Here is a 69026-nt window from a genome sequence, read left to right as displayed (position 1 = left end):
ACGTCTCCAGTGAGCACGTGCCCAGCCTGCTCTAGCTTCCCTGCCACCAACAGCCAGCGAGGTGACTCTGCAAACCACCTAGGGTGGGGTGGGGGTGGGGGGAAAACGGGGCAAGAACCCAGCCCCCACTCAGCCCTCCTCATGGGGATCCTTTGCTTTCCTTGGCCTACAATTCAGGGTTCGGCTTCCAGAGTTTTCAATCAATAGACTTCGTTTAAAAACCACACAGTGCAGCCCACCGTATGTCCTGCTTCCTGCAGACAATGCAGCCCCATCCTGGGAACTGTCTGGAGTCTGTGCCCAGCACTGTGCTCGACACTGGGAAGGGAAGGAGGAACCCAGCTCCCAGAAGCCATGGGGTTGATCAGTTAGTTTGGTTGAAGAAACAAGATGATCGTGGGAAAGGTACCAAGGCAGACCAGAGCCCGTGAACTTCTGGGTAGGAAGAAAGGTGACGAAAGATAGAGGGATGGTCAGTGAGAACTGGCCTTCGTGGGGAGGGTGTCGGCCTGGCTGGGGCGGGTGACCTGGTTCCAGAGGTATTGCATATGTCAGGGCACCAGACTGTTTGAGTCAAGTTGGAGGCCCAGTCTAGAACCTTGTGGAGAGAAGGCAGGCCTCGCTCCCCCTCTCCCCACCCTCAGTCTACCCGTCTGTAGAGTGGGGAGAGATGCAAAGATGGACTAGAAGGCCACAAAGGACTCTCCTGGCTCGGATGTGCTGTGATGATGGGCTGACAGGATGCGGGCGGAAAAGAAGGGTGGATCTACAAATGAAGACCAGGATCAAGGGGGTTCTGGTTGGGCCTGTGGTGGCACATTTTTTGATGCTACTATAAATGGTATTGTCTTTTGAATTTAGATTTTGAGTTATTGTGATACATAGAAATGCAACTATTTTGAAATACTGATCTTGTAACTCGAAACCTTGCTATAAGTGCATCTTAGTTGTAGTGGCACTTGTAGATGCCACTGGATTTTCTACATAGATGACCACGGCATGATTTTCTCTTGCTGCTTTTAAGGTCCTCTCTTTGTCTTTAGCCCTTGGCATTTTAATTGTGATGTGTCTTGGTGTGGGCCTCTTTGGGTTCCTCTTGTTTGGGACTGTCTGTGCTTCCTGGACTTGTAAGTCTATTTCATTCACCAGGGAGGGGAAGTTTCCTGTCATGTGTCTTCAAATAGTTCTTCAATATCTTGCTCTCTCTCTTCTCCTTCTGGCACCCCCATAATTTGGATGTTGGTACGCTTGAAGTTGTCCCAGAGGCTCCTCACACTGTTTTCATATCTTTGGATTCTTTTTGCTCTTCTGATTGGGTGTTTTTATTGATTTCAGAGAGGAAGGCAGAGGGAGAGAGAAATACAAACATCAATGATGAGAGAGAGTTATTGGTTGGCTACCGCCTGCATGCTCCACACTGGGGATTGAGCCTGACACCCAGGCATATGCCCTGACTGGGAATCGAATTGTGATCTCCTGGTTCATAGGTTGACACTCAACCACGGAGCCACAGCAGCCAAATTGATTTGTTTGGTTTTTTTGCTTCCTCATATTCCAAGTTATTGATTTGCTTTTCGGAATCCTCTGCTCTACTGTTGAATCCCTGTAAATGATTCTTTATTTCAGTTAGTGTGTGCTTAATTTCTGACTGGTCCTTTTTCATGTCTTTGACATTCTCACTAAGATCCTTGAAACTCTCTTTGAGTCCCTTGAAGCTCCCGTTAGATCCTGGAGCGACCTTATAACCATCGTTTTGAACTCTGTATCCAGTAGTTTGCTTGCTTCCATTTCACTTATTTCTCTTTCTGGAGATTTCTTCCATTCTTTCATTTGTGACATGTTTCTTTGTCTCTGCATTTTGGCTGCTTCCCTGTGTTTGTTTCCATGTATTAGGCAGAGCTGTCTCCTGGAACTGGTAGAGTGGCCTGGTGTAGTGGGTGTCCTATAGGGCCCAGTGACTCAGCCTCCCTAGCCACCCGAGCTGGGTACTCTCCCTGAGCTCCTGTGTGGGTTGTGTGCACAGTCTTGCTGTAGTTGAGCCTTGATTGCTATTGGTGTTACTGGGAGCATTGACCTCCAAGGCCAATTGGCTGTGAGGACCAGCTGTGACTACCGTGGAAGAATGGCTGTGCAGGAGACCCTCCTTATGGAGCAGGACTTGCTTCAGTGGGGCTGTGGTGCTCACTGAGTCTGCCCCGTGAGTGTCGCTTGTGGATGTGTAGAGTTGAAATAGGGTGTGGTCTGAAGCTGTCCACTGGGTGCACTGGCTCTGGGACCTCCCAGGAGGTGCAAAGTCAGCCACTGCCTGGGGCCACCTGACAGGAGCTACCGAGTGATCTGCAGATGGCTGCTGTTTGTATTGGGCTTGGAAGTGCCCAGCACTGGGACCCTGGGCTGAGGGTCTGGTGTGGGACTGGGACCCCTGACTTCTCACAGGAGCCTCTGCAGCCAAGATATCCCTCCCAATTAAAACATGACACACGTGTTTTTAAACAGCCTGTTCCGTGCCACTGCCCCTCCTACCCGTCTCGACGTACTTTCAAGTCTGTGGCTGTAGGACTTCCATTCAGCCAGCTTTCAGGCAGTTCTGAACGATGGTTATTCTGTATTTTAGTTGTAATTTTGATGTGGTTGTGGGAGGCCGTGTGTACCTGCATTTACCTATGCCGCCATCTTGGTTCTCCTCTTGAGTGAATTTTTAAACTGTCATTTCTTTTGTTAACCCAAAAGAAAAAAGAAAAAGGGGTTGGAATGACCAAGTCGGTTACTGACTGTCCCCTAAGGTGTGTTAATATAGATCCAAATGAATTCATCCCTCAAGTGCAGTTACTTGATAATCTTGATTTGGTTGGAGAGAAATCCTTGTGTTTGAATAAGTTTATTACTCTGTGGATGCACACACCAGATGATGTAAAATCTGGGTTGTCGGCATTTGAGCACTGTTTTCCAAAGAGCGATGGACTTTGTTGTTGTTTTGTTCAAATAGCTGTTCTTCTGTAATTCTGTGTATTGTCTAATATACCTTTTATTTGCCTTTTAAAAATGTTTTTGAAATTTATTGATTTTAGAGAGAGAGAGAGAGAGAGGAAGGGAGGGAGAGAGACAGAGGGAGAGAGAGAGGCACAGGTTTTTGTTGTTCTACTTATTTATTTGTACATTCATTGATTGGTTCGTGTATGTGCCCTGACTGAGGATGGAACCCATAATCTTGTCACATCAGGACAATGCTCTAACCAACTGAGCTACCCAGCCAGGGCTATAGCTTTTATTTGAAAACCAGAGGCCCGGTGAATGAAATTTATGCACGCAGGTGTGTGTGTGGGGGGGTTCCCTCAGCCCGGCCTGCAACCTCTTGCAATCCAGGACCCCTTGGGGAATGTCTGACTGCCAGTTGGACATCCCTCTCACAATCCGGGACCGCTGGCTCCTAACTGCTCACCTGCTTGCCTGCCTGATCGCCCCTAACTGCTCGCCTGCCTGCCTGATTGCCCCTAACCACTCTGCCTGCCTGCCTGATCACCCCTAACCACTCTGCCTGCCTGCCTGATCACCCCTAACCACTCTGCCTGCCTGCCTGATCACCCCTAACCGCCTCTGCCTAGGCCTCCGCCGCTGCGGCTTCGTCCAGAAGGATGTCCGGAATGACGTCCGGAAGGTCGTTCGGCTGTCCGATCTATTTAGCATATTACGCTTTTATTATTATAGATGATTCTGGGGCTGCGTCAGACTGAGAATGAATAGTAACAGTGCTTTGATGGAAATATGTGAATGAAATGATATGTACGTGGGAAACGCTGAGGTGAGTGGGTTAAGGATATTGTAGACAGGAATGGAGGAATGGAAAGATAAGGAGCAAGGGCGGGGGTTAGAACGAGGTAAGAAAGGGGAGTGCAAAGAGAATAAAATCTGTGCGGCCTCATGACGAAGTCTGTATGTGGTCCAGGTTGGAAGTTGGTCAAGGCATACAGAATGCTCACCGTCTGCCGTGGTCTGCTCTAAGGCCCTGCCATCCGCCAACGCAGAGGCCGCCTGGGGCTTGTACGGCCACCTGTGTTCTCTTCATGTGCACCTGAGGCCCCCGAGGATCACATATTTCCGTGTGCTCCTGGGCCTCGTGTGTAGAGAATTAATTTATTACTAACAGGAACCAAAGTCTAGGAATAGAATTTGAGGCAGACTAAGAGAACCACTGCCTAACACAGCCCTGCCTGGCTAACTTGATAAAGGCTGCGATAAAAGACAGATGTTATGAGGGGAGGGTTGGCGGGGAGGGGGGATGGGGGGGCGGGGGGGGGGAGGGGAGAGAAAAAGAGAAAGCAAATGGCAGCAGGACCAGGAAGCAGAGAGGTGACATGGTAGCGCTTCTTTATCTGCAGAACAGGAAGGAGGAGGAGACTCGGGCTGGGTCATTCGTTCACAAGGACCCATGCCCTCCCTGCCCTGCCGTCATTGGACCACGGGGTAGGCACACGACCCAAGCCAGCCAATCAGTCTTTCCCAGAATTTCTCAGATTTGGAGCTGAGAGACAGAACCTCCCTTCTCTCTGGTGAAGGCGTTGTTAGGAGTGAGCCCAGCGTGGTCAGTGGCCGCCTCGTGAAGGACCGTGCACGTGGGAGACGTGGCCAGCACGCAAAGAAAAGCAGGGACGAGACCCAGCTAGGGCCCCGGGGACACCCCTGGCGGGTCCCGGGGACACCCCTGGCCCTGGTGCCCACGGTCGGTCCCTAGCGCCATTTCCACGTCTGTTCGTCTGGTGGCTTGAGTACATTCTTTTTTTTTTTTTTTTTTTAATATATTTTATTGATATTTTACAGAGAGGAAGGGAGAGGGATAGAGAGCTAGAAACATCGATGAGAGAGAAACATCCATCAGCTGCCTCCTGCACACCTCCCACTGGGGATGTGCCCGCAACCAAGGTACATGCCCTTGACCGGAATCGAACCCGGGACCCTTCAGTCCGCAGGCCGACGCTCTATCCACTGAGCCAAACCGGTTTCGGCGAGTCCGTTCTTTTTACACTCAGATTAGCTTGAGTTGCTTATCGCCACTTGCAGGTGAGCGGCTGACGGATATGGTGCAGATGGGAGCTGCTAGGTGCTGCTCAGGACGCCTTAATCCCCAGGAGGAAGGAGGAGCGCAGGCAGGGCGTGTGATAACCCACCGCCAGCCTCTCGGCCTCGTCTCCTTGTTGATTCACTTTTGCTTCGCATTCAGAGTGCTGAGTATCCCTAGGGGATGTGGGGCCGTTTTCCTTCCGAGGGGCAAACCGGGACTTGTCTTCCCAGGTGACCTGAGCTGCTGGGCCGACAGGATACAGCCACGTGGCCTGGGGGGGGGGGGGGAGGGGTGCCTTCCCTGTGACCAAGCTCCTTGCTTCAGGAGCCCCCGGGCACCTGTGGGCCGTTTCATTTGCCTCACAAGCCAGAAGCCAGCTTCGCATTGGCTTATGGGTGGCAGCTGCCTGTGATCCCGCGGCCACAGGCTCTGGCATCATTGGTCCAGGGACGAGGTGTCCTGGCTGTGCTTATAAACAGCCTGTTAGTGTCCCGTGCCCGTGTGTGGCGGCCGATGGCCCGATGATGGCCCCGTCCTCAGTGCCTATGGGAAGACGATTGGGTTATTCTTGGCATCTCCGTGTAGCTCAGGGAATGGAATAACTACCACCTGGCCTTGTCTGTCATTCAAACAAACAAACAAACAAATGATGAGGAGATGGCCACCACGTCTTTAGAAAGAAGGAAATACGAGGTAATTGCGCACCCAGATTCTTCGCTCCAGTCAGCGGTCGCCAACCTTTCGGACCTCACGGACCACCAGTGACCCGCGGCCGCTGCAGATGGCAGGAAGTCTGAGCTCTGGGACCCAGCTGCCTGCTGTTTGCACAGAAGAGCAATAGCCAGGTGGAGGGTTCCTGGAATATGGTGGACCCTGGAAGGCAGAGGGGAAAGTTTAAGCAGGGAAATGGGAAAGCGGATTTGGAAGGACTCGTGACATTCAGGTCAAGGTGGGTGGGTGCAGATGTCTCAGAACTTGGGCTGAGGCTGGAAAGTAATGAAGAAAGCCTCCCACACTAGGCATGGAGAAGGCATGAAGAAGGCATGGAGAAGGCATGGAGAAGGCATGGAGAAGGCATGAAGAAGGCATGAAGAAGGCATGAAGAAGGCATGGAGAAGGCATGGAGAAGGCATGGAGAAGGCATGGAGAAGGCATGGAGAAGGCATGAAGAAGGCATGAAGAAGGCATGAAGAAGGCATGGACAGGCTGGCATTTGAGACCCGCCTCAGAGGGAGGAGGGCTAACCATGCTTCGGCACCTTCTGCTTCTGTCTTGGGGTTCTCTGGTGGGAGCAGGGCTTGACTGACCGGTTTCAGAGGAGATGCTGCATCCGGCAAGTCTGGGGGCTGTGCCTGACCACAGCCCGTGCTCAGGGCGTCTCCGCTGCGCAGCCCTGACGGAGGGGCCAGGGCCACGCGAGCCCACTCGACTGCCCCTTCGCCTGAGGTTGGAGGAAGCCTGGACATCTGAGCCAGTTGTGGGAGGGGCCGAGCTCATCACTGGTTGTGCTGAGCCAGTCAGAGACTTTGTAAGACTTCCAGCTCCACAGAGACGGTCTGGCTGCTGGGGGCCCCACACCTGAGCTGGGGCGGGTGGTGCTCTGCGAGGGGAGCATGCGGACGAAGTGGGGGAGAGGAGGCAGGAAAGGAGTCAGGGTGTCGCGTTGCCTCTTGTGCTCCAGTTCCTGGTTCCGGTTTCCGTGAGGCCTGGACACGCCCGTTTCCTGTCCTTGGGTCCCCCGAAATCTCCGTATCCATGCAGGAACACCCCCTTTCCCCGTGAGCCGAGTGGAGAGAGCTCCTCTTTCTCGCAACCAAAAGACCAGGGACTAGAACAGATGCTCAGGACGCGATTGGCAGCTACAAGTGCAGAATTCAGCCACTCAGCAGGCCGGGCTGACTCTACCAATGGGCGTGTGTGTTTGGGGGGCAGGCATTCCATCACTAGCGATGAAAGGACCCCCAGAACCCTGTCCTCTTTCCTGGTTTCCCCCCTTGGCCGCTCGCCGTCTGCTGGCCCAGCTGCTGAGGCTATTTCTGGGTGAAGTCAGGAGACTGTTTTTGTCTCTGGGGCTCTGAGCCCAGAATCCTCTGCTCAGGGAAGCCCCGCAGCCCCCAGCTACCTGCACGTCTCCTTTCTCCGCGCCTCTGTGCCCCTACCCCCTCCTCCCCCCCCCCCAGGGAACCACAGGGACACACTCAACTCCTGGGACAGTGTGTCTCCCGTGGGCGAGAGGGCAGAGGGCAGCTCTCTGCAAGGGCTTTCACGTCTCTGCCAGGAAGGCCCAGCTCCCCCCGCTGCTCTTACATCGCGGGCAAAGCGCCTCCCAGCTCCGGCTCTTCCCCCGTTCGCCCAACTCAGACCAGGGCCACACGTCTGGTGTGTGTTTGGGGTGGTAAGGTGGGGACGCAGGGGACGGAAGGGCCGGGGCAGGAGGCCCGCGCAGCCCCACCTGGTCGCGATGGTGGAAGCGAAGGTGTGGACGCCTGGCTCGGTTGTCTCCACTTCATTAACCCTCACGCACGGGGCGGTAGAGTGGGCGCATGCGGCCCTTGCCCATCAGCCAGGGCTGTGCAGAGAAGACGGCCTGGGCAGGGGCTCTGTGGCCTCCGTGCCGCTGGGCAAGGGCAGCCCCGTGGCGGGAGGTGAGGCGGAGGCAGGACTCGGGCCGCCCCTGCCTGTCCCGGGACAGCCAGGCCTCCGGCTCCCCGTCCGGCTGAGGTTGGCGCTGGCGGGCGGGCGGGGCGGCAGTGGGGGTGGGTGGGTGTGGTGTGGGTGGGGGTGAGGCGGGCGGGGCGGCAGCGGGGGTGGGGGGCGGTGAGGCGCTGCAGGGTGCTGTGGGATCCATCAGGACAGCGGAGGGAACAGCCAAGTCACCTGGACCTGGAAGCGGCCGAGGCCCCCAACGGCTGCAGGAGGCATTGAGGCCAGGACCTGGCGGGATCGCCGGGCAGGCCTCCTGCTCCCTCCAGCCGTCCCTTCTGCGGGCAGGGGGAGCGGCGGGCGGCCCTGGGTCTCCCTCCGGGCCCTGCGCAGCCTGGGCCTCCTGAGGCCGGTCGTGTCCATCGCTTCTCGGTACAGGAATGCCGTTAAACAGTTAAACGGTGACTTGAGAGTGAGACGTCCAACGAGTCCGACTCCCTGGTTAATGGTTAGTCCAGGGCTCTACAGGGCAGGGCAGGCTGACGGGGAGGAGAGGGGCAGGAGGGACACGCCATGCCCTGTCCCCTCACTGGTCAGGGCAGGCGACCCCCTCCTTGGAGAAGACGGGAAAGGGCTCGGGTCAGGACCGGAGGTCAGGGGGCGCAGCGGGTGTGCGATGAAGCCCGTGAGGAGCCCGCCCCGAAAGGAAATGCCCCCCGTGGGCCCCAGAGCCCGGGCCTCCTTCCTCACCACGGGGCCGCCACCGGCCGCTCGAGGTTTTCTCCTTCCCAGACGGCCGGGCTGACCCGACTCGGAGACGGTGTTGGGGTCACACCGTCAGCAGGTCCAGGGAAACCCAGGTGTTCTGACACCTTGGCCCCTGTTATGTACTGAATTCTGTCTGCACCCCCCCACCCCCCCATCATTTATTGAAGCCGTAACCCCCATGTGACTGTCTTTGGAGAGGGGGTCTTGAAGGAGGTCATAAGGGTAGGGTCCCAACCCAACATGTCCAGCGTCTTTAGAAGCAGAGGGCCTTTAGACACACAGAGGGCCATCAGAGGGCAGTGTGCTCAAAGGTGGGGGGGGCGGCGGGGGACACAGTGAGAGGTGCCACCTGCGAGACAAGGAGCGAGGCCTCAGGGGAAACCCAACCTGCCGGCACCTTGGCTGTGGACTTCCAAAAGCTCCAGACACTCCTGGAAGTGAAGCCGCCCGTCTGTCGTAGTTTGTTAGGGCCGCTCAAGTAGCCTACTACAGCCCCCAGGGGTGTCACTGTACCCCGCGTGTGACACCATTCCAGCGAGAAGTAGGGCAGAAAGCCCGCTCTGGGGGAGGGGACTTTTGGGAAAGGTGGTCTTGCTCTTGGAAAGAGCCGTGTGGAGAGTGACTGCCCTCAGCCGCCTGAGCTGCTGCTGTGTGAGGAGGGGGTGCGGTGACCTTTTGGCCCTCATGGGGGGTAGCCGACCTGTGGAGGATGGAAGGGTCGTGGGTTGGAAGGAACCTAGATCCACGATGTTGGGCCTGAGTCACGGAAGCCTGTACGTCCTCTTCTTTGCAACATGCCCTGGTGTCTTAGTCAGCTCGGGCTGCCACAGCGGGATACCCGAAGCGGGGTGACTCGTCCATAACAGAAATCTACTTCTCACAGGTCTGGAGGTGCACAGCTGCCATCCCGGTGCCAGCGTGGCCACATTCTGGTGCGAGCCCTCTTCTGCTTACAGATGGCTAGCTTTTCCTATTCTTTTTTCTCCATGGATTTTCAGACAGAGTGGAAGGGAGGAGGAGGAGGGAAGAGAGAGAGAGAAACATTGATGTGGGAGACACATTGAGTGGTTGCCTCCTGCATGCAGCCCGATGGGGGGCGGGGATCGAGCCAGCAACTGGGGCATGTGCCTTTGACTGGGAATCGAGCCCTCAACCCTTCAGTCTGTGGGCCGATGCTCTAACCACTGAGAGAAACCACCCAGAGCTACTTTCTTTTTTTAAAGATTGATTTGAGAGAGAGAGAGAGGAAGAGAGAGAGAAAAACATTGATTTGTTGTTCCACTTACACTGAGTGGCCAGATTATTATGATCCCTGAACGCATAATAATCTGGCCACTCAGTGTGTGTATTTCTGTGTGTGTTTGTATATATATATTAGAGGCCCGGTGCATGAATTCGTGCCTGGGTGGGGTCCGGCCAGCCTGGCAAGGGGGAGGGGACATGGGCCTGCCTGCTGGTCGGACTCCTGGTCGAGGGGACAATTTGCATATGAGCCTTTTATTATATAGGATACAGACTGAGTGGCCAGATTATGCGTTCAGAGATCATCACAATCTGGCCACTCAGTGTATTGATGCATTCATTGGTCGATTCTTGTATGTGGCCTGACTGGGAATCGAACCCGAGACCTTGGTGTCAGGGGCTCTAACCGACTGAGCAGGCCAGGGCGATGGACGGGTTCCCTTTGGGCTGGAAGCTGGCTGATGGGGAGTGGCGGTGCCTTTGAGACGAGACAGGCCAGGGGCGATAGATGCTGTGCACAGAGAACCCTTTTAATGATTCGGACTCGGGGCAATCTGTTCAGGGTGGCCCCCGGGAGGTGCTTCCCTGCGCCGTTGCCCCTGCTCCCTCCTCGTGCGGGTGGCCCAGGACCTGCAGGCCCGCTCCCTGGAGGGCTCTGGAGGGCCCGTTCTCAGTGCTCAGAGCCCATTCTTCTCTTGCGCTGAGGCCTGCAGCGGGACCATCTGCTTCTGTTGCTCTTGCTGCTGTCGCTGCGCTTTCCCTCTCCTCCTGGGGGCAGGAGAGCGGTGCCCTCAGCCTGCAGGCCGGGGCTGGGGCCTCCTGGGGGCTCTCCAGGTAGCTATGCCCGCCGACCAGCTCTCTGCCTCGAACCCCTCCCCCTCCCTGGAGACCCAGAAAGGACCCCAGGAGGCAGCCCACTGGGGAAACAGGGCCGAAGAGCCGTGGCCTGGGAAAGGAGGCCTGGTTTGAGTCTCAGCGCCACCCCGGCCTGCGTGTGTGACCTGGGGTAGGTCCCAGCTCCTCTCGGGGCGGGAGCGCACCTGTTCTCCACGTCTTGCACCGTGTCCGGCAGGGGATGGCCCAGGGTCTCCGGCAGGAGGGCAGCCACGGCGCTGGCGACCACGGGGACAGCGCCGTAGATGAAGAGAGGCGCGGAGGGGAGGAGCTCGGCGGTCATGCTCACCAGGGGGCTGGCGATGCTGCCCACGCGGGCCATGGTGCTGCCCATTCCCAGGCCTGTCTGCCTGTGGGGCCCGCGGCGGGAGGGGCTGGTTAGTGTTCTGGCATAAATGTCGAGGTGCTCAGGCAACCCTTGGTGCCTCCTTTGTCCCCCATTTGATTAGCTAGCCAATTTGGCATTTGTTTTCGAGGTGAGGAGGAGGAGGGAAGAGGAGGAGGAGGACAAGGAGGAGGAGGAGGAGGAGGAAGAGAAGGAGGAGGGGGAAGAGGAGGAGGAGAAGAAGGAGGGGGAAAAGGGGAAGGAGGAGAAGTAGGAGGAGAAGGGGAAGGAAGAGGAGGAGGAAAAGGGGAAGGAGGAGGAGAAGGAAGAGGAGGAGAAGAGAAGGAGGAGGGGGAAGAGGAGGAGGAGGAGAAGGAGGAGGAAAAGGGGAAGGAGGAGGAGGAGAAAAGAAGGAGGAGGGGGAAGAGGAGGAGGAGGAGAAGGGGAAGGAGGAGGAGGAGGAGGAGGAGGAGGAGGAGGAGGAGGAGGAGGAGGAGGAGGAGGAGGAGGAGGAGGAGGAGGAGGAGGAGGAGGAGGAAAACAGGTTGGGAAGGGCTCTGGCCTTAGCATCAGGAGATTGGTTTTGCCTCTGCCCTTAACTTGCTGTGTGACCTCGGCCAGTCCCTTCTCCTTTCTGGGCCTACGTTTCCTTGGCAGTCGAGTTGTAGCCAACTGTCCTCAGATCGCCTGGGGGATTTTTGAGTTACAGTTGCCCATCCTCACACAGACAGACCTATCAGATCAGAACCCCCAGGGGAAGGGTCTGGACTGTGCAAGTTAATAATAGGCTCAGCACATTCTCTACGAGAGCAGAGGTTAAGCACATCGACTCAGGAGACTCAAATCCAGGCTTTGTCGCTTACAAGCTGTGTGACCCTGGGCAAGTCCCTTAACTTCTCTGTGGCTCAGTTTTTTCGTTTGTCAAATGGGAATAATCATAGTACCTACCGGATGGGCTTGTTGTGAGGGTTAAACGCGTTGATGTTGGTAGAAAGTTTAAGACAGTGCCTGGCACATAGTAAGTGCCTTGTACGATTATTCTTTCCCCTGAAATCCCTTGAGTCCTCAGTACAGTACCCATCACCCCTCAGGGCTCCCAGGTGGCTTCGGGAGCCGGATGCCGCTTGGGCATCTCATGTAAATTTTGCATCCCATTCTGAAAACAGACACACGTTTCTTGTTTCTTAATCTGGAAACCCTCCCTCGGCGCTGTGTTGATCCTGATGGCTGGTGTACCACGTCCGCCATTCGTAAGCGCGGCTCCTGTGGTGGGGAGGTGGTGGTCTTTGGTTTCAGACGTACCACCTGGTGTATGGGTGGAATTTAGATTTGGTGTCAGATTCTAACGTGCGCTTTGAAGGTCAAGGGGGGACTTCAATTCATTGCCTCTGAGATGCCTCTTCTTGGCTCCCTACCTTGTCTCAGCTGGGCCACCTCCTGAGGTCTTCTAGGGTTGGGAAGGGCTACGGGGGTAGTCAGTCCCGTGTCAGCCAGGGACCAAGCGTGTATCCCGTGGCTGCTATATACCTTGTGCTGATGGGCGCTGGGAAGGACTTTTGGGCTGGGCATGTTGACCATGCTCTGGGGTATGACCTGTGTATGCAGGAAATATTTCACCCCAGGACCCCGCCCCCCCTTGGACTCCCACTCACCGGATCGTTGTGGGGTACAGCTCCCCAGTGTATAGAAAGATGCAGTTGAACGAGGCAGCCAGGCAGCCCTTCCCCAGCACAGCAAGGGAGGTTCGGACAATGGGCTGATCTAGAGAGAGGCGGGGTGTCAGTGGGATCTGGGGAGCAGGGGCTGGGAGGATGTGGCCTCGCTCCCTGGTGAGAAGTTGAGTCATGTGTGGGGATGAGGCCAAGGACGAAGGACCAACGTGCTCACCCTGGGGTATCACCCCATTGGCCAGGATGCAGATGCCCGCCAGAAGCAGGGAGGCTACCTGGGCTGGCCGCCGGCCCAGGTGGTTGATGGCAAGGAAGCCCACAAGCTTGGCAGGCAGGTCCACGGCTCCGAAGATGACCTGAATGAGGTAGATGCTAACCCCAAAGCCTTGCAGGTCCATGACCAGCCCGTAGTAGGCGAAGCTCGTGGCGAACCTGGCGGGGAGGGATGAGGTGGGTGGCGTTTGTGAGGAAGGCTTCAAGGTGGGGTGCTCATTCAAAATAGGGGTGAGCTGCACGGAGTACCCTGCTCAAGGAGCTGGAATCCCCCTTGGCTAATCCTTCTTCAGACATTAGTCTCCAGGTTAAATATGGGGGTGGTCCTGCCACGCCCCCAATTATTTTTTGCTTTGTAGGGTTTACGTAGTTTTCATCTTTATCCTATATGTTGAAACTGGGCTGAGGAAGGACGGGTGGATATCCAAGCCATGTCCTTAGGGCTAAGGTGTTGGGAGAGGCAGGCCTTCTGGGACCTGTTCATGATGCTGGAAGGGGTGCTGTTTCTTCTCAAGCTGTCAGAAGCCTACACAGAGAAGCTCAGGTTATTGGATAAAACAGCCTAGAGCAGCGGCCGCCAGCCCGTGGTCTGTGGACCACTGGTGGTCCGTGAGGTCTGAAAGGCTGGGACTGCTGCCCTAACTGGTGTGGCTCAGTGGATAGAGCGTCAGCCTGCAGACTGAAAGGTCCCAGGTTCGATTCCAGTCAAGGGCATGTACCTTGGTTGCGGGCACATCCCCAGTAGGGAGTGTGCAGGAGGCAGCTGATTGATGTTTCTCTCTCATTGATGTTTCTAACTCTCTATCCTTCTCCCTTCCTCTCTGTAAAAAATCAATAAAATATATTAAAAAAAAAAAAAAAGAAAGAAAGGCTGGGACTGCTGACCTAGAGTAAATCCAGAACTGGTGCCACAGAAGGCATGGTGGAGTGCTCCGTTTGACGACGCCTTTCTGAACAGACGTGGGCTGTCGGGGGTGATGGGGTCAGGAGGGTAGCTGTGAGGAGGGTCCTGGGGAATGTTGCAGTGGGAACGGAACACACTGGCTGAGGTCAGCCGTAGCCACGATGTGCGTTTGGACACCAGCCGTAGGCCTCTGTGGCCTGTGCCCGTGCTCTGGCCAAGGCCGGTACAGACTCCGGTGTTTTGCCAGCCGGACTGGTCTCTGCCCTCGCAGCAGGTCCGGTGACCTTCCCTCCCACTTGTCTGACTCCCCCCCCCCCCCCCCCCCCGCCCTGCACGCACTCTCTCCCCAAGCAGCCAGCCGAGTGTCCGGGGCCTGCCTGCCGGGCCTACCAGAGCGCGGAGAGGCAGAGGAAGAGGTGGCGCAGGGCGGGGCGGCGCAGCAGCTCCAGGGCCGAGGCCGAGCCTTGGCCCATGGTCAGCTCCTTCTGCAGACTGGACCGGAGCACCTGCCAGGATGGGGAGGGCTCAGGGCCTGGGCTCCCCAAGGGGCTCCTCCCAGCCCAGCCCCTTCCTCAGGGAAGCCCTCTGGGTCCTGAGACCTGGGTTCTAGGCTTGGGGGTGGCGCCTGGGGGTGTCATGGGAAACGTTGGGGGGCTCACCTCCATATTTAGCTTGGCCCCCTCGTCCCGCTCCCCATTGATCCGGGCCACCCTCTGCAGGGCCTTCAGGGTGAGGTCCAGCCTCCCGGAGGAGGTGTACCAGCGGGCTGATTCGATGAAGAACCTGGGGGGTGGGGGTGGGTGTTGGCATTGCTCCCGTTCCAGGCGCCTGGGCTGGGGCAGGAGGGGAGCTTCCTAGTCTGGGAACCCAGGGGCTTGGTCAAGTCCATCCGTCCGGGACCACAAAGCAGCGCCCAGCTCGGTGAGGACTCATGTGCAGCAGGAAGTCAGTGCTTGGGTGCTGGGGAGAGGGAGCCGCACAGGCAGGCTGGCGCCCGGGGCGGGGGTGGGGGGTGGGGATCGGGGAGCTGGGGAAAGCCGAGAACTGGACGCCTTGGGCCAGATCCTGCCCCCACAGCCCCTTCCCCGGCTGTCAGGCTGAGGCACGGCCTGGGTTTGACCTTGTGGCTTTGACCTTCTCTGATTCTGGGGGGTGGGGTGTCCAGCAAGATCTGGGGGATGTCCTGTCCCTGGCAGTCCTCTGGGCTTCAGTGGCGCCCCCGTCCCCCTCCCCCCGGGCCCCACGCACCAGGAGTAGATGAAGGAGACGAAGAAGGGCACCGAGACCAGCAGCTGCAGGTAGCGCCAGTGCGGCACGGCGTAGGCCACGCCCGCCAGGATGAACTGGCCCAGGCTGAAGACGTAGCCGGCCAGCGTGGACACGTACGCCCGCGTGTGGATGGGCATCCACTCCATATCTGCAAAGAGGGTTAGGCAGAGTGTGCAACTTCCCGACTGCCAGCGGGCGGGGCCTGGGCAGGCAGGACCCTCGATGCATCCGATCAGGGCAGGTGCCTTGGGAGGAGGTGGAAGACCAGTGGAGGTAGGGATGGGGGGTGGGGATCCCCAGGGATTGTCCCCTCCTCTCCTCTTCTGGGCGATGGCTCCGCCCTGCACTACAGTCCTGGCTGGGGCCTCCTTTCCCTCAGGGGGTCCCTGACCACTCAGTCCAGCCTCAGCAGCAGCCACTGCCCTGGTTCTGCCAGCCTGGCCAGACCTCAGCCTCGGGGGTGGGGGGGCCAGAGCTGGGAGGAGCCGAGGCTTCCCTCTGCCCTGGGGAGCGGGTGGAGCGAGGGCAGCTCTGGGTGAGGGAAGGCCCGCCCCTTGCGCGCCTGGGGCAGGTGTGGAGCCAGACTGGGCTGGGGGGCTGCGCTCCCCAGAGGTCCTGCCTTGGCCCTCGCTGAGTCCCGGTTAATTCCTTTAGTTCAGAGAATCCTAAACCCTTCGGTTTGCTTCTGGGCTTGAGGGGTGACCTCGGGTCAGTCCCCTCCCTCCTCCCTAGCCCCGGGCTCCTCCTCTGGGAACCGCGGGCTGGGAAACAGGGCTGTGGGCAGGCCACGCTCAGTCCGTGAATGTCCGTCCTACACGAGGCCGCCTCGCCCGTGTTAATAATGTTGGGATGAGGCCGAAACCGGTTTGGCTCAGTGGATAGAGCGTCGGCCTGCGGACTGAAGGGTCCCAGGTTCGATTCCGGTCAGGGGCATGTACCTTGGTTGCGGGCACATCCCCAGTGGGAGGTGTGCAGGAGGCAGCTGTTCGATGTTTCTCTCTCATCGATGTTTCTAGCTCTCTATCCCTCTCCCTTCCTCTCTGTGAAAAATCAATAAAATATATTAAAAAAAAATATTGGGATGAGTGGCCACATTGGGAAGTTGGGATATTTTACATAATAAAGGGGGGAGGCCTGTCGGGGGGGGGGAGACCCCCTGGCTGGGGCCCTCTGGATGGTGGACCCTCCTCTGGGTACAGTCCTCCCCGCTCCCTGACGCCTCCTGCGCCTGGCCTGCTGCAGTCCCCATGGGGCGGGGCCTGCCGGTGCCTAACAATGGCGTTCGCAAGCCCATGTCTGAGAGAGGTCAGGATGGTGGAAGCCCCCCCGCAACCCCCCCGCACCCCAGAAGTTATTGTGTTGTCTGGAGGGCAGATGTGTCCAGAGGCCAAGGCAGGCAGAGCTCAGGAAGGTGGGCTGGGAGGGGGCTGAGTGGTGAGAGGAGAGGGGGTAGGGACCCCCCATCTTCCCAGCACCCCTCACTCAGGGTCATGCTGTTGAGGACGATGCCAGACATGGACATGCCCGAGAGGAGCCGGAAGGCACAGTAGACGGGGAAGCTGGGAGCGAAGGCTGCGCAGGTCCCCGACGCGGCCATCTGCAGGTGGCTCAGGATCAGCACCTTCCGGCGGCCCAGCCTGTGGGGACAGAGGAGGCCCTGCGCCAGGATCCTGCGGACCAAGGCCCCGGCAGGGCTGGGCAGGGACAGGAGGGCTGGCCCGGGGGTCCTGCGGGGAGAATGCCAGCCTCCCCCTAGGGCCCTCTGCCCAGCCCAGGGGCCCCGGTCCCAGCCCGGCCCCTGGCCCCGCCCAGGACTGACCTGTCTGCCAGGTGTCCGAACACCACGGCTCCGAGAAGCACCCCCACCATGTACAGCGACTGAGCCAGCTGGCGCAAGGCCCTGTGCGAGCACACGAGGTCCCACTGGGGGGGGAGGGGCGGGGCGAGGGTCAGGGGAGAGGAGCCTGCGCTGCACGGCCCCCCTCCCCCCCCCCCCCCCCCCCCCCCCGCTGCTGGCCCTCCGAGCCTGACCCCTGTCCCCCGACACGACACGGCTCTTCACCACCGTCTCCCGGGTCCCAGAGCCGACAGATGGGTCTGGACTCCCAGTCACCTTTTCCCCCGGCCCATCCAACTCCTTTCTCTGTCTTCCACTGCGGCCTCTGGAGAATCTGAGACAGCGTGTGTGCGTGTGTGTGCATGTGTATGTGTGTGTGCGTGTGTGTGTGTGTGCGTGTGTTTCTGCCTGTCTGTCTGTCTGTCTGTCTCGGAGGGGAGGGCGCAGGGTGGATGGTGCGTGGAGGGGCCCAGCAGCCTCACCTCGGTCACGATGGTGGAGGAGAAGGTGCTGTTGTCGTAGATCCAGCCATTGGTGCAGGGCTCTGTGGCCTCCGTGCCGTTGGCCAAGGGCAGCCCCCTGTGCGGGGAGGTGAAGCGGACGCAGGACTCGGGACGCCCCTGCCTGTCCCGGGGCAGCCAGGCCTCCAGCTCCCCGTCCCGGCTGAGGTTGGCGCTGGTGGGCGGGCGGCAGTGGTGGGTGGGGATGGCGGCGGTGAAGTTCTGCAGGGTGCTGTGGGAGGCCATCAGGAGCAGGGGCAGGATCACCAAAGTGACCTGGGCCTTCTGGAAGCGGCCGATGCCGCCCAGCTGCTTCAGGAGGTCATTGAAGGCCATGGGGGCCAGGCCCGGCCGGGTGGCTGGGGGCTGAGGACTTCCAGGCCCAGGATCCCTGTCTGTGTGTCCGTCCGCCGGCTGTCCTTCACCGGAGGATCGGGGCTGCCGTGGCTCCTGCAGCTGGGCTGCTCCTGGAGCTGAATCTGAGCTGGCCCTGTGGGGGGGACGCAGCCTGTCGGGCGCCCCTCCTTCCTTCTCTCTCTCCTGGCCTGCCCCTCCCTTCCCCTCGCAGCCTCTTCTCACTTGTGGAGGCTCAGCTTTTGGGGCAGCTGTGGCCTGGGCCCCTACATGGGCAGTATTTAATCCTCGGCCGGAGGGAAGGAGTTAAAGTGTGACTAAGTATCAGAAGGATTAATGAACCCTCCAAGCATCCTGGTGTCAGTGGAATTCCTCCAAGTGGGTATAAAGGGCAGGAGAGGGGGGACTGAGGTGGGGATGGTGGGAGGGGATGGACTCGAGGGCCCATCTGGGCATCTGGGGGCAGGAGGCGACAGGGCGGGACCTTTTCGTCTTCCTTTCAGTGAGAAGACTGGGTTCTGAGGAGTGTGGCGGCCTCTTGAGGGGCGTCTGTCGTTTTTAGTGGACAGGATCAGTCTGTCTTTGAGAAGGGTTGCCAGCATGCAGGACGCCCAGTTCACTTGAATATCCGATCAACAAATATATATATATTTCACTGTAAGTATGTCCTTAAAATCACATAGGACATACTTATACTACAAATGTCTTCGTTGCCCGGCCGGCCTGGCTCAGCGGTTGAATGTCAACCTGTGAACTAGAAGGTCATGGTTGGATTCCAGGTCACGGCACACACCCGAGTTGTGGGCTCCATGCCCAGTGTGGGGCGTGCAGGAGGCAGCCGATCCATGATTCTCGCTCATCATTGATGTTTCTCTCTCTCTCTCCCTCTCCCTTCCTCTCTGACATCAATAAAAATATATTTTAAAAAAAGTGTTCGTTGATCGGAAATTCAAATTTAACTGGGCATCCTGTCTTCTCGTTTGCTAAAATTGGCAACCCTGGCCTTCGGTCTTCTGGGGACAGCTCCCGTCTTATAGGACCACAGCTTCTCCACCTGAAGAAAAAGTAGAGGCTGCTTTTGAAGCAGTGGGACCCTAGACCAGCCGTGGGCAAACTACGGCCCGTGGGCCGGATCTGGTCCGTTCGGCTGTTCTATCCGGCCCGCGGAGCCGAAAGAGCGGAGGGTTCTCTTGCTCTCCCCTCCGCTCCTTTACTTTGAATGTATATTAGTTCACACAAACACTCCATCCATGCTTTTGTTCCGGCCCTCCGGTCCAGTTTAAGAACACATTGTGGCCCTCGAGTCAAAAAGTTTGCCCACCCCTGCCCTAGACCAACATCATGCGTGATGTCGATCGATGCTTCCGGAGCCTCAGCGTTAACCTTCTAGTTTATCTTGATTCACATCCCCCCACTTTAGTTGTGATGAGCATGAACTTATCTTATTTTCAGTCACAATTCTAAGACGCTCACTTGATTTCCTCCAACACTTGGCTCCTGAGTTCTGGCCACGCAGGAGCCGGGCAGTGCCGAGCTGTGATTGGTTGGATCATGGGTTGGGTGTCCCAAGAGAGCAGGTGGCAGCTTCTTGCTTTTAGTTTGAATACAATAGACAACGTGGACTCTGGAGTCAGCCCGGTTGGATCCACATCCTCACTGCACACCCACTGGCTGTGTAGCCGGGTGAGTCGGTCGGATCCACATCCTCACTGCACACCCACTGGCTGTGTAGCCGGGTGAGTCAGTCGGATCCACATCCTCACTGCACACCCACTAGCTGTGTAGCCGGGTGAGTCGGTCGGATCCACATCCTCACTGCACACCCACTGGCTGTGTAGCCTGGTGAGTCATTACACCCCTCTGTATCCCAGTGTTCTTGTCTGCAAGGCGGAGCGCACAGCCGTGTCGGCCTCCTGGGTTGTTGGAGGGTTAAATGAGCCAATACAGGGTAAGAAGTTAAAGTGGCTCCTGCCCCAGCGCTCCGTGAGGATGGTCCGCAGGATCCTGGCGCAGGGCCTCCTCTGTCCCCACAGGCTGGGCCGCCGGAAGGTGCTGATCCCGAGCCACCTGCAGATGGCCGCGTCGGGGACCTGCGCAGCCTTCGCTCCCGGCTTCCCCGTCTACTGTGCCTTCCGGCTCCTCTCGGGCATGTCCATGTCTGGCATCGTCCTCAACAGCATGACCCTGAGTGAGGGGTGCTGGGAAGATGGGGGGTCCCTACCCCCTCTCCTCTCACCACTCAGCCCCCTCCCAGCCCACCTTCCTGAGCTCTGCCTGCCTTGGCCTCTGGACACATCTGCCCTCCAGACAACACAATAGCTTCTGGGATGTGGGGGGCAGGGGGCTTCCACCATCCTGACCTCTCTCAGACATGGGCTTGCTTATCATTTACATCTGGTTAAAAAAAATAAGACTTCCACATGGATTTTAGAGAGAAAATATGCACCTCTTCTCCTAAGAACAGTGATCCCCACACAACCAAGAATTGTCTGGACCTAAGGTGTCAACAGTAAGGTTGAGGAAGGCCAACCTAGAAGATGTCTCGGACTTAGGTTGCGTCGCGATCCACCCCACACCTGCTGGGCTGAAGGTACTCCAGGCGCACAGATACTCCCGCCGACACAGTCCTAAGGCTGCCCACGCGCTCGGCTGAGTGGGAGCACGGCTGGCAAGGCGCGTCCCGGGGCTCCTCCTCCACCTTTTGCTTGACCGAAGCCAAGTAGCCAGGGCTCCCCAGCGCCGCGGCTCCTCCCTGCCCAGGCCTGGCCTGGAGGGGACCCCGATCTTCCCGGGCCCAGGCCCGCATTCTTCTCCACCACGTTCCGACCCCACTGTCAGGCTGGGGCTCCCATTTGCCCTGGACGGGGTGTTTCCACGTGGGGTCTCTGGCTGTCCCTCTCTCACCTGCTTCCTACTGCCTGGCCCTCCACCCCTCGGCATCGGATGCACTGGCGGATGTCTGCACACGACGGAGGGTTAGGGTTCCATGGCTTTACAGGAGGCACCGCAGGCCCTGCACACATGAGCAGATGCAAAGGGCCACGAAGGGAAGGAGAACGTCTCGCTTCTTCTGGGCACAAACCTCCATCTTGTCGTTGAGAAGAAGCAGTTTGCTTTCCAGCTTCTCCTGCAAGGAGCCCAGAGGCCCTGTTCCCATGGTGGCGTCGACACAAACGCCTTTTGTGTGTTGAGAGCGCGTTTATCGTCCACCCAGGCCCTGGGAGACGTCAGGTCTCAGACTGGTCCTAACCTATCCCGCCTAGCTTCGCGGCCAGGTTCTCAGAGGTGTGGACTGCCCGCTGCAGGCCGTGGAGATCGCCAGGCCTCCGTGCCCAGAAGGGAAGAGGGCAGGTCCAGAGAGGGACGTGACTCGGCCCAGCCTCCCCCCGCCCACCGGTGCTGGCTCCGGGCTGGGACGCAGTGGGCGTCCAGATGCCTGACAACATGCTCCAGCCAAGGAATACAAACGAGCCCGTGGCCTGGGAATGTGAGGACAGCTGCACAAACAGATGGGGGGCTCCGGGGCCACCTCCTGCCAGAACCTGGTGCCCGCGTGGGGGAGTGGGCAGTGCTGAGGGCAGTGGGGGAGACGGTGCGTCCCTCCATGAACCCTCCCTCTCTGAGCCTGAGCTCAACGCCACCTTGGAGAGAGCTCCCGCCCTCGTTCCTGACCAGCGTCCAGCCAGGGTTAGCCTGAGAAAGCGCAACTGGAGACTCCAGGGACTGGACTGTGGCTGGCTCCTGGGACCTCTTGGGTAACCAGGGGTCTCCCCACACCCCTCCCAGCTCGTGGAGAGTTTCTAGATGGGAATGGTCACAGGGCGAATGATCCGCAGAGCCAGGGTCAAAGGGATCCAACAGGGACTTCTGATTGGCCGAGAGCCACAGAACCACACGCCGTCAGAGATGAATGCCACCCGGCAGGTGAACACACCTCATGGTGCCGGAGCGGAGACGGAGGCCCAGAGCAGACGGGGTCTCCCCATGCCCACACGGCGAACGGCTCCCACCTCAGTTCTCTTCATCTCATTGCTCTCTCCGCCATGCCGGCAGCGATTCCAGATCCCTGGTTTTCGGAGGCATCTGGATTTTGTATAATTTAGTCTGTTAAATAAGTGGGGTTTAAGGCGTGTGACTACATGTGATTGTGATTTTGATTATCTTTTTTTTTAATATTTTATTGATATTTCACAGAGAGGAAGGGAGAGGGATAGAGAGCTAGAAACATCGATGAGAGAGAAACATCGATCAGCTGCCTCCTGCACACCTCCCACTGGGGATGTGCCCGCAACCAAGGTACATGCCCTTGACCGGAATGGAACCTGGGACCCTTCAGTACACAGGCCGACGCTCTATCCACTGAGCCAAACCGGTTTTGGCATGATTTTGATGATCTTATGAAACCTTTCAATTCAATAACTTACAGATCAGAGAAACACTTGCTCCTGCCACAGGGTCTAAGTGTGCGTTTGAAGATGATCGGCGGGGAGAGGAGCCTGGCAGACTCTGAGTGGCTGCCAGGCCTGTAGCCATGCTCTGAGCAAGGAGCCAAATGGTGAGCTTCATGCCTGCGGCCTGCTACCCTGGCCGGTGGACGGCGCCGAAACGGAATACTGCCATTTGAAGGCTGGACATGAGGCCAGTACCCAACGAGGTGGCTAGGTACGAGGACTCTGCCCAAGAGAAGCGTGCCTTAAGGGCCGTCTACTGAGCCGTTTGGAAGCCCAGCTCAGGGACACGGAGCAGGGAGTAGGGGGGCGGGGAGCAGCTGAGCTGGAGAGAGGATGGTGGGGTCCAGAACGGGGGCTCTGGGGACAGCAAGAAGGATGACTGGGTCACGTGAAGGGTCAGAGCATCCTGATGGGCATCTTAGCTCACCAGGAGTCCTGGTCATGTGACTGGGAAGTGCGTTCCTGGGCATCTTCCCTTCCCTTCCTGTGTCTGCAGAAACAACCCTGGAACAGCCCGGAATGGTCATGGCCAGGACGTCCTGGGGGCCCCCCTGAGTCCTGCACGGCTGGAAGGTGGAGGAGGTGTGAGGTGGCGAGTGTTCCTCGCTGAGCCCATTCCTATCCCTCCACGTCGAGACCTGGGCAAGCCCAGGGGCGGCCTTGGTGGCCCCGTTGTCAGCTGACCCTAAGCCGAGTGCCGTGGGATGGGATGGGGGAAGTCAGTGCGGGGCGTGTGTGAAGGGCAGGGCTAAGAGAAGGTTGGTGCAGTCCAGGGGCCGAAAGAATGAGGCTGGGTTTCAGGGTGCAAGGTCAAGGGCAATTAAAGCAGGTTGGGGTCTGGTCATGACAGGCCTTGTAACAGCACTTGAACTTTCCCCCCATGGGGAGCCACAGAAAGGTCGACGTGAGGGTGCAGTATGATCTCTTTCCTGTTTGTTAGGCTCGGTCTCAAATATTTAAATACAGATCTGAGAGTACTTAGCTCTGTGGCCAATCAGCAAAGCCCTGGAGTGTCTGAGTTGTCCAATACGGCAGCCACTGGCCACTGCCGAGGGCTGAGCTGAGCTGAGCAAGTCTGACATGAGATGTGCCTTCTGTATGTTAGCATAACATACACGCCAGATTTTGAAGACTCAGTTGAATTGAAAGCTATAAAATATCTCCTTGATAACTTCAAATGGATTACATACAGAAAGGGTAACATAGGAATATGCTGGGCTAAATGCAATGTATTATGATGATGTCTGATATACTATTATTAAAATCAATTTCACTTTTTTTTTAACTTTAAAAAAGCCGCTACTAGGAATTTTCAACTTATATCGGTGGCTTGCTTTTTTTTTTTCTCTTCCACTGGCCAGTGCTGGAGAGAGTGAGAGGAGGGTCCCAGGAGAGATGATGGAGGGAGAGGACCTAGTGTTACAGGAATGGAAACCCTTGAGTCTAACTTTAACAAAAAGGGGGATTTACTCGGAGAATCCAGGAATATTTCCTAGAACCCAGGCTCAGAAAGTGCATCCAGGGCTGACAGGGCCCTGGGACCTGGCGCCATGAAGAGTCAATGCAAATAGACTTACCAGTTGTCCATGGGGGCCCAGGCGGGCTCTTGTCCTCCTCGTCCCTGCGCACCGGCTCTCTCCTTTCTCTGCATCTGTTCCACCCGCACCTGGACCAGCCCGCCCTCGTGCTAACGGGCCTTCCCAGGACCGGGACCAAGAGACGGACTAGAAGCTCCACGCTCAGATCCCGACCCAGGACGGAGCAGGGGATTAACGAGATTTGGATCAGCAGTGGCCTCGGGCCGTCGTCCGCACCAGAGGTGTAAGGTCATGTAACTGTTTAGTTAGCAGATTCTGGGGTCCTAGATTGTGCTGCACTAGCACGGCCAGGGGTGAACCTGAGGCGGGGGGTGGGGGTGGTGAAGGATCCAAGAAGACAGACAAGAGAGTAAAGCTGGGGCTAGGTGGGACTCTGCTCTCGGATGGAGAGACAGTGCCACAGCCTGCAAGCCGAATCTTTATTTTATAGCCAGATCCCACGAGGCCAAGGAAGGGCGTGGTCAAGATGTTCACAACGTTCTCTCGGGTTTCAAATCTACTCAATTCCATGCACCTGAACTCTATCAAGCTTTGTTTTGGCAGCACTTGCTGCCCCTCCCGCAGCCCATATCACTCAGCCACCTGGGACCACAGGTTCAGACCATCAGGTCAAGCTCACAGCCATAGCCTTTGGCTATCATTGTGCTGGGAGGGCTTTGCCCTCCACGCTGGGACTTGCACGTGGCTTTGCCACGAGAGGACCGTGCCCGCTCGTTCGTCCGAGGCTTGAACCTGTCCAAACGCTGTAGCCGCTCTCCACACTAGACCTTTGAGGAGATCCCACGGGAGACAGAAGGCGCAGCCAGAGTGTGGGAGGGCACTGGGAAGGCGTGGCCAACAGAACCAAACCTGCTGAGAGTCCAAGTAAGAAGGAGGGACGAGAAGTGACCTTTGGACTTGGCACGGGGATGCTGAGCGCCCATGGTGTTTCAGGGGAGGGGTGGGACCCGCAGCGGGCAGGGCAGACAGGCAGGAGGTTAGAGCGGAGACAGGCAGCTCCTCCAGGGAGTCTGGAAGTGGACAGGGGAGGAGACAGTGAGGTCTCTGGAAGGAGATGCGGCATCCGAGGAGGGTGCGTTTGCTTGCTTGTTTTTTGTTAAGATAGGAGACGCTTGAGCTGAACTGGTGATGGGAGGAGCCGGGAGGGAGGGAGTGGGCGGGGACCTAGGGGGAAGGCTGGACCCAGGGCCCCCAGGGAGGATGGGACTGGTAAGGGACCCGGGAAGATGGCAGCAGAGGTGGAAGGGGTCAGCTTTGGCTGACGTTTTCTCCGTCACATAGGAGACACAGCTGTCTGGTGGGCGTGGGGCTGGGACATGGACCAGAGACTTGGGGCGAGCAGGGCAGGAAGATCTGCCTGCAGCCGTGCTGGTTCGTCCCGCCATCTGCTCACAGGCGCTGTGGGGCGTGTGGGTACACACGTGCTATCCACGCATGGGACCGGCTCCGAGCTGCGGTGTCCCTGCCCAGACTCATAGGGCGAGGCCCTCACCCTCAATGCGATGGTGATTGGAGGCGGGGTCCTGGGGAGGTCATTAGGGATAGGTGAGGCCCTTAGGGCGGGGCCCTCATGATGAGGTTAGTGTCCTTATAGAAGAGACCCCAGGAAACATGCCTCCTTTCCCCTCCCCCATGTGAGGGTGCAGTCAGAAGGTGGCTGGCTGCAAGCCAGGAAGAGAGCCTGACCCGGAAGGCGCTGCGTCTGCCAGCACCTTGACCCCGGACTTCCCAGCCTCCAGAACCGTGAGCGAGAAATGCCTGTGGTTTAGGGACCCGGTCTGTGGCGAGTTGTTAGAGCAGCTCGAGCAGGCTGATAGGTGAGGCTTAGAGTGTGCATGCCTCGGCGTACGGACACGTGTACGCATGTGTTCACATCAGCCCAGCTCATGTACATGCAAGTACAGACGATGGATGTGCAGCTCACACGTCCATACGTGGCTGCCCCCTTCGCCTTCCCCTTCCTGAGCAGCAGTGTTGCTCGTTGGCGTTTATTGAAACCTCCCATTAAAGGAGGGGTGGAGGCCAGAGGGGAGGGAGGCCGTCTTTGTGGGGATGGAGCCAGGGGGCCCAGGGGGCTTCAGGGGAAGGGAGCTGGCACAAGGGGGAGAGCGGCAGTGGGGAGGGGCGAGGCAGAAGAACGGCAGGGCCGGGCTGCAGGGAGGGCGAGGGCAAGGCGGATGGGGAGGCTGGTGGTTGAATCTTTGCCCTGGTTGGGGCTGGGCTGGGAGATGAGGTGGTGGAGATACTGTCCCCGAGCTCTCAGGAGACTCGTTCTAAGAGCAGGGACCCGCCCAGGCCCCCAAGAGGCCTCTGGAACCCCGAGGCAGGCAGGGGCCTGGCTGGGACTAGTCTCTGGAGGCAGGGAAAGGGGGTTCCGTCGCCCTCAGCTGGGGCGCAGGTCTGGTCCGCAAGGCTGCAGGGGGATCCTCTGGGAGTCGTTTTCCGCTTCCGGCTCCGGCTTGGGCTCCTTTGCGGGGGGAGACCTGGGGAAGAGAGCGTAGGGGGAGCCCGGGGCCTGGGCCCCTTCCCCAGAAGCAACACGGCAAGGCCAGGGCAGGGACTGACCACGTCTCCACGTCCTCGATGGTCTCCGGCAAGGGCTGGTTGAGGGTCTCCGGCAGGAAGAGGGAAGCACCGCCTCCCAGGAGGGCGGTGGCTCCAAAAATGATATTGGGGACAAAGGGGTGCAGCTCCCCCGTGATTCTCACCAGCGGCGCCGTCATGCTCCCTATGCGAGTCAGCACGTTGCTCACGCCCATGCCTGTTTGCCTGGGGAGTTCAGAGCAGGGGTGGGCAACCTGTGTGTGGGGTTCTGAGAGGACAGCCCTGGGGCCCGGGGCAGGGGGCGGGAGGAGCCACCATCCCACTGGACCCCGATCCTTTGGCCGCGCCAGTCCCCGGCCCAGCACCTACCGGATGACTGTGGGGTACAGCTCACTCGTGTAGAGGAAGAGGCAGCTGAAGGAGCTGGACAGACATCCCTTCCCGAACACAGCCAGCACGGTCCTCAGGGTCTGCAGGTCTGCAGGGGGGACAACACGGGCGGCCTTGGGCTCGGGAGTTCCTGCGTGCTCTCCTTCCTCCACAGAACTCGTCTCCCTTTTCGCTTTGGCTGCCAGGAAGCTCAGTTCCAACCAGAAAGCCACTCCGCCGTTCCCAGGACTTTGCGGGTGTGTGTCCTGCTGCATTTCTGTCTTTCCCTGGCTCCGGTTCCCTATTCTCCTTTATAGTTTGTTGTGCACGTTCTTGTCCTAAAATATCTCAAGTTCCGTTGGAAGGGTATAAGTGCATCGACACAAACATCCATACAAAATGAAAGCGACTTTTCCAAGGTCATGGTGGGGGGGCGGGGAGCGGGTCGTGGGGTCTCCCATGAGCCCTGGCCTCCATCCCAGCGTGTTTTCTCCAGCGATGCCCAACCCTCGGAAAGCCCTGCACACGGTCCAGACAGCACCGTGCCCTCCCGAGGCAGATCTGAAAGGACTCTGACATCCCCTAGCCCAGTGGTCGGCAAACTCATCAGTCCACAGAGCCAAATACCAACAGAACAACGATTGAAATTCCTTTGGAGAGCCAAATTTTTTAAACTTAAACTTCTTCTAACGCCACTTCTTCACAATAGACTCGCCCAGGCCGTGGTATTTTGTGGAAGAACCACACTCCAGGGGCCAAAGAGCCGCATGTGGCTCGCGAGCCGCGGTTTGCCGACCACTGCCCTAGCCCAACTGAGTTATTTCCTATCAGTAGATGCGAGGCCTGAGCCCCAGAGAGCACAGGGACCCGCTCAAGATAACACAGTGACTTAGAGACAGAAGCAGCAGAACCGGGGCCCCTGCCCCCCCTTCCCCGCCCGACACAGGGGCCTGCAGGGGCCAGCCTCCTTCAGGGGCTCAGGGAGCCGCCAGCCTCTCACCCGAGGGCACGAAGATGAGAGCCAGGATGGCCGCCCCAGCCAGGAGCAGGGCGATGACCTCGGTGGTGTGCCGGCCCAGGTAGCTCATGGAGAGGATGGTGATGAACTTGGCTGGGATGTCCACCCCCCCAAAGATGACCTGGAGGAGGTAGAGGTTGACTCCAAAATCTTCCACACCCATCGCCAAGCTGTAGTAGGCGAAGCCGGTGGAAAACCTGGGGGCAGGGAGGCGTCGGTCAGCACCGGCCACAGGCTGGGCCTCGCCCCCCACTGGTCCCCGCGTCACCAGGACGATGAACAGTTTCATTTGCGGCCCAACCTCAGCTGACGGGGAGGGGCTGGTCCAGTGCCGTGTTGAAGTCGCAGATTGTGTCTCAGATCAGGGGGCAAGTGCTGGGATCGACTGGTTATGCCTGACACGGGCACGGACTAGGACAGCCTTGGGCAAACTACGGCCCGCCGGCCGGATCCGGCTGTTCTATCCGGTTCTCTTGCTCTCCCCTCCACTCCTTTACTTTGAATTTATATTAGTTCACACACTCCATCCATGCTTTTGTTCTGGCCCTCTGGTCCAGTTTAAGAACCCATTGTGGCCCTCGAGTCAAAAAGTTTGCCCACCCCTGGCTAGGATGTGGTGGCACAGATGCCACATCACTGACTCCAGGGAAGGTCAGGGCTGGAGGACTCTTGGGGACCACAGGAGGCAGGGGATGGAAATAGTTGAACCTCCAGAGCAGCGGAGGTGAGGCCCAGCTGTGTGGGGTCGCTTCGATCAGGGGTCGCCCCGTCCCTTCCCAGAAGTGGGGGTTGCTTTTGAGGAGTTCCTGGACCCATTGAACCCTATTTAGCGATGGCGGGATGGAGGAGGGCCGGAGGGCCAGGGCACAGGGAGGGCTTGGAAGGGGCCGTGGAATGCCCGACAGAAGACTCGGGAGAAACCCAGTGTCTGTCCTCAAGTCTGAAGCCTCGAGGGCCAGCCTCCGAAGACCCTTGCTCTGTGGGTCTCAGAGGAAAGACCAGACCAGTGTGTGTGTGTGCGTGCGTGCGTGCGTGTGCATGTGTGTGTGCGTGTGTGTGCGTGTGTGTGTGCGTGTGTGTGTGCGTGTGCGTGTGCGTGTGCGTGTGCGTGTGTGTGTGGGGTGACCGGGAGGCACAGCATGCGGGAAACTGTCCGCTGAAGGGTTTGGAGCGTTTGCCCTGAGGCTGGAGGTGACCCCAGAGGAAAGCAGACGCCGATGGCCAGACTGGGGCGTGGGGCAGGGGCACAGCCATTTCTGGGGTGGGGGCTGGGCTGGGCGGCCCAGGGGAGGGGCTCCTCCCGCAGGTCCCCTCGGCTTTGCCCACCTGGACCTGCCCTGCGGGAGGCCTTGCTCCTCACCCCTGCGGTGGCAGAGGGGCCAGGGGTGGGCGGGGAGGGGGCGCGTTACCAGGCCAGGGAGAGGCAGAAGGTCACGCGCCGCAGCACGGGTGTCCGGAACAGGTCCGCTACGCTGTAGTTGGCCTTGGCCAAGGAGATCTCCTTCTGCAGGTCGAGTTTGAGCTCCTGGGGGCAGAGGGAGGGGAGGGTGCATGAGTGAGCCGCTGGCAGGCAGGAGGGAGAGGGGAAGGTGCAGGCCGGCTGCCTGGAGAGGAGCTTGTGAGCAGGGGACAGGAGGCAGGAGGAGGGCACAGCCCCAGAGCAGAGCCCAGTGTCCCCCCGCCCCCCGCCCTCCCTACCTCCAGGCTGAGTTTCTCTCCCTCCTCCTTCCTGCCATTGAAGGCCGCCACCCACTGGAGGATCTTCAGGGCCTTCAGAGACTTTCCAGACAGCACCATCCAGCGGATGGACTCTGGGACCCACCTGCGGCCGGGACAAGACCCCGGGGCTCAGCCCGCGCCCGAAGCCCCTTGAGAGGCTGGAAGAGGAGGGACAGCAGGGCCGAGGGGCAGGAGGCCAGAAACCGAGCTGCCTTCGCGCACATTCCGTGGAATTGACACCTGGCCAAGCTCCGCACCTGGGCTGCCTGCGGCCACACACATCCCACTGCTCTCCTCCCCTTTCAGGGGCCTCCCTCTGCCCCCACCTGCTGCTGGCCTCCGGGGTGTCCTCCTCAGCTGGGAGCCCGGGGCGCTAGGCCGGGCAGGGGGCCGGGGCAGGCATGGCCCGCTTGCAGCCGCACGGCTGGCGGGTCTGCGCGTCTACCTCCCCACCTTCCTCGGCTGCATTCCCGGTCCTGGGTGAGGGCAGCTTGGACAGGGAGCTAAGGTTGGGGTGTGGTCTAGGGCAGTGGTCGGCAAACTCATTAGCCAACAGAGCCAGATATCAACAACAGTGCAACGATTGAAATTTCTTTGGAGAGCTAAATTTTTTAAACTTAAACTTCTTCTAATACCACTTCTTCAAAACAGACTCGCCCAGGCCGTGGTATTTTGTGGAAGAGCCACACTCAAGGGGCCAAAGAGCCGCATGTGGCTCGCGCGCCGCAGTTTGCCGACCACCGGTCTAGGGAATGGGTGGAGGACCCTGGATTCTCCCGCAAGGGACCCACTCTGCTGGGGTGTGTGTGGGGAGGTGGGGACGCGAGCACAGCATGGTCCTGGGGTGGGCAGGGGGCACCCTCACCTCCGGGCCGTGCTTTGGGGTTGGTTCGCCCTGAGCAGTCCCCGAGGGTCACTGGGTGTGGCGAGAAGGGAGTGATGTTTGGCAAAGTCTGGTCTGAGTGGAAGTCGCTCGGGCGGTAGCCCCTGCAGGCACCAGGCCTGGCCCCGCGAGGCCCGTGGGGGGTGGCCCTTGGCCACCTGGCTCCGCTGAGAGGGGCTTCCAGGGCCTGTAGCCCCCGGGCCCGGGTTGGTCTGTGTCGGCCCTGACAGTCTCTCAGCCTGCTCTCCCCAAGACTGTCAGCGCTTCCTCCCATCACCAGGCAGGGCCTGACCTCCACCCCCTCTACTGAGCATCATGTCCGCGGTGGCGCCCCGTTAGCGACCTTCCTGTGGGCCAGCACGGGGAACCCTGTGTGACAGGCGGCGTCTTTGTTTTGCTTAGAAGAACCTTGAGGCCCGGAGCGGGCAGGCTTGTCCCAAGCAGCACAGCAAAGGGCCAGGCGCTCGACCGCACCCTGGTGATCCCACCGTTATTTCAACTCGTGGCTCCTTCTCTGCCCCCATCCCAGGCGGAGGACATGTCCCGGCTCCACCCTGAAGCCTCTCCCCACCTCTCTCACCCCAAGATGGCCCACCCCCTCTAGAAGCTTCTGGTTCTCTTTTCCACATGGAGGTCCCATCCCAGCTCTGTATCGTTTCGTGTAACCTTGGGGGGTCGCTTCACTTCTCGGAGCCTCGGTTTCCTCTCTGCGAACTGGGAACAATGACGCCCCTTCGCGCGGAGGTGCCGTGAGGGTCGGACACAGCGCGGGCCGGAGCCCAGCACAGGGTCTCGCACACGGTAAGCGCTCAGCCACGGTTCCTCCCCGACGGGCTCCTTCTCCCGGCTCGCTTATTGCTTCCTGTTCCTCCACTCCACCTATCTGCCGGGGGTTGTGTCCCGTCTGCGAATGAGCACTTGGCCTTTTGGGGATCTCTGACCTAGGCGCCTCGATTTCCTCGGGTTCTAGGGATTTGAGCTTTCCTCCTCTTTATACTTCAAACCCAGAAGTCCCCAAACGGTGGATTTTCCCTGCAAAACGCCTCTCAAACTTGTCCCCTGGATCCCCTTGTCCATACAGTGACCTCCCTTCTGTCTCTTGTCCCACCCACTGGGGTCTGTCTGTCTGTCCCCACCCACTGGGGTCTGTCTGTCGGTCTGTCCCCACCCACTGGGATCTGTCTGTCTGTCCCCACCCACTGGGGTCTGTCTGTCTGTCTGTCCCCACCCACTGGGATCTGTCTGTCTGTCCCCACCCACTGGTGTCTGTCTGTCCCCACCCACTGGCGTCTGTCTGTCTGTCCCCACCCACTGGGGTCTGTCTGTCGGTCTGTCCCCACCCACTGGGATCTGTCTGTCTGTCCCCACCCACTGGCGTCTGTCTGTCTGTCCCCACCCACTGGCGTCTGTCTGTCTGTCCCCACCCACTGGCGACTGTCTGTCTCTCTGTCCCCACCCACTGGGGTCTGTCTTTCTGTGGCCTCGGCCCTCCACGGCCTCGGCCTCCGGTTTTCTGTGCCCTCTGCAGCCTGGCCCTGTCCTGTCCATCTCAAGTGACCCTTCTCCGCTGCAGACACAGACACCTGCTCCCTCCTGCGCCCCGCCTGTGTGCGGGGACGTCCTCCCCCCCGCAGTGCCCTCCCGGCTGGGACAGGGACAGCCAGAGCTGGCCAGCCTGGTCGGACAGGGCTTCTGTTCGGCTCAGGGCGGCCTAAGGAGGGTGGAGGGGAGAGGACCACGTACCAGGACAGCAGGAAGAAGGCAAAGAAGGGAACAGACACGGTCAGCTGCAGCCAGCGCCACTGGGGGATGGCGTAGGCCAGGCCGGGCAGAATGAACTGGCCGGCGGTGTAGAAGTAGCCGATCCCGACCGTCATGATGGCTCGCAGCTGCGTGGGCATCCACTCGACAGCTGCAGGAGGAGCCCAAGGACCGGGTTAGGGTCCTTCTGGGCCTGGGCACCTCCCTGTGAAGGGGCGCCAGCTCCTGCCCGCCACTGGCTGCTTGACCTGTCTCTGACCCAAAGGGTTCCCTGACCCCATTTTACAGGTGCTGCAACTGAGGCTCAAGAAGGTAGGACTCCAGCTGAGGTCTGTCTGACTCCCAAGCCCTTGCTCTTGACTGCCTCTCCAGTAGCAAGTGACTTCCCTGGTTTTGCCTCAGTTTTCTCATCTGTATAATGGGGAGAATTAGTAGCAGACGGAATGAGATCAGGTACCTGGCAGAGAGCCAGGCCCAGGGAACGTGCTCAGTACTGGCAGCTGCTGTATAGTGTTGTCATGTTCAGAGGGGAGTCCTGAGGGCCTCTGCCAAGGCCATAGGGGGCCCGTGGTTGAGCCAGACCCAGACCCAGACCCCCCTGGCTCCGCGTCAGGCGGGCGCCCCCTCCCCCCTTCCCTGTGGCTCACTCAGGATCACGGTGCTCAGGGTGATCCCGGCCATGCTGAAGCCACACAGGAAGCGCAAGACCATGTAGATGGCAAAGGAGGGGCTGAAGGCTGCGCCCGAGCCGCCGGCCGCCAGCAGCAGGTAGCTGCCCGACAGGATGGGCTTCCGGCCAAACCTGCAGCTCAGAGGAGAGGGGGCCGGGTTAGCCGCGAGCCAGCCAAGACCAGTGGCCCGGCCAGCCTGGAGCCAAGGCTGGTCTCCCATCCCCCAGGGGTGCCAGGCCGGGCATGTAACTCCCTCCCCAGACAGGGCCTGGCTTGTAATTGCTTTTTTATGACCACGTTTGCAAGGAGAGGTTTTAGTTAATGAGTGATCTCCTCCACCTCCAGCTTAGCTGCCTGCGCAGGGTCAAAGGGTCAGCCCATCTCTAAGCAGTCCATCCCCCACCTCCACCGCCACGTGGCTGCTGCCCTGGGTCCCCTGCCCTGGGTCCCCTGCCCTGGGTCCCCTGCCCTGGGTCCCTGCCCTGGCGGTCTCCCCACTGGGTCTGTGGAGGCTGGAAGCCTTGGGTCACTAGGGCTTTGGGTCAGAGAGAAGACTGTGGCTAAGAGAAGGCCTGGGTCTCGCCCAAGGCTGCACAGCAAGGACTGCCCCCACCTCCCCCAGCTCTTGGCCGCTTTGGGGGTCCATGGGTGGAGCAGAGGGGCGGCAGGGGCGTCACCAGGGATTGTGCCCCCCTTGGGAGGCCCCAGCGTCTCACCTGTCAGACAGGCCTCCCAGCACGATGCCCCCGACCAGCGTGCCCGCCATGAACACGGACTGGGCCATCTCCTTCAGCTTGTTGGAGTCACACACCAAGTCCCACTGCGCAAGAGAGAGAAGCAGCCCGCTCAGCCCCGTGCGCCCCCACCTGCCTGGCCTGGGCCAGGTCCCTGCCTCCCAGGCACCGTGACCCCCTCAGGCTCCTAGGTCTCCCTGTGGCTCTTCGGCCCGGGCCTGGGGTTTTGTAATGACAACAACCCTCTAGCATGTGTGGCTGTCAGACGACTTACTAAGTCTGCTCGGCCGTCACACCCCGGTCTGTCCCCAGCCCCTCCGAGCTTGCCTGCACCCCGTGGCTCCCCAAGGCCAGCTCCTTTGCTGTGCTCTCACCCGCTCCTCTGTGGGGACATCCCTCCGCGGATGCACCTCGCTCCGTCCACACCCTCACTCTCTCACTCTGCCCTGACCCCTCCTCGTCAGCACGGGCCCAAACCTCTCCGTCTTACAACCTCTTTCCCCCCAGGTCCCCTCCACCCGCCCCCCCTTCCCTTGGCCAGGGAAGCCAGATCTCTTATAGGAGGTGCAGGACTTGCTATCCCACCCCTCCCGCTTCTTCCCCTCCTGCCTCTGCCGCTCTGACCTGCGTCTGCCTCTCCCAGCCCTGGCACCCCCTCTGCGAAGCTGTGCTCCCCCAAGCCAGCCACGGTCTTTCCCACCACATCAAGGGAACCACCTGACTTGTCTGCGTAGCCCTTGACCCTGCAGACCCCTCTGTCCACCTCACTGCCTCTGTGGGCTCCTTTCCCTCCACCCGTGTTTCCCCACGCGCGCCTCTTTCTATGCCCTTTGCCCAGGAAATGCCACGGCTCCTCTGGCTTCAATGGCTGTTTCATGGTGAAGACTCCGAACCCATCGCTCCAGCCCGACCTTTCTTCTGCCTCGGGACCAGGAGGTTGGGCTGCCCGTTGCCGCCTTGACCCCCCTGCCCCCCCCGCCCCCTGCATGATGGCTGTCTCGGCGTCCGCTTGTCACCCCTGCCTGGAGGCCTCCGTCTCAGCGCTGGTGGCCCCTTCATCTCCTCCCTCACCCGCTCCTCCACCCCTCAGCCCCCCGGTTTCTAACGTGTTAGTGTTTCTTGAATCTGGATTCTTCTATGTCCACGACGGCTATCGGAGTGCAGGCCTCCCCTTGGATTAGAGCAAGGGCCGATGGGTATGAGGTTTGCCACGCACCAGGCCCCTTCCAGGCCCTCACGCCTTCAGTCCGCACGACAGCTTCCGATGGTGCGCTGTCACCCCAATTTGCAGACGAGGAAACTGAGGCCCAGAGCGGATCACTGCAACGCCTCCGGCCTCCTGGCCCGCCCCCCGGCCTGGGACCTCAGCCCCTCCCAGCCGTCCTGTCCCCAGTGATCCCAGCGACCGTCTACAAGGCCCTCACATCCGGTTCCTGTCTCGCCTCAAGCACTCACGGGCTTCCTCGGGTCCCTCCGGGTGCGGGGGAAGCTCTGTGAACACAGATTTATACAGCCTCACGCCCTGGCCCCTGCCGACCCGCCTGGCCTAATCTCCCGCTAATCCCCAGCACGCACCCTTTGTCCATTACGTGTGTAATGAAGTGGAGAATCTGATTCACTAGAAATGCCTCACCAGAATGTTCTGGAAGCGAAACAGTGCAGGGGGAGCACCCCACCTTCCTCTGCTGGATGTCAGGAAAGGGGGGGCCGCGGGGATAAGCCTGCAGGTCCTCCTCTGCCTCAGAGGGCCCAGCAGGGCCGGCGAACCCACTGGGCGCTCCGCTCCGGCTGGAGAGGGAGCCTGCGTGCTGTGTGCATGGGGTGGGGAGGGACCCGGGGACAGGAGGGAGCGAGGGGGTGTGGGAAAAGCACACAGGAGCGTCTAGAGCAGCGGTGGGCAAACTACGGCCCGCGGGCCGGATCCGGCCCGTTCGGCTGTTCTATCTGGCCCGCGGAGCCGAAAGAGCGGAGGGTTCTCTTGCTCTCCTCTCCGCTCCTTTACTTTGAATGTATATTAGTTCACACAAACACTCCATCCATGCTTTTGTTCCGGCCCTCCGGGCCAGTTGAAGAACCCATTGCGGCCCTCGAGTCAAAAAGTTTGCCCACCCCTGGTCTAGAGAGACTTCCGGTTCTTTGTGGCATGCTGTGTAAAGCGGGCTTTCTCCCTTCCGGTTGGTGGGCATGGAGACGACCAGAGCAACTGGGGAAGCCATGTGTTGAAGATGGTAGAGCTGCTGTCACGCTGGGTCCTTGAATGACCTCATGGAGCAGAGTCGCCCATTAGCCTGAAATGCTCATCCGAGAACTATTGCATGAGAAAGAGAAACACTTCTATATCTTCTTTTTTTCTTTTTCTTAAAAGGAAGGAAGGAAGGAAGGAAGGAAGGAAGGAAGGAAGGAAGGAAGGAAAGAAGGAAGGACCAAGTGTTTCCCTAGGTCCTTTTTGCTTGTGATGGTGAGTTTTTTTTGTTTTTTTTTTAATATATTTTATTGATTTTTTACAGAGAGGAAGGAAGAGGGATAGATAGTCAGAAACATTGATGAGAGAGAAACATCGATCAGCTGCCTCCTGCACACCTCCTACTGGGGATGTGCCTGCAACCCAGGTACATGCCCTTGACCGGAATCGAACCTGGGACTCTTCAGTCCGCAGGCCGATGCTCTATCCACTGAGCCAAACCGGTTTTGGCCACTTCTATATCTTTTAAGCTGCTGAGTGATTGTTTTAGCAACCCAGCCTCCCCTGATACACCCCAGCACGATGGAAATTTGCAAATGGAAATTTGATCTCCGCCCCCCCCACCCCCCCAGGCTCCATGCTATTTAGTGCTTGAAGAGATCAGAGCGTTTGGATCGCGGGAGGGTCAATACCAGACATGCTTGGGTTGGTTTAAGGCAGGGGTGGGCAAACTTTGACTCGAGGGCCACAATGGGTTCTTAACCTGGACCGGAGGGCCGGAACAAAAGCATGGATGGAGTGTTTGTGTGAACTAATATAAATTCAAAGTAAAGGAGCGGAGGGAAGAGCAAGAGAACCCTCCACTCTTTCGGCTCTGCGGGCCGGATAGAACAGCCGAACGGGCCGGATCCGGCCCGCGGGCCGTAGTTTGCCCACGGCTGGTTTAAGGCCATTGCCCTACTCCACGGTCAGAGACCAGATCTGCGGGGTCTTGCTTTCGGCCGTGGCCCCGGTGGTGATGGAGGCTTTAGAATACCTGCTGCAAAGCCAGTTTCTGCCATGAAATCGGAAAGTCCTGGTTGGGCGTTGAGTCACATTCAACGCATGCCACAGCCCTACTAGTCCCTCAGAGTCTGCTCCCACCGCCACCCTCATCGCCTCTCTGCTCTCGCGTCTACCGTCTCCTGTGTCCTCCGGGCTCACTGTTCCTCGCTGTCCCTTAACCAGGCACCCAGAGCCTTGGCGCATGGTGTTCTCTCGGCCTGGAATGTTCTTCCCCCAGGGAGCCCCTGGCCTGCTCCCTCCCCTCCGTTACATGTCTGCTCAGATGCTGCCTGCTCACTGAGAATGTCCTGCACCACCATGCTTAAGGTGATAACTAACCCCGCCGTGGACACCGTCCCCTGTAGAGGGCCGTCTGGGAAGGCACATGGATACTTTTTAAATTCTTATCAGCTGAGCCCAAGGGCACTGGCAGAATCCTGTTATCAGTACCCAAGTACTTGGAATGAGGAACAAAAAGGACCTTGATCCACCCAAAATAAGGATCTTACTCAGATCCTGATGAATAGGATTTGGGCACACCCGAAACTCCTTTTGATCATAAAATCCCTTTTGGAAACCAATAAATATGCTGTGTTGTCTGAGGTGAGTGTGACTGTCTCTCTATCAGAGGACAGGAAGCCACCCGGCACCCTGCTTGAATCTATTTCTGTCTTTTGTCTCTTTCTTTCTCTAATTTCTTAACCCCCAGCTCCTCCCCTCAGGAACCTGTCTTTCTCCCTTTCCGTGCGGGACGCGGAAAAGGAAGGAACACCGCACCACAGTCCCCCCACTCTGTTTCCCTACAGCACTTACACCATCGGACACCTTGCATGTTTTTCCATTTTTTGTCTGTTTGTTTCTCTCCCAAGAACGTTACCCGATGAGGCGAGGCGTTCGGCCAGTCTGTGTTACTCCTATTGCCAGAACAGTGCCCAGCACCCAGTAGGCACTCAGTAAATACCCGTGGAACGGAATGACCATCCCACAGAAAGAACGGGGGGATGGAGGGCCTTAGCGACGCGGAGGCGGGCTGATGTCTCAGTGTGAGGTCAGAGGGCCCACACTCCGAATGCCAGGTGGAGGGCTGCCTCGCGCCCCCTGAAGGCGTGCATGCCAGGACGGGGAGTTCCGCTGCGAATATCAAACCACCCCCACAGGTTAGCAAGACGGAGTGGAGTCCCTTCACAATCAGACTGGGAAATGCCTCCGGGAAATGGTCTACGGGGAACGGTGAAGGGAGGTCTGGGCGCTCAGAAGGAGGAGTGCTTCGTGGTTCAACATTAAAAGGGTCTTGGCCTCCCTGGCACCCTGAGTCGCTTTTGGAGAAGATGTCACGGCTAACGCAGCTGCTCAGAGCTGATGGTAACCACGTGGCCATGGCCGCCCTGCAGACCAGCACCACCCCGTGGGGCTCAGGTCTGGATGGGCAAGTGGGACGGGCTGGATTGTGTCCCCCCAAAAGACAGGCCGAGGTCCTAGCTCCCGGCACCTCAGGATGTGGCGTGTCTGAAAATAGGGCTGTTGCCGATGCAATTAGTGAAGGTGAGGTCACGCCGGGGTCGGGATGGGCCCTGGATCTAATCTGACTGGTGTTCTTGTCAGAAGAGGAGAGACAGGCACACAGGCAGGACGCCCCGTGACAGTGGGGGCAGAGGCCGGGTGACGGGTCTGGGAGCCAAGGATCACAAACAGCCACAGGAACGGGGAGAGGAAAGGAAGGCTTCGTCCCCAGAGCCTGTGGCCGAGCATGCCCACACCGTGCCTTGTGGCGTCTGGCCTCCGGGCTGTGAGACAATGGATCCCCGCTGCCGTAAGCCCCCCGGTTGTGGTGCTTTGCCATGGGAGCCCCGGGAAACAAATACAATGAGTGACTCCTGTGCGTCGGACGGACCTGCTGGCCTGGTGGGTGGTGACGGGCGGGGTTGGGAATAGAAGAGCGTGGCCATGAAGGAGCCCAATGCAGCGAGAACGGCAGAGACGGGGAAAGGCGTCCTTGAGGGTTGGGGGTGGGGAACGACAGGTATTCAGAGAGATTCGGGCTTCAGGAGGCCCTGGTAACAACACCTAAAGCTGGCCTGGCTGGTGGCCCTCAACCGGTGGGGCGCTGTCCTGCACCCAAGGATCACGGGTTCGATTTGATTCCCGGTCAGGGCACAGGCTTGGGGTTGTGGGCTTGATCCCTGGTAGGGGGCGTGCAGGAGGCAGCCGATCAATGTTTTGCTCTCACATCGATATTCCTCCCTCTCTCCCTCTCCCTTTCTAAAAATCAATACACACACACACACACACACACACACACTGAGTGACCAGATTATTATGATCTCTGAACACATAATCATGTGGCCACTCACTGTATATCCTAATATGCAAATTGTCCCCTCGACCAGGAGTTCGACCAGCAGGCAGGCTGGCCAACTGTTCATGTCCCCTCCCCCTGGCCAGGCTGGCTGGACCCCACTCATGCACGAATTCCATGCACCGGGCCTCTAATATATATATACTAGAGGCCCGGTGCATGGAATTTGTGCACAGTGTCCCTCAGCCCAGCCTGCACCCTCTCCAATCTGGGACCCCTCGAGGGATGTCCGACTGCTCGTTTAGGCCCAATCCTACCTGGATCGGGCCTAAACGGGCAGTCGGACATCCCTCTCACAATCCAGGACTGCTGGCTCCCAACTGCTTGCCTGCTTGCCTTCCTGATTGTCCTTAACCGCTTCTGCCTGCCAGCCTGATCACCCCCCACTGCTAGCCTGTTTGCCCCTAACTGCCCTCCCCTGTAGGCCTGGTCACCCCTAACTGCCCACCCCTGCAGGCCTGGGTCCCCCCAACTGCCCTTCCCTGCAGGCCCGGTCGCCCCCAACTTCCCTCCTCTGCCGGCCTGGTCACCCCTAACTGCCCTCCCCTGCAGGCTTGATCGCCCCCAACTGCCCTCCCTTGCAGGCCTGGTCCCTCCAAACTTTCCTCCCCTGCTGGCCTGATCACCCACAACTGCTCTCCCTTGCAGGCCTGGTCCCTCCCAACTGCCCTGCCCTGCTGGCCTAATCGCCCACAACTGCCCTCCCTTGCAGGCCTGGTCCCTCCCAACTGCCCTCCCTTGCTGGCCATCTTGTGGTGGCCATCTTGTGTCCACATGGGGGCAGGACCTTTGATCTTGTGTGTTGGAGTGATGGTCAATTTGCATATTACTCTTTTATTAGATAGGATACTGAGTGGCCAGATTATTATGCGTTCAGAGATCATCATAATCTGGCCACTCAGAGTGTATATAAATATTTGTATTTAAAAGGACACCCTGGAGCTGAAGGCTCAGCTATCTCCAGGTGTTGGTGTGGTTTATGTTCCCCCTGACTCCGTGCGCGGGCCGTGGTCCTCATCAGGTTACAGGAGTGACTGTGAAAGCGTCCCACTGCCACCTTCCCTTTGCCGTTGTCACCATTCCCTTCCTCCAGCACTGCTGCCAGTCCTCCTAAACTCATGCCAAGGCCCTCCTTTCTGAGTGCCAGGAACATCTTTCCTGGGCGCCTGGCATGGGCAGGTGGCCAGCAAATATCTGTGAAATGGATAAGTGGCTGAGAAGCACGGCCAGACGCTCACGGTCACTCCTCGTTTCTTCTCCCACTGCCAGCATCCTCTCTTACCCCAGGAGAGGCGTTCTAGCTGCTCGTTTACCTCTCTCCCTCTCTCTCTCTCTCTCTCTCTCGCTCTCGCTCTCGCTCTCGCTCTCGCTCTCTCTGGTACTCTGTAACCTCACTGTGGGCAGAGATGTCTCCTGACTCTGTCTCCCTCACAGCTAACAGCACAGTTGGTCCACCGTCCATGTTAATGTTTGTTCAATGAATAATGGATGAATGAACAGGGCTGGGGTTAAAAATACTCATATTTTACTGATGAGGCCCAGAGGGAAAGAAAATAACTCGCTGGGTGCACGGAGCTTCCCGGGGCTTCCATCTCGCCCTGGGCTGACCTCCCCGCCTTCAAGTTTGGCAGCTCCACATAGACTTCTAGCTCCCCAGGTCCTAGCCCCGCGTTCCTGGCCTCCGCTTTCCTTTCTGGGAGTGTTTACTGAGCCCCTCGGAAGCTGGTTCTGGGACGGGAGGAGGGGACACCCACCCACATCTCCCCGGGCGAGCTGATGCCTCGGGAGGCGGTAGCGGGGAAGCAGAGGGTCTGCGATGCTTGGAGCAAGCTTTGCCCATGGTGCCGTAATAACCCGAAGAAGGGGGTACGTGCTATGATGACCCCCATTTCACAGGCAAAGAAACCGAGGCTCAGAGAGCAAATAACCTGCTACACGCAGTTCAGTTCATTTCAAGGCAGAGACTCAGACTCAGGTCTGCGGGACCCCAGCTCTTGACCCCGCTTCCCGAGGCCTCACCGCACGGCGCTCAGCTCTGAGCCCTGGGCTGCAGGGCGGAAGGCTCAGGGTCTGAGAGACATGTAGCCCAGGAAGGGCCGGGGCCCAGGTCGAGGGGGCAGCCAGGGCCAGAACCAGGGCTTGGGAGCTGGAGCAGCAGCAGGAACAGAGGCCGGGGCCCCTCCAGGGAAAGCAGAAGGCCAGGGTGAGCCGTGTGATCAAGGCCACGGTCAGCAGGATGGGCCCTGCTGTGTGTGTGTGTGTGTGTGTGTGTGTGTGTGTGTGTTGGGGGTGGGGTGTGTGTGTGTGGGGGGCGGGGGTGGGGGGTGGTGTGTGTGTGTGTGTATGTGTGTGTTGGGGGTGTGGTGTGTGTGTGTGGGGGTGGGGGCGGGGGTGGGGGGTGGTGTGTGTGTGTGTGTGTGTGTGTGTGTGTGTGTGTTGGGGGTGGTGTGGGGGGTGGTGTGTGTGTGTGTGGGGATGGGGGTGGTATGTGTGTGTGTTGGGGGTAGGGTGGGGGGTGGGGTGTGTGTGTGTGGGGATGGGGGGTGGTGTGTGTGTGTGTTGGGGGTGGGGTGGGGGGTGGTGTGTGTGTGTGTTGGGGGTGGTGTGTTGGGGGTGTGGTGTGTGTGTGGGGGGGTGGGGGCGGGGGTGGGGGGTGGTGTGTGTGTGTGTGTGTTGGGGGTGGTGTGGGGGGTGGTGTGTGTGTGTGGGGATGGGGGTGGTATGTGTGTGTGTTGGCGGTGGGGTGGGGGGTGGGGTGTGTGTGTGTGGGGATGGGGGGTGGTGTGTGTGTGTGTTGGGGGTGGGGTGGGGGGTGGTGTGTGTGTGTGTTGGGGGTGGTGTGGGGGGTGGTGTGTGTGTAGGGGGGGTGGGGGCGGGGGTGGGGGGTGGTGTGTGTGTGTGTGGGGATGGGGGGTGGTGTGTGTGTGTGTTGGGGGTGGGGTGGGTGGTGGTGTGTGTGTGTGGGGGGGTGGGGTGGGGGGTGGGGGGTGGTGTGTGTGTGTGGGTGTGTGTGTGTGTGGGGGTGGGGGGTGGGGGGTGGTATGTGTGTGTGTGTGTGTGTTGGGGGTGAGGTGTGTGTGGGGGGGGCGGGGGTGGGAGGTGGTGTGTGTGTGTGTGTGGGGTGGGGTGGGGGGTGGTGTGTGTGTGTGTGTTGGGGGTGAGGTGTGTGTGTGGGGGGGGCGGGGGTGGGGGGTGGTGTGTGTGTGTGTGTGTGTGTGTTGGGGGTGGTGTGGGGGGTGGTGTGTGTGTGTGTGGGGATGGGGGGTGGTGTGTGTGTGTGTTGGGGGTGGGGTGGGGGGTGGGGTGTGTGTGTGGGGGTGGTGGGGGCGGGGGTGGGGGGTGGTGTGTGTGTGTGTGTGTGTGTTGGGGGTGGTGTGGGGGGTGGTGTGTGTGTGTGTGGGGATGGGGGGTGGTGTGGTGTGTGTTGGGGGTGGGGTGGGGGGTGGGGTGTGTGTGGGGGGGTGGTGGGGGCGGGGGTGGGGGGTGGTGTGTGTGTGTGTGGGGGGGTGGGGGGTGGGGGGTGGTGTGTGTGTGTGTGGGTGTGGGGGCTCTGCCAGGCCACCCCACGCAGGATCTGTACACCCCCAGATGGGGACAAAGGAAACGACCCTCTCTAGCCTTTAGAACCAGCTGGGCCTTGGGGAGAATCACGGTGGCCCCCGCCGACTCCCAGATCCCGGTGGGGCCTGTGCGGGGCCGAGGGCAGGGAGGGCACGCCAGGTGCCGGGAGAGTCCAAAGGGCCGTAGCTGTGTGCGCCGGGGCGAGTTCCTTCCCCTCTCTGTGACTCGGCCTCCTCGCCTGCACTCTGGGGTAACACTAGTCCCCGCTTCTCAGGATTGGAAACAACATAAGGAATCGAAAGCACCCAGCACCTGGCAAACCGTCGGCGCCCACGACACAGCGGCTGTTTTGTTATTGTTGCCACAGGTGCTGCGAGGCCTGTGCGCACAGGGACAGGCGAGCGGGAGAAAGGGCCTGGCCTCGGGACTCGGGGTCCCCGTCCCTCCTCGGGTGAAAGTTTGACTTCACCTTCTGGACCTGAGCCCCGGGCAGAAGGGGGACGATGCTCTCAGGGCCTGATTCACAGGCTCATGAAAGAGTGCACCGCACCAGCCCAGGGCCCTGCGCACAGTAGGTGCTCACTGAGGGACCCTGACCTTGGAGGGCCCGGAGGACAGCCCCAGGTCCCTCCTGCACACACGATGGGGCTTTTTACTAGCAAGTGGTGGCTATGCCCGGGGTCAGGCTGGGCCAGACACATGGCCGACGTGGGCCCCTTGGCCCTTACCCAGGAGTCAGATGGGAGCCGAGGAGGGAGAGGGTGGGAGGGGCACCTGGGCCAGGACTGAGCTGAGCAAGGGGGGTGTGCAGCTGGGTAGAGCTGGCGCAGGAGAGGGACAGGTGGTCCGGGAGGGGGACAGCCTCCCCAGGTGGAGACCTGCTTCCCGGAGGGTCCACTGGGCAGGCTCTCTGCTTCTCCAGCAGCTGACTTGGGGTCTCCAGGGACCTGTGTGTGTGTGGGGGAAGGTGGGGGGGGTGTGGGGGGGAGGGGGACAGGATTCTTGTGTCCCTGGAGACAGGAAGGAAGGCTCAAGCTCAGAGAGGAATCGCAGGGGACTTAGAGGGATGGGCTGGCTCACGCAAGGTCCACGGGGTTGGGTTCAGGGCGCCCAGACCCAGCTGGGCACCCACAGGGCCAAGGTCCAGGGGGTGGGGGCTGTGGGCCATGGCTCCTCTCCAGGGAACCGGAGCCCACAGGGAGCCCACAGGGAGACGGGCAGTGGGCTGGCAAGGGCGTGCACGGACGCTGATGGGGCACAAGACCCGCACCCTCTGCTCTAGGCCAGGCCCTGCGCCCGGGGGTGAGCCGCCGCTGCAGTCAGCAAGGCCCCGAGCCTCCCGCCCGCTGGGCTCGGGCTCCGAGGGGGCCTGGCCTTCACTCACAATCCCTGCTCCCCGCACTCGCCACTGAAAAGAAAGTTGTTTCCTCTTAAGGTCTTAGCTCCTTCTGAAAAATTCCAACCTCAGCCTTCTCGCTGAACCCAGAGAAAGGAATGCGCGGTAGGTCACCTCGCCGGGGACGCTCAGGGGACTGGGGGTGGGGGGTGGGGTGGGGAGGTGGGGTTGGGGGGGTGGGGGGGTGGGGGGGAGGGCCCAGGCGCTGTGCTCACTCAGACCTGCAGCACAGGCCTCCCAGGGCCCCCTGGCCCCCCGCCCCCTCGCCCTCACGGTCCCATTCTACAGACCAGGCCCCAGCGGAGGGGGGAGGGGCTGGAGCTGGGACCCGCGCTCAGGCCTGCGCTGTCTCCAGGCGAGGGGGCTAATGGGGCTGCAGAGTGAGGCTGGGAAGAGCTGTGGCAGCTGAATTCTCCTTTACGGGGGGGGGGGGGGGGTGGGGGGTGGGGGCCCTAGCCCTCTGGGGACACTTCTAGGCCATCTCTACCAACAACAGAAACAGTCATAACAGCGACAGAAAGGGGACCATCGCCCAGCGCTCTGGGGGTGCCGGGCCCTGTGCTCTTGCTGTCTCGCGGGACCTTCCACACGCACCCCTGCCCTCTGCTCCATGTCCCGGGGTGGAAGCTGAGCTTCTGGGGTGCGACAGCCCTAGAAAAAGGCAGGTCAGGATGTGAACTCTGCCGCTTGGCCTGGCTCACCCTCCACACCGTCCAGCTGGGGTCAGCCCCTCGCCTCCGCTCACCAGGGTCCCCAGGACAAGGGGCTGCAGGTGCTGGCTGCCTCAGTATCCCCCGTGGCACCTGGGCCTCCTGGAGCCCCGCCCGGGTGAGGCCCGCCACTGCTCTGCCCCTGCCGCGTGGGGCACCCCCCCCCCCCACTCCGCCCGGCCACACAGAGGGAGCACGGATTTGCCCAGATGGAGCCGCACAGGGAGCACCCGAGGGTCCGTCCTTCCCGAGCTGGTATTGGCGTGTGGCTGGGTCCTGGCACTGCCGCCTCCCGGGCTGGGTGCGCCCTCAGGGAGCCGGGCCTGATGCAGCCCGTGAACCCCGCGATTCCCGGGATCAGATTCTCTGGGCCTCAACTGCGCAAACCCGGGGGTGGGGGGGCGGAGGGGCGGGGGCAGAGAATCTGATCCTGGGAATCACGGGGTTCACAGGCCTCAGCGTCCTGTGAACTGAGCCCCGATCTGCAGCCTTTGCTCTTACCAGGCTCTCTGGAGCCCTAGGTGGGTCGTGGGGGGAGGCCACTTCCCAGCACCCCTCCTGCTGGGCTCTGAGGGGCACGGCCTCCATCCAGTTTAACTGAGCAGTTACTGTGCGCCCAGCACCCCCTCCGCCTGCAGGAGTCGCCGCAGCGAGGGGAGAGGCAGACCCAAGAGCCGCGGCCTCGGCGCCCCGCTGCCCGCTGCTCCCACCCCCCTTGGTCCCTGCCATCCTGACCGCGTGGCTTCCTCCTGCTCCCACGGCTGTGCCTGTGCGGCCCGCGGCCCTCTCTCCGCCTCAGCCCGCCGCCCCCCCCCCACCTCCCTCCCTCGCCCACGTGCTGCTGACTCCCTCCGGCAGGCCCCGGGGCCCCTCGGGCTGGGGGGCTGCCCCTCCTCTGGGCCCCAGAGCACTCAGAGTTCCTAAAGCTCCTGTCCATCCACGCCACAAGCATCCATTCCACCGAGCCCTCCCGGCCAGCGGGCACGCCCCGTCCCCTGGCGGAAATCCTGGAGGGCTCCCCGGCTGCTCAGCGGAGGTGGGCTCCTGGGCGGCAGGGAGGGCTCAGGTCTCTGACCGTGTCAACCTCCCGCACGTGGCCCTCTGTTGGATACGGGGCGCGCTTCAGGCACCGTGCTGGGTGCTGGGGAGCAAAAGTGCATATGCCTGGGAGGAGATGCGATCTGGGGGATGCGGGAGTTAGCACAGGCTCCGGGGTCAGGGGGCGTGACCCCGCACAGCTCCTTAGCCTCCCTGTGCTTCGGTTTCCCCATCTGAGAAATGGTCCTGCCAGGAGGGTGGAGCGTGGTAATAGCTACAGAGCCTGGACCAGGACTGGCAGGCAGCAAAGGCTTTATGCAGCACGGAATCTTCCCGACACACAGGAATCCAGACCCCACCTCCGCCAGGTCCTAACCGGGCGGAGTCCCGGGAAGGTCACGGGACGAGGCCGAGCCCAAGGTCCCGCGCTGGGGAATGGGGAGCGGATAGCCCTTCCCGCCGGAGATGCGTCTCCTGAGATCCCAGGAGCCCACACGCCGAACGTGCCCGGCTCAGGCCCGGCGCCGGGAAAGGCGGGAGCACGGTCCCTCTAACGAAGCAAAGGCGAGACCCGGCCCTGGAGGAGGAGGCAGCACGGACCTTGGCTCGCAGCTCAGATGCCGCCTCCTCCAGGAAGCCCCCCGCCATTCCGGGCTCCCCCCTCTCTGAACTGCTGGAGACACTTGTCCCCGTGCCTCTGACGGGCCTTGGCTTTCAATGCCAGTTCCTGACGGGCCGGGTGGCACTGCCTTCTCCAGGCTACTTGTTTGATCTGTAAAGGAGACCAACTCACCTCCAGGGGTATCACCGTGGGATGAAATTGGGAGACAATGTCTGTCTGGCGGTTTGAGGGTCCCCGCCGCGGTCTCCCGCCCGGCCTGCCAGCCGGTGCGAGTCTGATTTAGCCCTAACTCCCCGGGACCGGACGGCCGGCCAAAGGATCACTGACGGGTGAGGGCAGGAATGAATGGGGGACCCAGGCGCGCCTCGGGAGCGGAGGCGACGTTTTCCCTGTCTGCTCGGACCTTTCCACCCTCCACTCTGTCCTCCCCCTCCCCCGCCCCCCTCCCACCTCGGGCCTTTGCACAAACAAGACCGAATTTCCCTCTCTCCCTCCCTCCTGCCTCCAGTGCCCCCTCCTCCCCGCAGCCAGCCCAGGGCTAGGCCCGGGTCTAAGGTCGCAGCCCAAAGTCCTCGGAAGCGCGTTTCTGTGGTGGTGGTGGTGGGGGGGGTGCTTTCAACAGTTGCTGTGACCCCACTCGGCGTGGGTCCCGCGGGAACAAGGACGGTGCATTTGGCACCCCCAGGGCGGGCTGCTGGCCGAGGACGCCCGCCCGGAGTGTGGGGAGACCAGCTCCTGGTTGGTAAGATCTGCACCGGCTTCCTCTCTGCCCGCCCAGCGCCTGCTCTCCTGCCCCGCGTGCCCGGGAGGTGGGGTCCTGCTCTAAGCCGCGCACAGGGCTGCCCCGGGGCGTACCTCAGTCACCATGGAGTCCTCGGTGCTGCTGTTGTAGGCCCAGCCGTCCAGGCACGGCTCGGTGGCCCCCCGGGTGTCGTTGGGCAGGCTGGCGTTGGGTGGGTACACGAACCGGAGGCACGGCTCAGGCTTCCCGTTGGGGCCCACGGGGAGCAGCCAGGGCCCCGTGGAGGCGTTGGGGGGCGGGCGGCAGTGGTGGGCGGGCGTGGCGGCCGTGAAGATCTGCAGCAGGTTGTGGTTGGCCATGCCGAGGATGGGGAGGCCCAGCAGGACCACGATGAGGAACTGGAAGGGGCCCGTGCCGTTCACGCTGTCCACGAGCTTGGTGAAGGTCATGGCGCCGAGGGGATGAGCCAGAGCTGCGGGCGGGCGGGGGCCGGGAGAGGGACGTGCAGGCGGGTGACGTCGGGGCCTGGGGGTGGGTGTGGGGGGCAAGTGTGGGGGGGTGCCCGGTGTATGTGTGTGTGCAGCGTATGTGTCAATGCATGGGATGTGGGGCTCAGCTGTGTGCACCCACAGACGTCCGAGTGGCTGTGCCAATTGCATGTACACATGTGGGGTCCCAGGGGGGTGCCCACAGGGGTTCTCCGGGGATGTGTGTATTCAGGCTGGAGCTGTGTGAGCTCAGGCATGTGGTTGTGTGTGGATCTGGGGGCGCAAGTATGTGTGACTCGCCCAGGCTGGTCACACGTGCTGCATGCATGGGGCAGAGCTGGTCACACAGCTGGGACCAAAGGGCGGGTGGGGGTGGGGTGGGAGTGGACGCTGGGCGAGGGTGGGGGAGGTCCCCGGTTGCTCCGAGCAGACACGCAGGGCTGCCTCGGCCTGCCTGCTGGGAGAGGCGTCCCCAAACCCAGAGTCCCCTGGCTGGTGCCTGTCCCCTGGGGCTGGGCCCACGGACTGGGGGAGCCGAAGGGCCCAGGCAGGTCCTGGAGGGCAGCAGGGATTTGGCCGTGGCAGCGAGGAGGGACTAGCCTTGGCAGTTTCCAGGGATCCCCGGGGGCAGGGCCCAGGGGTGGGGGGCTCCCTCCCTCCTCACCTGGTGGCCGGGCCTGGCTCCCTCGCTGGGGCTGGTGGTCGCTGGGCTGAGGCCCTCGCTCTGGCCAGGTCCGGCGGCCGCTGGTTGGGCGGCTGGGCTCCCACAGGCTGTGTCTGTGCCGCCCAGGGGGGCTTATATAAGGCATAAGCTGTTTCCCGGGCTAATGTTTGACTTTCTTTTGGGGATTATCGGCCACCCAGCAGGGAGAGTGTTGTGGGCCCGTCCGGCCCAGCTTCCTCAAAGGGCTGCGCACTCAGCAAGGCCGGCTGACCGTGCGGCTGAGCCTCGCGGGGACGCTGGCCGGGCCGGGCAGGCTCACCTGGGGGGACCCAGGGCCACCGCGGAGCTGACGCTCTGAGGGCTCAGCGCTGAGACTAGCCGGAGAGCGGTGCTCCTGTCCCCGAGCGGACAGCATTCTCCGGCCCCATCTTCCCTGCCGGGGCCTCTGGACAAGGTGCCTGGAGACTTGGCCCCCCGGGAAAGGCGGGCATGCCCGGGAGAAATGGTCACCGGCACCTGCCCCCAAGGGCTCGGAGCTGCCATCCCCTGGGGCAGCCGGGGTGCCCCTGTCTGAGTCTCAGACCCTCCAGCTCAGCCTCCCCCCTCCAGCCCTCTCTCCACGGACGGGCTCCTCGTCACCCACTGCTTCCCTCTGGGGACAAACCGCAGTCTCTGCTGCTCGGTTCCCCCTCTGAATATCATTTTAATTCGATAATGATGCGTTTCACGCATCAAATATGGGCAACACAAAACAAAGCACCCAGTGCCCCCCGAGCCAAGCGGAGTGTGCCCGAGAGCGTTCTTCCAGCCCTTTCCGCGGGAGCCTGCGGCCTGAGCCCCATCTCCTAGCTGCCAACCCGAGGCTGCTTTGACTCTCCCAGCAGCCCTGACACGATTCTAGCATGTTCCGCGAGGAAACGAGGCCCAGAGAGGGTAAGGAACTTGCCCAAGGCCCCCCAGCCAGGAAGCGGCAGGGCAGGTGTAGTTTGGCCCTAAGCTCACTTCTGTCTGGTAAAGGTCACTCCCTTCCTCTTTTTTAGAAAGTATTTCTATTGACTTCAGAGAGGAAGGGAGAGGGAGAGACAGAAACATCGATGATGAGAGAGTCATTCATCGGCTGCTTCCTGCAGGCTCCCCACTGGGGACCGAGCCTGCAACCCAGGCGTGTGCCGTGTGCCGTGTGCCCTGACCGGGAACGGAACCGTGGTTCATGGATTGATGGCCAACCATTGAGCCACACCGGCTGGGTGGATGTCAATGCTTTCTACAGAGTCTAGGGCAGGGGTGGGCAAACTTTTTGACTCAAGGGCCACCATGGGTTCTTAAACTGGACCGGAGGGCCGGAACAAAAGCATGGATGGAGTGTTTGTGTGAACTAATATAAATTCAAAGTAAAGGAGCGGAGGGGAGAGCAAGAGAACCCTCCGCTCTTTCGGCTCCGCGGGCCGGATAGAACAGCCGAATGGGCCGGATCCGGCCCGCGGGCCATAGTTTGCCCACGGCTGGTCTAGGGGCCCTGTCCTGTCTCTCCATTAGCAGTCACCCACCCAGGCCTTCAACGGCCCTGCCTGCCACGAGCTCACCTCTCTGCGTCTCCCTCTGGAGATCCCTGGCAGCTGCCCTCCCCCCGCCACCTGCTCTGGGGACAGGGTGGGCCCCCCTAGAGACCCCCTTCCTGGTTAGGGAGGGGCTTCCCATTCTCCTTGGCCCTCTTCTCTCCCCGGCTCCCCTCCCCGCCAAGTCTCCTCCCCTCCCCGCACCCCCCAGGGCAGGGTCAGCTGGTAAGCCAGGCCCAGCCCCTCCTCTGGGCTCCCACCTGGGCCCAGCAGTGAGGGATGTTCTCAGAGGGGCCCAGGCAGGGCAGATCCGGAGTCATCAAAGGAAGATTCGATTACGCTCGCCCAGAGGCAGCCGCGGCGGTTGTTTTAGGAAAGGGTTTCAACTGTGAGGCTGGCGGGAAGCTGGGCCGGTGCCCGGAGCCCCCCCATCCTGGGCCTGCTCTCTCGGCGAGATTTCTGGTTCCTCGTTGGGCCCTGGTTATCCTCCTTCCTGTGCTTGAAAAGAGCCTGCTGACGTCCCCCGCGGCTGCTGGAGGGGAGCCGGGTAGGGGTGTCCGAGCTGCCCAGTCAGGGGCAGCCACCCCCACCCCATGGAGGTGCGTGGGCTCATGATGCCTGAACTGCAGCATTCTGTCAGCACGGCCGGCCGTGGGGACTGTCCACGCCCTGCTGCATGACCTTGGCCAACCACCTCCTCTGGCCTCTTGTTTCTCTTCATCAGTTAAGTAGCTTAAAAAAAACCTCAAAACACAGCCCTACCTAGCGGGTTTCGCTCAGTGGATAGAGCGTCGGACTGAAGGGTCCCGGGTTCGATTCCGGTCAAGGGCACATGCCTGGATTTGCGAGCTCCATCCCCAGGAGGGGGCTTGCAGGAGGCAGCCGATCAATGATTCTCCCTCATCATTGATGCTTCTACCTCCCTCTCCCTTCCTCTCTGACATCAATAAAAATATATTCTACAAATAATAACAAAATAAATAAACCAAACATTAAAAAAAAAACACAACACACCCACCAGGAATCTTGTATTCAAACAATATATTGGGTTCATAAGATCATTATGTAAGGCAGAAGGCAGCAGTCTGGCTACAGTGGGGGAGGGGTGGAGAGAAAGTGTCCCCCGAAACCTAACCACCCCCTTGTCCCAACCGCCTCCTTCTCCGTGGCACCCTCCTCCCCAGGCCATCCCTGCAGCAGCATGGCCATTGCGTTAGAGGATCCATCCCTCCCCCATGCTGTGACCCTAAACGCAATATGTTGAAATTAACTTTTAAAAGAAATGATGCATTTGGGAAATCGTATGTGCTAAAGGAATTTTTCATTTGGAACATGGCAATCGATTTTCTCCCTCCCCTCCTCCCTGCCTGCCTCCCTCCCTGCCTGCCTGCCTCCCTCCCGCCCTCCTCCCTCCCTCCTGCCCTCCCTCCTCCCCTTCCTCCCTCCTTTCACTCCCTCCTTTCTTTTCTCTTCCCTTTCATCTCTGGTCTAAACGCTTCCAGTTTCCTTTAAGCTGAACTGGTCCCAGTCAGTGTCCCCTGTTCTGCTGCTCAGACCACAGTCCCCAGCGGGGACAGTGAGGCAGTGAACTCCGGGAGCTGTCCCTCCCTGGTGGCCGGGCTGAAGCCGTAAGCCTCCGTCAGGGACTGGCTCAGGGACCCCAGATTCAGCCCTGTCCTTGGGACGCTCCAACAGAGTAGGTGGCCTGTGTGGGTGGTGTCGGGCTGTACTTGAGCAAGGGATTGTCCTCTGCCCTCCACCCTACCCCCGCCCCCTCCATGGGCCGATGCTGAAGGTCCCTCTGTGGGAGCAGGCGGTGCAGGGACGAGGCACCCAGGCCTGGACATGAATCTCACTCCCCCACTTGCTACTGTGTGGCCTTGGGCAGGTGATGTCACCTGTTCGAGCCTCAGTTTCTCCGCTTGTGAAATGGGTCAGTACCTACCTTCAGGGTTGCTGGGGTTTTATTTATTTATTTAAACATTTCTAGCTTTTGCCCAAGTTGTAACTAACACACTTTTATGTTTGTTTGTTTGTTTTTTTTAAATATATTTTATTGATTTTTTACAGAGTGGAAGAGAGAGGGATAGAGAGTTAGAAACATCGATGAGAGAGAAACATCGATCAGCTGCCTCCTGCACACCCCCTACTGGGGATGTGCCCGCAACCAAGGTACATGCCCTTGACTGGAATCGAACCTGGGACCTTTCAGTCTGCAGACCGACACTCTATCCACTGAGCCAAACTGGTCAAGGCTGTTTTTTATTTATTTATTTTTTTCATATCCTGAGGGTCTCGCCAAATTTATCGGCCTTTTCTAGGAAATTCTTGAAAAACCTTATAACGGTGGTTTTGAACTCTATATCCAGTTGTTTGCTTTCCTCCATTTCTTTCATTTGTGATCTGTTTCTTTGTCTCTGCATTTTGGCTGCTTCCCTGAGTTGATAGAGTGGCTTTGTGTGCTAGGTGTCCTCTAGGGCCCAGTGGCTCAGCCTCTGCAGTTACCTGAGGTGGACACTCTTGGTGCACCCCTTTGTGGACTGTGTGCACAGCCTTGTTGTAGTTAAGTCTTGATTGTTGTTGGTATCACTGGGAGGAATTGACCTCCAGGCCAATTGGCTGTGAGGATCAGCTGTGTCTACGCTGGGAGAACTTCTGTGCTGGAGACACTCTCATGAGACAAGACTTGCAAAAGCCTCAGCGCTCAGCTTGGATGGGGCGGAGTCTCAGGGCAGAGCAAACAGCAATGGTTTCCCGTCAGCCCTGCCCTAATAGGCCCCTGTGTCTCAGTGTCCCGTGGTAATCGCTGCAAGCACCTCTGAGAGAAAGCCGCTCTCGAGTTCCGCCCGCTGCCAGACAGTCCAGTTTCTCCCCGAATGATTCTGGGTCCCCAGAGTCTCACCCAGAACTGGAGTTCAGAGCAGTCGGGAGCTTTTGTCTCCCTCCCGATGGAGAAAGCCAGCCGCGCACTCAGTTGCCAGCCCTCTCTGCGTGCGTCTCAGTACCTCTGCCTCCTGCAGCTCCTCTGAGTCTCAGTGTGCTTTTCTCTTCCCTTCTAGTTGTAGAATTTCCACTCAGCCAGCCTCCCTGTGGTTCTGGATGATGTCCGTTTTGTCTTTTAGTTGTAGTTTTGAAAAGGCAGCAGTTTAGGTGTTTACCTATGCCGCCATCTTGGTTTCTCTTATGTTTGTTTTTTAAATAGATTTCAGAGAGAGGAAGGGAGAAGGAGAGAGGGACAGAAGCATCCATGATGAGAGAGAACCACTGGTAGGCTGCCTCCTGTATGCCCCCTCCTGGGGACCGAGCGTGTGCCCTGCTCGGGAATCCAACCGTGACCTATGACCTCCTGGTTCAGAGGTTGACGCTCAACCACTGAGCCACGCCAGCGGGCGGATTGTTGGGGTTTTAAATAAAGTGCACAAAGCCCTGAGCACAATACTCAGCGGAGGGCCAGCCCTGCGGGAACAGGCCCTGGAGGGCTGAGCAGGCCCGGAGGAAGGAGGGAGGGTGGCGGGAGCAGCGACGACAGGAGGGGCCGCTTGGTGCCTGGGTCACAGGCTACAAGGCGTGAGGTGGCCGGGCGGGCCCTGGAGGCTGCCCATGGCCCCGGAGAACGTCCAGGCCCAGCCAGCCACTGCCCAGCCATCATGCTGCAGACAGGCAGGCCTCAGGTGCCAGCCCGGGTACAAAGGGGCCCCGGAGGACGGAGGGACGGGCTAGCAGCTGGAGCCCCCGCACCCGGGAATGTGGGCTCACAGCTGAGGACGGGCGGGGAGGGGCGCCCCCTGGGTGCACACCGGGAACGGCCTCTCTCGCCTTGACGGAGAGGTGAGTTTGGGGGCCCCCTGGCCAGCTGAGCCTGGCGGGAGCCCCGCACGGTGGACAACTGCCATAGGACCTCAGCCTGACCCTCCGAGCTGCAGGCTGGCGGACAGCTGCCACGGTCCCCAGGTCCCCGGCATGGCCTTGGGCCCATCCAGAGCCTTGGGCCAGGGCTGGCCGGCTCCCAGGGGCCGGGCCGGGGCCGGAAGGGTGGGTGGGCTATGTGGGCGACGGCGAGTGGCTGAAGTGCAGGGCAGTCCAGTGAGCAGGGCTGGCAGCACGCCGCTCCAGCTGGTGTTGCCATGGGGACATGCAGGCTCGGGGGTGCCAGATCTTCAGATATTTTTAAAAATAGCTTGAAATCTGGACTCTGTGAAACTCTCCAATTGTGTAGGCGACCCCCTCCCCCTTCTGGAATCCCTTTGTCTTTCCTGCTTCCACCCTGTCCGTGGAGAAGGGGGTCGGAGCCCTGGGGTTGGGCCTCGCCCTGCCTCCTCGCTGGCCCCAGGGTTTGGCAGCGGGCCGTCAGGAGTTCCTTCCTCGGCAAACCGCCCCCAGCACCTGCCTAGGGCTGGGCCCTGCGGGGAAGGTGTGAGGATGGAGGGGATGAAGGAACGCGGAGCATTGCTGTGGGGGGGGGGGTCCACACCCCGAGAGGGAGAGTGGAAGGGGCAGGTGTCCGTGGAGCTGGTCTCGCATGCCAGGCGCCCTGAGGACACGGGCCCACACGCTTCCCGCTGAGTCACCCCCGCCGCGTGGTTCCCCTGCAGCCCCCGTGGCGGGCGCACGGATGTGGGCCACGCCGCTCTCTCTCTCTCAGCATCTTCACCCTCGCCGCTCCCCAGGCGGCTCCTTCTCGGGCCCTCAGGACGCCCGGGACCAGGCGAGTCCCAGTGCCCCATCCCCTCGGCTGTAGTCACGCCCTCTCTGCCCGGCTGTGCGCCCTCCACAGCCACTGCCTGGCACCGTGCACTTGCTATGGTCTGTCTCCCCTGCCCCGACTGCAAAAGGGGCGTCGTGTTAGTTCCGGCCTCGTGGGTGGCGAGGAGGGCGGGGCATGTGGTTAGGGAGGTGGGAAGCCCAAGGCCTGCCGTGGGGTCTGGTGTCCTGGGTCCAGGCGGGGAGCCGGGAGCCAGCCCCTCCTGGCCACTGCGCAGAGCATCGATCCTGCTCGCCTGGCTTCCTGTCTCCCCACCCCCCCCCACAGGCCTGCTCTGCAGTTGGTCCCCCCACTTGGCAGAAGGGCTGAGTGGAAAAGATGGGCGAGGCCTCCGGAGCAGACGGTGCAGGAGAGAAGAAGCCGTCCACGTGGGCGGGGGCGGGGGGGGGGTGCGGAGCCTGAGAAATCCCCACTCCCTGCCCCTCCTGGTCCTGGGCTGCGAGGCTCCTGCCTGGGAGGGACAGGGCTGACGCGGGGCACCGTGACACAGGCCAGGGCTCCTGCGTGTAGAGAACCAGCTGTGGGGACGGCTTTGGTGGCAAAGGTGCCCCAACCGGATCCACAGCTGCTGGGGCAGGAGCGTGAGCGGGGCTGGGGCTGGGCCGGGAGGACGGTCAGGTCAGGCGGTTGGCACCCGCTGAACCCACAGGGGGTGAGCCAGAGACGCGGTTCCCGGGACGAGGCGTTGGGGGCGCCCCCAGCTCTGACCTTATGTTAGCTTCATCGGTGCTGGTGATGACAGTGGGAGGGTTGGCAGAGGACCCAGAGCTAGGACTCAGGGCAACTCCACCGAGGACAGAACCCGCGTCCAAAGCGGTCGGGGGAGGGGGGTCAGGTGCCCAGCTGCCCCCTCTGGTGTGCGACTTCAGACAAGGCACATAGACCTGAACTGGGCATTCCGATCGGCAAAGGGCGGCGCCACCCACGGCAGGGCCCTGAGGTGCATGAGACGACCCAGCACAGAGCCCGGCACCCAGCACCCAGCACCCAGCACCCAGCACCCAGCACAGAGCCCGGCACCCAGCACAGAGCCCAGCACCCAGCACAGAGCCCGGCACCCAGCACCCAGCACAGTGCCCGGCACCCAGCACCCAGCACAGTGCCCGGCACCCAGCACCCAGCACAGAGCCTGGCACCCAGCACCCAGCACAGTGCCCGGCACCCAGCACCCAGCACAGTGCCCGGCACCCAGCACAGAGCCCGGCACCCAGCACCCAGCACAGTGCCCGGCACCCAGCACAGAGCCCGGCACCCAGCACCCAGCACAGAGCCCGGCACCCAGCACCCAGCACAGAGCCCGGCACCCAGCACCCAGCACAGTGCCCGGCACCCAGCACCCAGCACAGTGCCCGGCACCCAGCACCCAGCACAGAGCCCGGCACCCAGCACAGTGCCCGGCACCCAGCACCCAGCACAGAGCCCGGCACCCAGCACCCAGCACAGAGCCCGGCACCCAGCACCCAGCACAGAGCCCGGCACCCAGCACCCAGCACAGAGCCTGGCACCCAGCACAGTGCCCGGCACCCAGCACCCAGCACAGAGCCCGGCACCCAGCACCCAGCACAGAGCCTGGCACCCAGCACCCAGCACAGAGCCTGGCACCCAGCACAGTGCCCGGCACCCAGCACCCAGCACAGAGCCCGGCACCCAGCACCCAGCACCCAGCACAGAGCCCGGCACCCAGCACCCAGCACAGAGCCCGGCACCCAGCACCCAGCACAGAGCCCGGCACCCAGCACAGAGCCAGGCACCCAGCAGGCCCTCACTCCCGGGGCCGCCGCTGTGCGGAGCCACAGTGCGAGCTGCTGGAGGACAAAGGACGAGTCTTTCGGGGCTGCATTCCCCGCGCCTGGCACGGCGTGGGCACCAGCAATGCCTGCCAGATGAATGCACACGCTGAAACCTGACAGGGATAAATGTCAGTTCCCGGACTCGGATCCAAGGACCCAGCTGCACGCGGATGCGGTGGGGGAGAGGGCTCAGCAGCGGCACATGCCGAACGCCGAGGCGGTTAAGTGGACGGGAGTTTTGGCCGACGTCAGGCGGCTGACGAAGCCGGCGGCACAGACTTGGGTGGCGGGTAAAGCCCAGTGCTCAGAACGGGGAGGCCCTGGCGGCCAGACCAGCCTCACGCGCCACACAGCGTTCTGCCTGCCCCGTGGAGAGGCCAGCCAACACGGTGAGGTGGGGTGAGGCCCAAAGCCCACCCGCTCCGCCCAGCCGGATGTGCTCAGTGGGTGAGGTCCGCCCAGGAACCAAGGGGACGCCGGTTCGATGCCTGCTCAGGGCACATGCCTGGGTTGGGCGTGGAGGAGGCAGCCGATCAATGATTTTCTCTCTCATTGATGTTTCTATCTCTCCCTCCCCTTCCTCTCTGAAATCAATAAAAATATATTAAAAACGAAAAAAACAAACCCCCCACACATCCTGGGGTGCGGCTGAAGAAAGCCGGGCGCTGAGCTTGGGGACGCTCCCGAGCACCACTTGGGGGCCTGCAGATCTTGCCTCTTCCACCTGCTCTGGACAATCGGCAAACAGTTTCAAGCCTCAGTTTCCTCATCTGTAAAATGGCAAGCCGCAGCCTGGAGGTCACTCAGCTGCTGGAGAAGGACAGGAGGGGGAGCCCGGGCCTCGCTGGACGCAGTCCGGGCGCCTGCCCCCGAGCTCCCAGCAGCAGGGAGGACAGCTGGGGGGAAGCTGTGCGTGGTGAGTGTCTGTGGGGGCTGGACCAGGATGACGGGGGGTTGCGGGGGGGGGGGGCTCTCCCACCCTGACCTCCCCCCTTTCTTCCATTCGAGGCTGATCCTATAGGCTGGCTGCTCTCCCCACAGCCAGCGTCCCTCTCATCTGCACGTTTCGGGTGGAAGATGGTGTGTGCAAAAGGCTGGGCTGCAGGTTCTTCTTCCGCCCATAAACCATCCGCCGGTTGCCTGGAGTTCCCTGTGTGCCCTCTGGTGGCCACAGGGGGGCACTGCACTGGGTCCCGTGGCCGGTCTTGGAGTAGAGGCCCCCAGAACCGGGTTGGAATCGGCAGCTTGGTACAATGCTGGACCTGCATCCACAGATGAGTGGGTCCGCACAGTGCGGTGTCGAATATCATTAGCTCTAGAATATCACTCAGCCTTCCCAAGAATGAGATTCCGGTACCTGCTACAACCCGGGTGAGCCTTGAAAACATGATTCCAAGTGAAATGACCAGACACAAAGCAGCAAATACTGTATGACTGCATTTGCAGGAGGCATCTAGAACAGGAGAGGTCACATCCATCGAAAGGAGGGGAGAGGCTGTGGGGTCTGGGGGATGGAGGGGGGGGAATGGTTTCATGGACACCGAGTTTCTGTTTGAGATGAAGCCAAAGTTCTGGAAACAGCAGTGATGGTTGCCTAACATTGTGAATGTACTTAACCCCACGGGGTCATACACTTAAACCGGGTCAAGTGGTACGTTTCATGTTATGTATATTTTCCCACAGTAAGAATGTTACCCGCCGCAGAGACAGATCCTGGACCTGAACGTAAAGGCGGCATGACCGTGTCAGGCCCCTCAGCGTCTCTGAGCCTCAGTTTCTGCGTCTGTAAGGTGGAGGGCTATGGCCACTGCCCTGGTCCAGGCCTCCGTCCTGCCTCACTCTCGCCCCTCCGGGCCGAGTCTTTTTCAACTGAGCAGCCGGCGTCTCTAAAACTATCAGACCAAGTTGCTCTCTTGCTTACCACTCTCCCGGACCCCCCTTCCCCCCCCCCCCCGGGCAGACAAGGCCTGGCCCACAGCTCCCCGCCTCTCTGGGGCTTTCTGTCCCTCTCCCCACGCTGCCACCCTCTCCTCTCGGCCTCCCGGCTTTCGACCTTGCTGCGTATAATTCCTTGAACATTGTATTCTTTTTTAAAAATATTTTTTTAATGATTCCAGACAGGAGGGAGAGAGAGATGGAAACATCAGTGATGAGAGAGAATCATTGATCCGCTGGGGATGGAGCCCACCCCCTGGGCAGGTGCCCCAACTGGGAATCGAACCGCGACCTCCTGGCTCAGGGGTCGACGCTGAAGCACAGAGCCACGGGGCCGGGGGACACCGCCTGCTTGACTGTCCGTGGTGGGGACTTGCCCTTTTCACTCAGGTCTCAGCCCAGACGTCCCCTTTCCTCCGAGGACGCCCCACCTTACCCCCGCCCCCGTGCTGTCTGGCCTCCTTGTCTTCTTGGATCCCCTCCCTCCTGTTTGATGTTCTTTCTTCCTGGCAGCCGAGTTCTCCTCCGAAGGTTTTATCTTCTTCATGGACCGTTGACTCACCGGGCCGGACGCACGCAGACAGCGTTATTTCTCTCCCGCCACCATCTGCGCCCTTGCCCTGTCGCTTCTCTCTTCTGAGGGCGCTCTGCCGGTTCGCCAGGCGTCAGGGCAGGTTCCGCCTTGGGCCCGGGGGGCCGCTTCTTCAGGAGGCGGGCGCACTGACGGGTGCGGAGCTCCCGATGCCGAGACGCGCTTTCAGTGGCTCAGCCCAGCCCTGTGCACGCCCCCCACACACCCCAACACACACGCACATACCCCAACACACACCCAACACACACCCCAACACACACACCCCAACACACACCCCAACACACACACACCCAACACACATACACACACCCCAACACACACCCCAACACACACACACACCCCAACACACACACACACACACACACACCCCAACACACACCCAACACACACCCCAACACATACACACCCCAACACATACACACCCCAACACACACACATACCCCAACACACACCACCCCAACACACACACACACACCCCAACACACACATCCCAACACACACACACACCCCAACACACACACCCCCCAACACACACCCCCCCAACACACACCCCCCCAACACACACACACACCCCCTAACACACACACACACCCCACTACATCAACAAACGATGAGCCTGCGAGGTGAGTGAAAGGGTGAGAGAGTACAGGGGCAGGGAGACAGGTGCTCAGCAGGGATCTTGCAGAAAGCCTGCAGCCTTGAGCACCGCATAGCTCCCGTCCCCAGGAGCCACCCGGCCTGGGAGGAACGAAGGGCGGACCAGACCCCCGTCAGCAGAGCGGCTTGTAGCCAGCCAGGATGAATAGAACCTCTCTCCCCGCTCTCGCCGCTGACACCGGTCTCAGTCTCAGCCCGCCCGCACCCCGGTGTCGGAATAAAATCTCCTTTGATGAATTATGGCCTCATGTCACAGGTGCGCGACCCCGGCCCCTCCGAACCTTTCAGCGAGTATGTGGCTGTTTGTTGTGCTGGTCTTCCAACTTGTCTGTGCGTTTGGAAATTCATATAAAAAGTTGGGCAAAAAGAAACTGCTTTTTCAAGTTGAAAAATGAGCCCGGTCCGATCTAAATAAAATTATTTACCTCCCATCCCCTGTGAGCTCCCCCTGTTCCAGCCGTCCTGGTTCCCGCAGGGGGCGTCAGGGCGGCGGGGGGCGTCAGGGCGGCGGGGGGCGTCAGGGCGGCGGGGGGCGGGTGCGTGGCCGTGGGTGGCTCGCTCTTTGGCCCACCTCCTCTGCCACTGCAGCAGCTGCGTCCTGGCCCCTCCAGGTGCAGAGGGAGGAGGGGGGACGGCGGGGCGGGCTCCCAGCCAGCTGAGCCCCCGCCTGGGGCGCACTGCCGGTGTGCCCCTGCAGGATCTCTGCCCACCGCTCCCTGCACACGTGGGTGCCCTGAGCATCATCGGAGGAGCCAGCAGTCAGGACAGGGTGGTGAGGGTGGGGACAAGGTGCCAAGGTCCCTGCTGGCAACCCCTGCCCTCCCCGTGGTGCCCCTGCGTCCCCCTTGCTGGCGTGAGGACGATTTATTTGAGTGTGAACCCCGCCCCCCTCCCGGGGCTGACGGGCTCTAGGAGAAGTCCTTCTTCACTGGGAACGGCTGGGAGTCCGCCGCCTCTCACCTGGCCGGGGGGCTGGGCCGGTGGAGGTGGTGCTGTTTCCTCACGGCACGTCCAGCGGGGCGGGGGGGGGGGGGGCCCGCGGTGCAGAGAGCCCCAGGCCAGGAGAGGCCCCTTCCCTGCCTCGTGCTGTTACAGGCCCCACAGCAGCCGCAGGCCCAGGACGGTGACTGCCGTGGTTTGTGGGGTGAAGCCAGCCGGGCAGTGCTCAGGGCTCTGGCAGGGCAGGGTCTAGACCAGGGGTCCTCAAACTTTTTAAACAGGGGCCAGTTCACTGTCCCTCAGACCGCTGGAGGGCCGGACTATAGTTTAAAAAAAACCTATGAACAAATTCCTATGCGCACTGCGGACCCGGGATGCATCGGCTGCTAAGCAGGACAGGCAGCGGCACCCGGCGGGCCGGATCCATGTCCTCGGCGGGCCGCATGTGGCCCGCGGGCCGTAGTTTGAGGACGCCTGTTCTGGACACATGGACCAGAAGCTCCCAGCAGAGAGGCCAGGTGGGCCCCGGCCCAGCCCGCCTCACCCCTGCTCCTTCCACCTGCAGAGCAGCCAGGCCTCACCTTGGCGGAGTCGGGGCATCTGGGGAAGGAAGCGGGCCGGAAAGCAGAGGCGAGGCGGAGAGGAGGCGAGGCAGAACCGAGCCGGGCGGGGCGCCCTGTCAAGGTGCCTGCGATGCAGATGACGGACGGATAAGGAAACGGAGGGCCGTTTAGCACTCCGCTCTGACACCAGGGGTTTTCACTCCGGGAGAGGTGAGCTCGGGGCCAGGAGGTGGAGACAATGACCGAGTTTCTCTCCGTCCAGGTGCTGCCGAGCCCCTTGGCCTCTCCCCATGTCCTTGATGCTCCACGCTGCTCCACGGTGGCCCTCCTCACACATGCCCTCGGCTTTGCAAGGCAGTGACGACTGTGCCGATCCCAGGTGGCTCCACTAGAGGGCAGTAGAGCACGGCGTTGGGAGTCACACCTGCCGGCAGCTCCTGCGGTTGCCTCCTCCCGCCCAGGCGGCTGTACCAACTTCCACTCCCACCGACAGCGCTACCAGACACTAGGAACCACACGTGTCCCTCCAGAATAATGACATCCCTTCCTGCTGTTTGATGAACAACCACCCAGGGGTCCTCAAACTTCTTAAACAGGGGCCAGTTCACTGTCCCTCAGACCGTGGGAGGGCCGGACTATCATTTAAAAAACAAACTATGAACAAATTCCTATGTGCACTGCGGGCCCGGGACGCGTCGGCTGCTAAGCAGGACAGGCAGCGGCACCCGGCGGGCCGGATCCATGTCCTCGGCGGGCCGCAGGTGGCCCGCGGGCCGTCGTTTGAGGACGCCTGTACCACGTCCCGGTGTAAGTTCCAGAGTGCAGTGTGTCGATTGGATGCCCGTGTATGCTGTGGAAGTTTACCACCACAGGGCTGGTTCACATCGTCTCCACCTCCTGCAATTACTACGGTGTCGCTGTTACGACGAGAGCATTTTTCTTTGATAGAATTTATTTTTTAAAATGTTGTAAGCTATCTGTAAGCGAAAAAAAAAAATTCGCTGATAATCCTGTTGCAAAGTGATGACCGAAGAAATATTAACCAGGTGCCTGAGGAATGTTTGCTGCTCCCCGAAAAATGGAAGGAAACCCGGGCCCCCTTTGACTTTCTATGCCTTCACTCACGATGCTTCCTCCCCACAAATCCCTGCTTTTTGGGAAAATGTCTCTAACACAGTTGCAGTTGTGCTGTGACCATATTTCAGTGTGCAATTCGGGGGCATGAATCGCAGCCACAGCCATGTGCAATCATTAACGTGATTGATTTCCCAAACTCTTTCCTCACTCCAAACAGGACCTCCGGACTCATGGGGCAATAACTCCTCATTCTCCCGTGACCCCACCCCCAGCTCGTCCATGTGACCCCCGTCTCCTTGCAAACCTCCCTGTAGACCGGTGGTTCTCAACCTTCCTAAGGCCGCGACCCTTTACTACAGTTCCTCAGGTTGTGGTGACCCCCAACCATAAAATTATTTTCATCGCCACTTCATAACTGTAGTTTTGCTACTGTTAATGAATCATCATGTAAATATCTGTGTTTTCCGATGGTCTTAGGCTCGACAGCAGTTGCGACCCACAGGTTGAGAACCGCTAGCAGGGTCGCCTAAGACCATCGGAAAACACAGATATTTACATGACGATTCATTAACAGTAGCAACATTACAGTTATGAAGTAGCAACGAAAATAATTTCATGGTTGGGGGTCACCTACAACCTGAGGAGCTCTATTAAAGGGTCGCGGCCTTAGGAAGGTTGAGAACCACCGGTCTAGACAGAAAGTAACTGTTAATCTACTCTCTGTGAGTGTGCGTCTCCTGGGTGTTTTCCGTACGTGGAATAACACAGTACTGGTCCTTCTGTGTCTGTGTCCAAGGCTCCTGGATGCTGTAGCACGGAGCAGGGGCTCACTCTTCTTTAGGACGAAGACCTGCACAGTGTGTGGAGACCACGCGTTGTTTACCCCCTCACCTGCGGACGGCTGCTTGGGCCCACTCCTCCCTCAGGTTAGAGATTGCTCTCCTTGGCTGCTGGCTTCTTAACCTGGCTCAGTAGCTGATGCTTCCTCTGCGTCTCCTGGTGCAGATGGTCCCGTTCCAGATGCCAAGGCCTCGATACAAAGACCGCTGTTAGGTGTACGACCGTCTCACCGCTACACTGCACGCTCGGAACGAATACACCTGGGAAGCGATGTTTGCTCCCGTTCTCCCGAGAAACAGACCAAAAGAGATTTTTTTTCTTTTTCTTTTTTTTTAAATATATTTTATTGATTTTTCACAGAGAGGAAGGGAGAGGGATAGAGAGTTAGAAACATCGATGAGAGAGAAACATCGATCAGCTGCCTCCTGCACACCCCCCACCGGGGATGTGCCCGCAACCAAGGTATGTGCCCTTGACCAGAATCGAACCCGGGACCTTTCAGTCCACAGGCCGACGCTCTATCCATTGAGCCAAACCGGTTTCGGCGAGATTTTTTTTCTTAAATTAATTTACATAAGTTTCTTTTAAAAATATATTTTACTGATTTTTTAGAGAGAGAAGTGAAGGGAGCAGGATCGAGAGATAGAAACATCGAGAGAGAAACATCATCGATCGACTGCCTCCTGCACGCCCCCCACAGGGGATGGAGCCCGCAACCCGGGCCTGTGCCCTGCCTGGGAATCCACCCGGTGGCCTCTTGGTTCCTGGCTCGATGCTCAACCGCCGAGCTACACTGGCCGGGCCCAGAGGAGATCTGTCCAAGGAGCTGGCTCACACGGTCAGAGAAGGAGACTCCCACGAGCTGCTGCCTGCACACACAGCACAGCCAGTGCGGGCGTCCCAGTGACTTCCGACAAACGATTTAATGTGCTTTTTCTAGCAATTTCTCTGCCTCAAATCCTACCACCGTAATTTGGCTATACTGGCTGTCTGACACAGCCATTTCCCCTACAAGGCAAGGGTATGACTAGGTGACTCCTAAGTTAAACGTGCACGTCATAGCCCCAGCCCGTTTGGCTCCACCTTAAATGCCCAGGCCGGGTGATGCAATCGCCGTGGACTGACATGACTTCTTGTTATTCAGTGGCTGCTGTCTTATCGCAGGTGACTGGATGCCTCGCCTTTTAGAGGTTGTTATAGCCATTACTTCTCACACAGCTGTCTCTCCAGGGCACGGCATACCCTGAACTAAACATTATTTTGTCTTGTACGCACCTTTACACTTGCTAGGAAGCAAAATCCAATAAAAAAAAAAACACATACACAACTTTTCATAACTCTCCCACTCCTTCCGGTCAGGTCAGAAATGAGGTGGAGGGAAAACCCTTGGAGGGATAAGGTGGCGGAGATCATTCCACAGGGAGACTGAAGTCTTTTGTAAATGTTGGAAATGATCAGTGGAGAGTGAGGAAGGAAAGAATGATAACTAAAACATTTTGCTCCACAAATTATGACCCTTTCAAAAAGATAATGGCTGCTAAGATCGAGTGCAGCTGCCATTAAGGGAAATTGGGGCCGCTGTTGAGAATGAAATCTTATCCCATACGTGCAGCTAAACAGAATATAATCTTTAGTTCCCAAATTAATGTGGTCAAAGGAATGAAAAGAGCAGAAAATAGCTTTGAATAAATCACAGAATTTCATTCTGAGTTATGTGGGGTGACCACTATGCCCATCCAGAACTGTCTAGTTTTCTTTGCACAGAATGTTATGGAATCTGGATGATTTCTTAAAAACAAGCATTTTAAATCCTGCAAACAGATGGGATATATCAATTTCTCATGTACTGAGACTTTTTTCTCAGTCACCTATTAAGTGTCTTTAAATTGTATACTTGTGCCCTGGCTGGTGTGGCTTAGTGGATAGAGCCTCGGTCTACGAACCGAAGGATCCCGGGTTCGATTCGTGTTGTACTTCGGTTGCAGGCTCCTCCCCGGCCCAGGCCCTGGTTGGGCTCATGCAGAAGGCAACCAATTGATGTATTTCTCTCACATCGATGTTTCTCTCTGTCTTTCCCTCTCTCTCAAAATCAATGGAAAAATATCCTCGGGTGAGGATTAAAAATAAGTAAGTGAGTAAATAAATAAACAAAATACTTGCACACAGAGAAACTGGATTGTTTCTGTCGATAAGACTACTTCCAGCTAAATGCCATCGCAAGCATTTGCAATTTATGTTGTAGGGGGTATTAGAGTAATAATGAATAATTTTTTGAATTCATGAACTATGCATTTGACTTCTCAAATACATACAGTACAGATGTTAACCACCTGTCAAAAGCTAGTTTACAAATATTATTGTAGATTTTTTTTGGGAGGGGGGTTGCAAGTATTTGGTCTAGGTCAGCCGTGGGCAAACTACGGCCTGTGGGCCGGATCCGGCCCGTTCGGCTGTTCTATCTGGCCCGCGGAGCCGAAAGAACGGAGGGTTCTCTTGCTCTCCCCTCTGCTCCTTTACTTTGAAGTTATATTAGTTCACACAAACACTCCATCCATGCTTTTGTTCCGGCCCTCCGGTCCAGTTTAAGAATCCATTGTGGCCCTCGAGTCAAAAAGTTTGCCCACCCCTGGTCTAGGTAGTGCCACTAAAGTCAGATTTACTTCAATTCCACTGAATGATCAATCACACTGACTCTAAATAAGCTGCCAAATTGCCAAATCTACTGTTGGTTTTGTTGAACAAAATGCACCCAGCTGTGAGCTCTGACTTTCACGCGGGCTAGCTCTCGGCCGCGCTGTCGGTCTCAGTCTACAAAGCGAGAGGAGAAAACTTGAGGTTTCTGCTCTGACTCGTAAAAGTGCGTGGAAGGTGCCCTGTGTGTCCGCACACAAAGAAAAACAGCCACACACACTGCAAAACAACTACCCTTAGGTCCATGGAAGAATGAGGTCAAGGGCGTCCGCTGCCCCCACAACTAGAGAGACAGAGAGCGACACGGACTCACAGCTTCCCCGGAGCAGTGCTGGCAGGAACGCCTGGACTTAATGGAAGCTCATCAGCGTCTCAGCGGAGGCCAGTTTCAGATTTAAGAGCTCCGGGAAAGTGAGGCTCCCGCACCAGGTGGAGCCCCACCAGGTTCTCAGTATGAGGATCAAAGAAAAATGCCTTCTTCCTCCCACAGGAAGAGAAGCGAAGTAAATATTTTAAACCATCCCCAGAGCCAGGATATCTGTCCTGCTCTGTGCTCTGCAAGGAAGGCCAGACCACGAGAGAAGCTGCATTACCAATGTCTTCTCTGACACAGAGAAAGGCCATTAGTCAGCGCCACTCCCTTCTAGATTTTCTGTCTCTCAGCTGAAGATCCCAGTGCGGGGACGTTCACCCACCACAAATAAAAGAAATTTAAAAATTCTTGGTAACATTATAGAATGTTTTCCCTTCCCAGGATCCAACCATCACATCCACAGGGCTCTGGGACAATAACAGTAAATTACAAGGGAGAGAGCTGTAAGACACAGATTCCATACAAGGAATTGCTAGAGATTCCATGTAAGAAGAACCAAGGACAGCAGGGGAGAGAGAAAAAGTACACTCGAGGAAATGGAAGCCTCTGACACATACAAGTACATTGAACCTCACATAAAGGCCTGGTTGCCTCAACCTGATTACCCAATGCACCAGAAACAAAGCAACCATCAGAGACAGACGCAGATATGCCATGGAATTTGGAATGATCAGACCAGGAATTTAAAATATTGTACCTATGAGTAATATGCAAAGGGCCCCAATGGGAAAAGTGGATAATATGCTAGAACAGACAGTAATACAGCAGAGAGTGGGGAACTCTAAGAACGACCCAAATAGTCTAGAAATAAAAAACTCTGTAATAGAAATGAATGTCTCAAAAGTAGACTAGACATGGCTAAGAAAAGAATCAATAAGCTTGGAGATGTGTCAATAGCAACCTTCCACACTGAAATACAAAGAGAAAATAGAATGAAAAGATGTAACAGAGCATTCAAGAACTGGGGCCAATCACAAAAGGTGTAGCGTGCGCAAAACGGGACTACCATAAGGAGAAGAATGGGAAAGGAGTCGTGGAAATATTTAAAGTAATGATGGCCGCACATTTCCCCAAATTAAGGACACACACCAAATCAAAAGCAGTGGAAAGGCTCTGAAGAGATTTATTTAAGAACAGACAAATGCATACAGGCGGAGATTGTACCATTGGTTGCCAGAGTTTGGATGGAGGAAATTGGGATTGAATGCTAATAGCAATGGTGTTTCTTGTTGGGGTGATGAAAATGGTCTAAAATTAGATAATTATTGTCATTGCAAAGTTTCCCCAGGCATTAGGCTTAGCAGATAAAGACTCCAAAGCAGTTATTAAATGTTGCAAAAACAGGTTTGAGAACTAAAGGAAGGCATGCTAAGCATGACTTGTCAAATAAAATACGTCAGTAAAGAGACAGATATTATAAAAGGAACTGCTTGGAAATTGGTAGCTGAGGTGATACATCCACTACGTGTCTCAGAAAAAAGAGTGACTGTGACGATAGAGCAATAGAGGTTAAGAAACATGAAGATCAGGGAGAAAAGGACTGGAGAATTCTCCAGGAAAGCGTAACAGCCCTTAACGTGTGTGAACCAAACAGCAGAGCATCGAAGTATGTGAGGTAAAAAGTGATTGAGCATCAGCCTATGAATCAGGAGGCTGTGGTTCCATTCCCGATAAGGGCACATGCCTGGGTTGTGGGCTTGATCCCCAGTAGGAGGCATACAGGAAGCAGCCCATCAATGATTCTCATCATTGACGTTTCTATTTCTCTCTCCCTCTCCCTTCCTCTCGAAAATCAATAAAATAGCCTATCTAATAAAAGAGTAATATGCAAATTGACCATCACTCCAACACACAAGATGGCTGCCCCCATGGGGTCAAAGATGGCTGCCTCCATGTGGACATAAGATGGCCACCACAAGATAGCTAGCAGGGGAGGGCAGTTAGGGGTGACCAGGCCGGCAGAGGAGGGAAGTTGGGGGCGACTGGGCCTGCAGGGAAGGGCAGTTGGCGGGGGGGGACCCAGGCCTGCAGGGGAGGGCAGTTAGGGGTGACCAGGCCTGCAGGGGAAGGCAGTTAGGGGTGACCAGGCCTGCAGGGGGAGGCAGTTAGGGGTGACTAGGCCTGCAGGGGAAGGCAGTTAGGGGTGACCAGGCCTGCAGGGGAGGGCAGTTAGGGGTGACTAGGCCTGCAGGGGAGGGCAGTTAGGGGTGACCAGGCCTGCAGGGGAGGGCAGTTAGGGGCAATCAGGCTGGCAGGGGAGTGGTTAGGGGGTGATCAGGCTGGCAGACAGAAGCGGTTAGGGGCAATCAGGAAGGCAGGCAGGCGAGCAGTTGGGAGCCAGCAGTCCTGGATTGTGAGAGGGATCCCAGATTGGAGAGGGTGCAGGCTGGGCTGAGGGACACCCCCCCCCTACCGCACGAATTTTGTGCACTGGGCCTCTAGTATATTAAAAAACACAAAAAGCCCGATAGAACGGCAAGGAGAAATAGGTGAATCCATTATTACAGTTGCAGACTTCAATAGCCTTCTATAAGAAATAGACACGGCCAAAACCGGTTTGGCTCAGTGGATAGAGCGTCGGCCTGTGGACTGAAGGGTCCCGGGTTCGATTCCGGTCAAGGGCATGTACCTTGGTTGCGGGCACATCCCCAGTGGGGGGTGTGCAGGAGGCAGCTGATCGATGTCTCTCTCTCATCGATGTTTCTAGCTCTCTATCCCTCTCCCTTCCTCTCTGTGAAATATCAATAAAATATATTAAAAAAAAAAAAAAAGAAGAAGAAGAAATAGATGTGGCAGGCAGAGAATCGGTAAGGCCATAGTTGTACTCAGCAGCACCTTCAACCAAACATTTATGGACTACTTCCTCCAACAATAGCAGAATATGCATTCTTCTCAAGTTCATATGGAACATTCACCGAGATATTTTGGGCCCTAAAACACACCTTAACAGTTTTTAAATATAGAT

The 69026-nt window shown here is 59.1% G+C and overlaps 1 protein-coding gene across 1 annotated transcript; it reads right to left on the bottom strand.

Annotated features, from left to right (window-relative positions):
* Positions 1-10219: 10219 nt before the first annotated feature.
* On the bottom strand, positions 10220-48398 carry SLC22A6 (solute carrier family 22 member 6). Its single transcript, XM_080640754.1, has 20 exons — positions 48287-48398; positions 47248-47606; positions 33466-33569; positions 32726-32880; positions 32061-32229; positions 29414-29537; positions 29125-29240; positions 27698-27912; positions 26698-26806; positions 26350-26553; positions 17364-17871; positions 16864-16967; positions 16527-16681; positions 15024-15192; positions 14435-14558; positions 14166-14281; positions 12816-13030; positions 12581-12689; positions 10750-10953; positions 10220-10477 (listed from the first exon to the last, which is right to left on the bottom strand). The coding sequence occupies exons 2-20, from the start codon at positions 47581-47583 to the stop codon at positions 10387-10389; spliced, it is 3327 nt and encodes a 1108-aa protein (XP_080496880.1). The 5' UTR covers positions 47584-47606; positions 48287-48398; the 3' UTR covers positions 10220-10386.
* Positions 48399-69026: the final 20628 nt, after the last annotated feature.

The sequence above is a fragment of the Plecotus auritus genome (genome assembly GCF_963455305.1).
Source record: "Plecotus auritus genome assembly, chromosome: 9".
Classification (NCBI taxonomy): Eukaryota; Metazoa; Chordata; class Mammalia; order Chiroptera; family Vespertilionidae; genus Plecotus; species Plecotus auritus.
This window is presented reverse-complemented; position numbering and strand designations above follow the sequence as displayed.

Bases quoted from the DNA above. Each gene is read 5' to 3' on its own strand.
- SLC22A6 (XM_080640754.1), bottom strand. From the start codon at position 47,583: ATGACCTTCACCAAGCTCGTGGACAGCGTGAACGGCACGGGCCCCTTC. The intron at 32,881-33,465 runs GTGAGACGCTGG...TCTGAGCTGCAG, and splicing joins CTGGGAGGCCTGTCTGACAG to GTTTGGCCGGAAGCCCATCC. The intron at 26,807-27,697 runs GTGAGAGGCTGG...TCCCCCCTGCAG, and splicing joins TCTCATCTTCGTGCCCTCGG to ACCTGCAGACCCTGAGGACC.